Raw genomic sequence first — 72089 nt, 5'->3', positions numbered from 1 at the left:
CTTGGGGAATAAAATCACTCAACTTTTTGCAACTTGGTTGACATTTTCTCTTAATTAAAGATGGTTTGTATTAAAAAAAAAATTTAACTTTACTATTGGCAAAGGCTAGGAAATAGGTAAGAAATCTGACATTGACTTGCGGCCTTGGGTCCCCAGCCCAGCTAGCAAATTCTCTTCGTTATCAAGGTTAGCAGTCAGCATCGTGGGTGTCTGCGGAGGGGGAGCCAGTGTTGTAAATATGCTGGGAGAGACACAATCCAAGCACAAAACACGGCTACCAATAAGACAGGAGGCTACTGATGACCTCAGAGTGACATCATTTCCTCTGTCAAACGTGACTACAGAAATGTGAATGCTGAGTTCAGGGTCCCTGAACTCTGCTGCCCAACAGAGCCCCATCCTCCATGCTAACACCTTACCTAAAGCGCCAGTCAGGGACTGACTGGAAAGGACTGATTTCTGTTACACAAATATCTTATTTATTTTTGAGCCTTCCCATTGTGTCAACACTACTTTTAATCCAACTAGCTTCCAAGAGCTGTTGAACTAGCTGATTCTGTCATAATGCTTCCTCCTTATACCCCTGATTTGGTGGAGGTCCATATGGTCTCTCATGTAGACAGCTGCAGCAATAATGAACGTTTTTCCCTTACTCCAGAAGTGACCTCGCCCTGTCCATCATACACTGCGTGAGAATGACCTATCTAAACAATTACATGACCATGACCTTCCTTCCTGCTGTCTTCAGGAAAACATGTGAATTGCTTACCTTGGCATGCTAGGTGTGTGATGACATCAGCCCTACCCGCTCTTCCCCTTACGCCTCTTCCTACTTCCAGTGACATCACACCTGTTCCTGGCTTTGACCACAGCTAGCTCTTCAACACTGCCATTCTTTATGCTACTGTGCACAATTTTCTGCCATCTGTACACATTCAGCTCCTTAAACAAGTTGCCGTCTGTTAATGTTTAGAACCAGTTTCCTTTGGGTCCTTGAAATGGCAGCTTGTGACTGGCTCCCCTCCGCGGACCATTCTGGGTGAGTCTATCTTCCTTGTGTTCTCAGTGCCCCAACGTACTTCATCTCCATTTTGACTCACTGCACTTCAATTACTGGTTTTGTTCGTACTCTTTCCATTAGATTAAGTTCCTTGTGGACAGGGACTTTTGCCTTAATTTTCTGTAAAGTTTTGTGTTTAGTATTGTCTGGAATATACAGTAAGAACCCCACTAAATGTATGTCAAATGAGTGAACACTTTATAATAATAACTGTTTTCAAGACAGGTCTTTTAATTCTGTCTTCCCCTCTGATTGCATGTTAATCTCGAGAAAATAACTTACCATTTCATTCCCTTTTGGAAATCTCACACACTCCTCATGGACAAATGAGTGAATTGGAGTTGTCTCTGTCACTGGTTCATTTTCTACCTTATTTGAAAGCTCCTTGTTAGCTGCCGTGTACCCAAGTCGAGTAGAAATCATTACTCGTCTTCTTTACACAGCCCTGCCCATCTCTGTCTTCACATCTCTGAGCAAGCATCCCTTAGGCCATTAACATTTTTCATTACTTAAAAATAAAAATTTGTACTTAGAAAAGAGCACAGGCAAACTAATAATGCCAAAGAGCGTTTCATTTTGCATTCTAGTTTTAGGGTAATTTCTTATTTCTCTATTAGATTAGTTGAAAGCAAGTACCATGTATGTTATTAATGTTTATCTCCCATCATATCTTGCACATCATAGCAGTTCAATGTATTTGTCATGTAACAAAAGTGAATTAATGGATGAATAAGAAATGAGTGATTAGTGTGTGTATGTGTGTGTGTATGTGTGTGCATGCATGAACATAAACCATGGTGATTGCTGTAACTTGATCATGGAGATTCCCGTCCTGCATTTTCTGAGCCTTTTGTGTTTATCGCCAATACGCTGAGGATTTCAGTTAAGTCCATCACGTAAATGATGGCACAGTGACTAACAGGGAGGTAAATCATGTTTAATAACTGAAAGCCATTATCCCACATCTCTTATAAGTACCAGAATGAGGAATGCCCAGGCTCTAGGTCTCATGCAAAGTAGAAGGAAGAAGGAAGGGAAAGGAAGAGCGGAGGAACGGGTACGCTGAGTAACTTTCTGACAAGAAGAGGAAAACTGACTTGGATCAATGTGGACCGGATCCCAGAAGGCAAGAAACCTTAATACAACAGGACTTGTAATTAGACTATTCTTAGAGCATGTTAACACCTCATTAATGTGAGTGGGCTCTGACCTTAACATGTTAGGCGTTTTAATAATTGCCTTGGGAATAGCAGAGAGTTCCCTTCTTTGTAACTTAAGTGTTTCTCTGTTTTTAGCGAAGTATCAGATGCCACTGGGTCACTTCAAACTCAGTGTTCACAGACGGTCTTCACCAATCCACTTGGTGAGGTCAGAAATGCCTCCACGGGATCAGAGACAGGACAGGCATGTGACTGTACCAGTGTGAACCATTATTACAAGAAATTACAAAGCCAACCCCTATTAGAGAATCATTACTGCAAGAAAATTTTAAATACAGGCATAATAAATAAATCCTATGATTAGGCCAATTAAGGATTGTTTAATGAAAAGTCTTAACCACGCACACAATTTACTTATAGAGTCTGTTTCCAGGAGCTGAAGGTAAATAAGTAAAGATGAGCATAAAGATTTGGTTAGAGGGATGGTTACTGCAAATTGTTCATTAGAAAAGAATTTTCCAATAATCCAAGCGTTCAATAGTAAGAGTGCACTGAGTACTATGCAGCCATTAAGATCCTGAGTAGAATTATCTTTACTCACTTGGCTAGTTATTGACAAATGCAAAAGGATAGATACACCAATGATATATAAGCTGGGACAGTAAATTATGCAAGGTAGAGGTTTAGAATAAGGACCCGGGCTTGTCGGCATCCATTACTGGTATTGCTGTTCAGTATTTCTGAGTCTAAGCTTCTTCAAGTGCAAAATGGTGGGCCCAATAAAATGGCTTTCAGTGCCTAAAATATTAGGAAAGATTTTTATTTCAACGGTAGATACAACCAGGGAAAAAAAACCCACTCTTCCCCCAACACACACCTAGAACTCCCCTACGCTCTGCATCCAGATTGCAGGACCAACACCACGCCACTCAGTTATGAATTCATGAGGCGGTGCTCAACATTTAGATACTCACTGCTTTGTTACTCCTTGCCATATGACTGGAAACTAGACTGGAAGGAAAAGTCATCTCAGTTGGACTACTATCAGGGATTATGCAAACTGGTGGAATGGCTTTAACGAGAAGAGATGCTGAAAAGAACGATGAAAATTTCAAAGGCATTACATCATTTAGTAACAGCATTAAATCGCCTTTTCACCATGTTTACCACCGTCACACAAACAAGGAAACAAATCTGCAAAGAACAGGGGCTCACGCACAAAGTCTACATCTTAGCCTAACCGCGTAGTTACTTCAAATACGCCAAGCATTTCCCTTTTTTCTAAGCATAATGGTTAACATGTTGTTTACCTTCTAAACCTGGGTTTTTCAGAACTGCTGCAGTTATTAGGAAAGCAGTGTCATGCGAACCCCGAGAAAATGCCTTCTTCACTTTCCATTCCTCTTCTCCTTCTGTGTTAGTTTCTTATGCCATAAATTACCCTAAACTTAGTGGCTTCGAGCAAGACAAATGCCTCCTTATAGTTCTTGAAGTCCGAGGTCTAACATGGCTCTCACTGGGTTAAAATCAAGGTGTCCACAGGACTTCGCTCCTTCTGGAGGCTGTTGGGGGGAATCTGTTTCCTTCAACAGTTTCTGGAAGCCACTGAGATTGCCTGGCTCCTGGCCTCGCTCTCCACCTTCAAAGCCAGCAAGATAACATCTACAGATCTCTCTTTCTCGGTCACTCTTACATGTGCACACACACATGCATCCCTCTCCGATTCCTGCCTGGTTCTTTCGCTGACCCTCCTGGATCACCCAGAATAATAATGTTCCCATCACAAACTCCTTAACCTTTTGCTGTGTAAGGTAACACATTCACAGGGTCCAGGGATTAGGACACTGACAGCTTGGTGGTGACCATGATTCTGTCTACCATACAATCCTTCTAAACAATCCTTTACACCAAAATGATCCTGTTTTCGCATAAGCATTCACTTTTTAATATCCCACAGTGATTCTCCATCACTTTCAGGACAAACTCCACGACGTTGCCACACACAGGACCCAGCCCAGTAAATCTGCATTTCCATCCTTAACTTGCATGAGTTTCTTAACTCCCATCTTCTTTGTCCCAGCTGTCCTGACACTGTCCTGCCCCTTACTCCCTCCAAGTGGCCTCTTCCGTTAGCCCAGGTGAGACAGGAGAGGAGTCAACGAGGCAATGATGAGACAGAGGGAGGAAAAAGGAGAGTTTCATGGTATATTTAGGAAACAGAACTATCTTTGCTTAGTGATCTCTTAACTATGGGGTACTCTGAGCCGACCAGTGTGAGAAAGGAAAGTAGGGAAGCCAAATTCTGAAGAAAGAACAGGCTTTGGGGTGGAGGAAGGTCATGAATTCAGTTTGTCACATACAGATGAAAATATACAGTAGACGTGAGAAGGGCATTATTACCTTTTATGGACCTTCATGAAAAATTCAAGACTACCACGTACATCAACGACTCAAAGTACACTTGAATTATTTATTTATTTGAATTACACATCTTTTTAAAAAACCAGATAAACACCTGACAATACAAGGAGCTATCACTGTCTAAAAACTCTCCCCTGGAGGGGCCTGGGGATGCTCCTCTCCAGCTGTTGTGCACAATCTTGCGAGACCAGGGCAGATGATAAATGACGGATTAATTTCTGATCTGCAGGACTGTGCCAGCCATATTGGCAGCCGTAGAAGACGGCTGGCCCATCATCTTTAGACATCAGTCCATTCAGGGCTTGCGATTTAATTCCACAGGCAGGCTGGGAAGAGCTGACTTGGTGATATTTGCCTGTAGTTTGCTTGCAAAGCTTTATTTGATGCCGATTCAGAAATACTTGCGGCATTAGGGAATCTCACGATCCTTCATGAGGAAAAGCAGACTAAAGAGAAGGCTTCGGGGTGGAAGTGCCAACAGAGGCAGGGGCAATGCAGCCTCCTGGCACAGAGAGGCAAGAAAATGCAGGCTCTGATCCTCTGGTCTCGGATGTTCAGCATAACAGAGGTCTGGTAACACAAGACCAAACGGGGACCAACGTCTGATTAATAGACAAGAACAATTAGCAAACCGTTACGCGAGTGGATGTTCATTCTTTCCCAGCCCTCCAGGAAGGACTCTGGCTAGTACAGCACCTGGCGTATAATTAGTGGTGGATAAGGGATCTTTAAGAAAACATGAAGAATATCACTAATTTCCCATAGGTGAAATCAACTGTATTTGTTAACCAGCAATTTTCAAATCTTCGTAAGTGGGTATTAAATATCCTTTAAAAAATTTTTTTTACATTTACTTATTTTTGATAGAGAGGGACAGAGCACAAGTGGGGGAGGCGCAGAGAGAGGAGGAGACACAGAATCCAAAGCAGGCTCCAGACTCCAAACTGTCAGCACAGAGTGAGGCTCGAACTCACAAACCACGAGATCATGACCTGAGCCAAAGTCGGACGCTCCACCGACTGAGCCACCCAGGCACCCCTTAAATATTCTTAACACCACAATTTTAACCAAGATTTACAATGTCTGAAGATTTGCCTACACACACACACACACACACACACACACACACACACACACACATACACACACACACGCATGTTAATAATAGAAAGATACAACACCTGCCCGTAATTTTTCCCTTATGTTGTTATTATAAGACTTGCAAGGCACCGTAGGTTGACCAAGAAATAGAAAAAGCAGTCCTTTATCTCAAAGATCTCACGGTACACCAGGGATGACAGAGTGCACCCAGAAAACTCCTATTAGACAAGTCAATGATTTCAGACACACTGATATCATTTTCAGGACACGCATAAGAAAAATCAAGGAATGTGTGTGAATGTAAATCAAAACCATGTTTTTGCTACAGTGTTTTCAACCTGCTTCATCAAAGCAAGAGTATTATTTAGAAATAGGAACCTTTAGATTTTAGAGAAGCCAGTTTTGAAGAGGTTGAGTAATAAGCAGAAGCCAATGATTCAGAAAACACAGGACACTTAGTGAGAGCTGGACAGAAATCTATGGCAGGAGGCCCTCATGGTGCTGCCACCACTCCCAGCTGCTAAGTTAGCAGGCTGTGTGCCCCAGATGTGCAGCAAGAATGAGAATGACAGGATACCTGTCAGGGAGCTGGACAGGTTTTTCAGATGGAAGCCGTATCTGCAAGGCATTTTAAACTGCTGGGTCATGGGGTAAGTGGGAGAGAGGGGGCCACCAGTACTGAGTTGGGCACAGGAGCAGCACATTATAGAGGCAGACACACACAGATATGTATATGAGAAGAAGTCCAATGAATAGAAAGTCGATTCATAGGATTTCCAGCAAGGGAGAATTCACTGATTTTATCGTTCCAGACCTAGTATACTTTGCAGTTGAAAAAAATCTGAAACAATCTAACAGATTCATAGAAATGGATGCAGAAAGAGGTGACCTGATTGCATTCCGGCAGGGAGCCGTAATAAATGGAACACACTCAGAATCAGCGTGAACACCCGATCCTCGTGACAGACCTCTGTGGGTCACGGAACTGAACTGAGGAAAAGCAAAAGCAGTAACACTGAATTTGATTATTCTCTGAGTGTGATGAGTGACTATGAAAATGACATTACTTAGGGAGGAAGAAAAAAGATCACAAACATTTGGCCTTCCATGCAGCTCTTCTCTTTTCCTGAACAAGTATTTCATAACCACATGTCATTTTAATAGGGTAAACAAGAGCATCACCGAAGAGTTAAAGAACAGGGTATTCTGGGTTTTTTTTTCTAAGTTGCTTTAAGCAACTTTATTAGCCCGGATTCTCCAGAGAAAAAGGACCACCACCAAGATCTGTTTACAAGATAATGAAAGAAGAAAACCTAAATGACAGTAGAGAAAATCTAAATAATTCCTGTATCTTTGGACCCTGATTTGTCCATTCTTTTCTTCATTTCTTTGATGGCTTACAGGGGACACATTTTTGGTTTTTTCATCGTCTGAGGCAGGGCTAAAAATGTATGAGCTTTTAGCGGAACATTGCTATATTCAACGAAGACTGACTCACTTTAAAGGAAGGAAATATTCCAAGAGCTTTTCCCTCATGGCTAATTAAATATTTATATGAAAGAAAGTGATACATCTCAATAAAGAAAATACATTCAACTTGTAACAGTGGCACAACGCATTGTCGCCAATTTCAAGCCAAGACAGATTGTACAGAGTGATGCCTTTGCGCTGAAACACAAAACCATGCCCTTTGTCCTGACTTCATTTTCTTCTCTGTGTGGCTAGATTCTAATATTATTTGAATTCATTCATTAGGTCTATTTTTTCCCCATTTTAAGTGAACTACTTCAAAATTTCCAATTTGCAAACTTAGTGCCTAACACAAACACTTTCCTACTTGAAGACACTTGTCCTGTGTGTCCTTTTACAGTATCGCTGTGCCAAGTGTCACTCACTTGCATGACCCGTGGTCAAATATTATAATAACGTGTAATAACAAAATGCTTACAGCAGCTGAGAACTGACTTGCTACTGCTGAATCCTAATGTATCTTTAGGATATCCAAGAAGCCAAACCGTTCAAGCTTGCTCAACTCTGCATCTACGATGTGATGTCAGGTCAGAAAATGGCTTCATAAAAAATGTCAACATCATAAACGCATTTCAAAGAGAAAGCACCCTGGATGGCCCCGGCTTTAAGTCTGGCTTTAAATATGCATCAAGACTGAAATATGGTCATGAAATAAGAATTCTTTAAGGTCATGTTGCCTCTGAAAAAAATACACGGTCATCAACGGTCACTGTTTTTCGGGGTGGGGGGGCAGGAGTGCGAGGGGAGGGCAGAAGTGGGAAGAAAAATCCTCAGTAGTTCATTACAGGCTTTGCAAAAATGGACCCTGTATTCACTTGAAGAAGTAGCAACTTTAATATGTAGCAACTTTAATATTCCAGACGGATAGGAATCACAGTGATCGGAGCCTCTGAAGCCTTGGCAGTCCCATCATACTTCCAAGGAGAAGGGAATGTTCACTGCTGGTTGTGCCTCCGGTGATCCTAAGGGATCCTAAGGGAAATACCTCCCCTTCCTCCCACAAAGGGGAGTGATTCACATCTGCCTCCACGAATTTTTATTACATTTTGTATCAAATCGCTGCCTTGCCCATCATATATTTCCAAATGGGAGGGCATTACTGGAAGGTTTTGCCCACTAATGGCTTTCGGTTGAGGAGTCCCCAAAGTCACATCTGTATATTCAGTGGCCCGGGCAACACAAGTACAAAATAACTAAAATATATAACTTTGTTTTAATACATTTTATTTTTCCATTCCATGACACGAAATGGCAAAATAATGTAGTATAAGATTAGTATGTCATACAACGTAGTTAACCCTGGAGAAAAACCATATTGGGTTACTTTATCATCCATGAATAAAATGGGTAGTAAGCAGAGACCTATTATTATAATATTGCAGGGTATACTCTCAGTTCCTAAGATTTTCCATATGAAAGACACAAGAAGAGGGCCACCTGGCTGGCTCAGTCAGTGGAGCATGTGACTACTGATCTCAGGGTTTTAAGTTTGAGCCCTACATTGGGTGTAGAGATCACTTAGAAATAAAATCTTAAAAAAAAAGAGAGAGAGAGATACAAGAAGAAAAGTTATCTATTTCTTCACTAAAGAGTTAAAGTAACTTAAATGCCCCATGCAGGTGATTAGGAAACTACCAAGGATTCTACCTGAGATCTTTAAATTGTACGTTCCTATCCAATATAGGCTACTTTCTTCCCAATACTCAATAAACATCAATGGTAATAGTCAATATGGTGCGTTAAAGTAACTTCAGAACTGCTATTAAATCTAATTTTGCAGGGACCCCGGGTGGCTTAGTCAGTTGGGCGTCCAACTTCAGCTCAGGTCATGATCTCATGGTTCATGGGTTCAAGCCCCACGTCGGGCTCGGTGCTGACAGCTCAGAGCCTGGAGCCTGCTTTGGATTCTGTGTCTCCCTCTCTCTGCCCTTCCCCCGCTACCACTCTGTTTCTCTGTGTCTCTCAGAAATGAATAAATGTTAAAAAGAAATTAAAAAAGAATAAATCAACCTAATTCTGCTCTCATTCTGAGCATGGAATTATGGCCCCCAGAATTTGAATTCTGAAAAGACACTGTAGGTATTGGAACATCTGTCAAAATGGTTCCAAATATTGTACAGCTTCAAGTTTTCAAAAGGTAAGTTTTATAATTTACTCAATACATACGCATAATGTTGAATGCATAGAACTTTATAAATAAGGCAACGTGCATATTTTGAAGTTACATACTCAAAAACTTTACTGAAGGAGAGTACATTTTTGACAAATTAAGCAATTATTGCCTGACAGTAATTGTAGGTTAGGCCTTTTTCTGCCTGTTTTATTCAATTTGAAGACTCTGTTTCTAGAAGATGTATGGCACTTATTAAACATCCCATGAAGGTTCATTCAGTGAAGGAAGGACATAATCCATGAAACGACTAATGTTCATGTTTTATTTTGAATGGAAATTTAAAGGGATCCTTTAAGGCAAAAGACTAATAAAATCCAGTTCGAAAAATAATAAAAGAAATTTTGGGGTAACACCTTTTAATACAAAATAAAATTCAATTTCCTTGGCAAGCAATCTTAAAACTAACAGAGCAAGCGGCAGGATCTGGTTCCTCTTAGCTAGAAATATTTACTTGTACATTTTGTCACTGGGCATTGAAGAAATATGAAAGGAATAGGTGTACACATGAGTTGGGAGTAGTTAGCGGCCAAATACATTTTAGAAATCATACTCAATTTATTTGCCTCTCAAAAAGTCTTAAAATTCAAGATTATGTTTAACTGTGTACCTCAAATTTATTTTGTTATGAAATTTTTCACTCAAGGGACACTTAATATCTGGTAGAACTAGCAGTCTAAAGAACATAGTTTTAGGAAATGTTATAGTATTGCATAATGACAACCATTCTCTAAAGTAACTTATAGATTTAAAGTCAGTCACAGAAACACAAATACCACACAATTTCACTATTCATATGGGGAATTTAGGAAACCAAGGAGAAAAGGGAAAAAAGAAAAGAAACAGGTAAACCAAGAACAGACTCTTAACTACAGAGAACACACTGCTGGTCCCCAGGGGGCGGTGGCCTGGGGGGGGAGAGGAGGTGATGTAGGGAAGTGTAGAAACTCCGTATTGTACACCTGAAAGCAAGATAACACTGCACGCTAACTGGAATTTCAGTAATAATTTTAAAATAAAATAACTTCTAGATTTAACATTGTTCTACTCAAAATCTAAAGTTTTGGAGGTGAAGTAAGGTTTTCTTTCAACTTTAACATACATGTATGTACATATAACGTATGCAAGTACACAGAAGTGGGAATTTTTAGAATTTAGATTCTTTGACTTAAAAGAAGCATTTAAAATATTAATTATTTAAAAATGTACATGTACTTTTATCACTGAGATAAGCACAGGGTCCTCCTTTTTGATTTATTAACTTGAAAAATTAGATTTTGAATACTTAAGCATATTTCATTTTCTCCTTATGGCTTATGGGTTACGGCTCACCATTCAACTGATAATCTCTTGCACTCGGTTTGTTAAAACTTTGAGATTTTTGCACCTTATGAGTAAGATTTCAAATTTTATGTACTATAAAGGTAGTACTTTTGTAACAGGGTTATGCTACAAATGTTTAAGTTACTTGGAAGTTATTGGGAAATTTATCTTTTTTTCTATTCTGAATGGGTGAAATGGCCCCAGAATTATCTGTTTAAAGTTTACAGTGAACTATGAAAGCTTCTGTGAGCACCTTTTTTGTTAGCAGTTTTTTGATATTTGTCACAAAAAACGTCCAAGCCTTTTTCTCTACTCAGCTTACTACGTCATTTTGTGGTCATTTGGTTATCTGTATTTCCTAGGGAATAATTTCAATCATATTTCACTATTTTAATAGCACGATAAACTATGAAGGATCATTGTATCTCTTTGTTCATGCCAAATTTTGTATAATCTCTGTATACTTTGTTTACATTACAAATTGATTTATATATTTTATGATTTAAAAGCAAGTAATTCATGACTTTATTTAACAATACAAATTGTACCCTATCTCCTACTTAGGTGTTTATATACTTTACTTTTTTAAGTCCTTGTAACTGCTTTTTCTTACACTGTCTTTCAAATTTTAGATTTGCTTTTTGATTCAACTGATTTTAATATCGTATTACCATATAATCAAACTCTCTGTGAAGAACATTCTTCTGACAACACGACTTTTCACAATTCATACAGTTTCATATGTAGTACCATTAATACATAACCTTATCTAGATTTCATTTTATGGAGATATGAAATAGTGTTAAAAAAAATTGTTTCCACAAGGGGCAAACTTACAAATGACCCCACTGCCACTGACTCATTTATACAAGGACTTGTCCAGGTGAGCAGACAAAACCCCTGTTGGTGAGCCTGCTTCTAGGAATTCACAGAAACCAAACGACCATGCGTTGCAAATAATTAGCAGGTCATCTGGAAAGCAGACATTTCTTTGCCCAGACTAGTTTTATACACTCGGGTTCTCAGTCTTCAGGCTTTGGTGAGGGATCATTCTGACTCCTGGAAAAAACATAGGTTATTTTTAACTTCTGGTTGCTGAGGCCACCACATGTGTAGGGGGAAAAAAATGTCTCTTGACTAGAACCACAGGTGACTTTTATTTATTGTACTAATGCCTGTCATCTATTTTCATGTTGCCCACAGGGAACATCAAGTATTTTGCCAGGATAAATATTTTTTTTATTCCAGTCAAGTCAGTCAGAAAAAGCGCTCTGCTCCCAACACAAAGCAGCGAGAAGACTATGAAAATAGGTCATATGAAAATACGATATATAAAAAGAAAAGAGTTAAAAGAACGTAAACCTATTCAAAAAATAAACAAACATAAATATCTACACGGGACAGAAGAGGGAGGAGAATCAGGCTGAAGCCCCTGGCCTAAAATCACGGCATCAGAGATGGGAGGCAGAGACGGTAAAGTTGGCCTTTCTATTAATCAGAGGAAAGCAAATCAAAACAAGCACGAAGCCCTATTTCATACCCATCAACTTGGCGAAAGGAGGGAGGGAGGGAAGAAACAACAAACTAAATTAGACAATTTCAGCTACCGGTAGAGAAATGGGAACTGCCTTAAGCTGTTAGTGGTTCTGATGGCTAATGTGTGCTGTCCAGTCAATGCAGACATTGTTCCGAATGCTTTGTGCACATAACTTGTCGCATCCCGACTGCAACCCAATGACAGAGACATTACTGTTATATTCACTTGACAGATGAGAAAACACAGTCACAGAGAATTATCTTGTCAAGGTCATACAGCTAGTTCTCAGGGATTCTGACTCCAGATTCCATATAGTCCTGACAACATAAAGTTTTGAGAGACCAGATAATTATAGTAAAATTGATGAGGTAGACACGGAAAGACCATATATTTCCACTTCTGGAAGTCATTCCTACGTAGTGCACTTGGAATCAAAGAGGAGAATACACAAACGATCCTTCCAACATTATTTACAGTAGTAGGAGATGCGTAGTATTTATTTTCCACCAAGTAAAATTCTGATGTGTATCAAGCAGTTTGTTCTTCATAACAATCCTATGAGGGGGTTACTATCAATATTTCCAATTCTTCATAACAATCCTTTGGGGGGGTACTATCACTATTTCCAATTTAAAAATGATGAGGATGAGGCATAAAGAGGTGTGTGTTTACAGTGGCAAAACAATGAAACTCCCTGAATGCTCATTAATAAGACAGCAGATTCTAACCCTAATATATTCACACGTGGAAGTTTACAACAGTTATACGATGAGAAGTCTATAGAGAGAGAAAAAAATGCACAAGTCTAAAGAAACAACTTTTGAAAACCTTTACTGATGTGATTATACCTCTAAAGGAATGAAAACATAAGAATGATGCACTAAAGGCACTCACAAGAGTCTCTTTGGATGGCAGGGAAAGAAAACGGGATTAGTAATTGTCTACCATGGGCTGCCAGGATCTATAGAGGTTTATTTTTTGAACAAAACAAACTCTAAAGTTAATAGGAATGAATATCAAGATTTTTAAAAAGCTGAGTAGTGGGTACAGAGCTGGGGTTTTTTATAGGACTCTTTATATCTTCCACATGATTGATATATTTTATACTAAAATACAACGGTACACTGAAATTGTATCCATCATGTATTAGTCAACTTGACATTAACTTTATTAATTGTATTAAAAATTTACTTGTGCGTGAGAAGAAGCTATCCTAAAAAAATAGCTAGTAGTATTTACCATTTATTAAGAATTTATTTTCTGAAACTCCATGCGTTTTTGTGTTGAAGTACTCATTTAATGATTTTATGAATTCTACTAAATTGGAATAAACATTTTTGAAATTGCTTGCTAAAGACAAAACCACTGAAGGCCTGAGCTGGGATTAACACGAAATACACCCGCTGGTATCCACCTCTCCTGGGCTGTATTAGTCCCTAGAATGCTACAGGTGCCAGGGCCGAATCCAAGCTCCCAGAGTCATCAAAACGAGAAGGTGTGTCTGGCCTCAGGACCCTTCCTTCCTGGACACAAGCCTAATGTCAAAACCCTGACACGCTTCAATCAGCCCAGACTCCACGGTTCCTGCGCCTTCACCTCTTCCTGGGGTCTGGCCTATCCTGTAGGCAGGAAGCGACAGTTCCGAGGAATTAATGAGATGCTGGGATTGTGTACAGTTCAGCTTCGGCCACACAGGATTCTGAACCGGGCTCTGCAGAACCGTCCTCAAAAATGACACCACTTAGGCGTGGTGTCCTGTCTCCATCCATACGGGAAAGCTTCTCTTAGCTAGGACTTTTTTCCCCCTTCCCAGGATTACTCCTTACATCGCTGAACTCGAAATTTATAATATTTTTTTTCTTTGGAACTTACCTTTACCAACAAAGCTATAGCTTTTGAAATTATGTGCACTAAATGGTGTTTTACATAACTATGACAACATCGAGAACGGAAAATCTGGTCCTACAATTCAACACTGAATCAGACGCACGTAATGTGAAGGGGGTCCAGGGCTGCATCATGCTGCTGATTACATCTACGTATCGACTTCCATAAACTGAGCCTGCTATGATGTTATAGGGTCCCACTTTTGTGATGCTAAATTTAGTCATAAAACAGAATGCATGTCCATATGGTTTTCACATGTATAAATATATATATGCACATGTAACACAAGAGGCTACGGTGCCCAGATTTTCCTTTTTCCTTCTGTGATTACTAACAGTACATGATTCGGGTAACACGGTCAAAATACATCATAAGTGTCAATACACAGACACACTGCGTAAAGACATTTTACCAGACCGTGTCCTTTTAGAAACCAGAGTCTATTCACGTCTCTATAATAGACATGACAGAAAGTCATATGTAAATCCTCCTGTACCTTTTAAATCTTTATTAACTTTTATGTTACTTGTCACTTAAGACAGATTTAATTCTTACCTTCCTCCATATTGAGTATTTTCAGGAATTTGGAAAGCAGCAACTGGGACAAAATGTAACCTGCTAACTGACATACAGCTAGTTTCTGCACCTGACTTGTAATCAATGTTCTCGGAGATGAAACATGGTTTAGAATATGTCTTAAGTGAACAAAAATCACATCTTTTTCATTACCTCCAATAATAAGTATTTTTTAATCCTTATACACACAACATCCCCATGTATTTCCCCATGGTATTCACCTGACAGCTACATTATCGTCCTTTGTTCTAGTGATCTCTTGCTGTGTAACAAAACACTCTAAAACTTCGTGTTTCAAAACAGAGAAAACTATTGGGTCAGTATTGTACAGACCAGATGGGATTCGGCGGGTAGGGGTCTCTGTTTTCTGGGAGCACTTTAGTGGACCCCCTCTCCATCTTCTAAAAGACAAATGGAAGGGACCCACCAAAAAGGGTTTACAGGAGAAAGGAGCATAGATTTGTCACGTCTAGATTAGTATGAGTACGGGGCCAGAGAGAATCTCCAGAGAGAAGGAAAAGATGGAAAAAGTGTAGACATTATCAAGACGAATTATAAAGCGGCAAGGCCGAAGGGGCAGAGGCACACTTAGGGGGCTACCTGCTCACCTACGCACCTGTGGGGGGACTGAGCACCTGTAAATGCAACTACCAATCACTTCCAGATCCACATACCGGAGCCCAACACTCACCTCTGTGGATCTTCTAGACTCCAGAGGGAAAAGCTGCTAGATCTTTTTTTTTTTAATTTTTTTTTTTTAACGTTTATTTATTTTTGAAACAGAGAGAGACAGAGCATGAACGGGGGAGGGGCAGAGAGAGAGGGAGACACAGAACTGGAAGCAGGCTCCAGCCTCCGAGCCATCAGCCCAGAGCCCGACGCGGGGTTCGAACTCACGGACCGTGAGATCGTGACCCGAGCTCAAGTCGGACGCTCAACCGACTGAGCCACCCAGGCGCCCCAAAAGCTGCTAGATCTTAAGCTCTTTCAAGCCCTAAGAGAAACGTATCATGAAAAGTGTGTGAAAAGAGAGCGCCTTACTGTCACTTCCTGTGACATTAACTTGGAAAGCAGCTCATTTCCATGCACCTTTTCAGGCCCTGTAGATATTTTAGATACTTAATTTTAACACATGCTAATTTACTGCACCCCGCAATATAATTTTCTCACTTCACATTCACAAAGGCTTTTTCTTTCTTTCTTTCTTTCTTTCTTTCTTTCTTTCTTTCTTTTCTGTCTTTCTTTCTTTCTTTCTTGTTCTTGTTCTTTTTTAACAGAACATCAAACTGGCATTTCCCACACACCCCCCCAGAAAATATTTAAATTTAGTTTTCAATTATGCAGGTAACTGTACAAGTGAATGACGGAGCTCTCTATCAGTACACCTGTTTCAGACTGAGGCTAGATGACCTCTGTGCCTGTCCAGCTCACTGTATCTCATTTGGGCTCTCTAGCACGTAAGATAATACTGCAGCAAAGAAAGTGAACTGTTTTCCTTCAGGTCACATAATGAGTCAAGGGGGCAGTCAGATATATGCCGATAGGATTACTCAATATCTTGTTTATGGCAGAGGGCGGGGGGGGGGGCAGCTGAGGGCAGAGGACAGGGTAACGGCACCCCCCACCCCAGGTGGGACATGTGTGATCTTCCTCAGACACTCCTGGCTGCCCAAGAACAAAGGAAAGGCAAGAAAGCAGATAGGTGACTGATAGAGGTCACAGTCGTGCAGGAGTCTCCCTTGCTTTATGGCTTACAGTAAACTGCAAGAAAAAGGCAATCTTATCCACAGTCTAATCTCCAGAAACCTACAGACTTTGTTTCCTGCAGCCCTAACATCACCCTCATCAAGATGTAAGGGGGTTTAAGTGCTTGGCATGGTGACATGGGAAACTAAGGCAAACGAAAAATTAAATTCCCCACTACCTACAGCCCAGTGACAAGTCCCTGAAACCGAAAGAGTGACCTCCCTGTAGGAGCTCAGTTGCCTGGATGATGACACTTTTGCCAGGGGCAAAAGGGAATCTTGACTTATCATTATCACAACCTCCAGAATCCTGGACGTCTACTTTAACATATAAAAATTCCTTTGGATTTTGCCAGACATATGCTGTCAATCATACTCCAAGCTTATGGCCCCCTGATACATATCTGAAGGGTCTCATGACTGAGGTTTTAGTAAACAGTAATAAATGACGTTTTCCTAACAGCAGCTAGCCCCTCAAGGTCCCGGAAACCTTGCTTCCAAAGTTCCTCAGAGACTTACTCTGTCCCTAAGCCCCTCCCAAAGGGAAGGTATATAATCAGTTACCCTTCACAACCCCATTAATGCTCTTTGTGCCCGCGGGTCCTGTCCCCATGCTTTAATAAAATCACCTTTTTGCACCAAAGATGTCTTCAAGAATTCTTTCTTGGCCATTTGCTCTGAACCCCCATCATCACCCCAGAACTCCATTATTGTGACAATGACATTTTTTTGAACAAATCTCATGGCTGTGTTGAGCTACAGCCAGTAATTCTCTTCAAGGGCAATTTCCCAATCTTCAAGAAAGGGTACATGAAACAATACTAACGGGTTCTGGAAAAATAAAGCAGATCTTATTTGCATGATATAGTCATGCATTTTTTAAGTACCTACTGAGTATTCAGATTTGCCCTAAGGGATGTATAAATTATATTTATCACACCCAAGGGTTGAAAATTGAATTAAAGATAAAGCACACCACATAAAATAGTGGAGAAAAAGCATTCATTGAACTTAACATTTAAATAATGAATACAACAAATATGAATTTGATTGAAGAGGAAAGAGAGTTTAAGAGATTTGACTTAGATGCTACAAGATGTACAAACTTTGAGAAGGAGAAGGAAATATGGAAACATCATGGGCATATGCAATAATCATTTGTACTGATTTAAAGAGGAAAAATAAAGTACATTATTTGAAATAAAAAATGCTAAATAATGGATATTATGCTACTCATTCTATGTATTTTTTAAATTTATGATTCATACTTTTGTTCAAAAGAAATGAAAATAACTAAGGTTTAAGGAGAAGTTTTAAAAAAATACCTGCAGAGCCTTGTGCTATTTATGATTTATATTTTAATTAATATTCATTAATCTATTAATATCATTTAATTAAGAAACTGAACACCTATTAAATACCAAGAAACAAGCTAGAAAAAGAAATAGGTGTTACTGCCATTTACTGATATGCACATCTCAGGAAGAGATGCTTTAAAGGTTCTAAGAATAAGTTCAATTTTGGATGTAACGAATGGGAGTTGTCTCTGCAAGGTCTAAGCAGAGAACATGAATACAAAACCAGATATACACATGTAGAGTTTGGAAAAGAGGTCAAGAACAGAGATGCAGATTTTGAGAACAGGAACATAAAGAGTTATCAAACTACAGGAATATATGTGGTCACCTGGGAAGTATCAGACCAATCCAAAATGCCTAGAGACTCCCACCTTAGTGAAATAAGAAAAGAAATGAAAGAGAATCAGGCTTTAAATATTTTCATAATATAACAGATGTGCCCATAAAATGCATCAACATAGGATCAAGATGTCTTCAACACGGATATTTTTATTATCTGTTGATTTTATTACCAAGAACAACATAGAATATATAATAGTTTCAGTAGAGGGTGGAGTTGAAAGGTGTTGTGTTGTGTTGTGTTGTGTTGTGTTGTGTTGTGTCGCATCGATTTCAGGAGTGAACCTTGAGGATGTTTCACTAATGAGAGGAAGTCCATAGAAAGGATGCAAGGTTTGAAAAGAACATCTTAGGGCAAAGATCACAAAGTTCAGAATTAGCCTGGACAAAAGGAAAATAGAATATGTTTTTTCTATCAAAGAAAACAGACCTTTTAAAAATAGATTTCCAGTCACACAAACTTGAGATGGTTTTAAATGTTCTGAATCCCTGCTTTCAGGGATATCTTCGTGCTTGGTGGCAGTCTCCTTAAAAAGTTTAGCTCAATTCTAGCACTCTCTAATTTGTTATTAAATCTTTAATTTTAATTGTGATCATTCAAAATCATCAATGAATTTCTTATTTAAAGCTTTTTGTTGTTTGGTTGGTCTTTATTCTTGCCACAACAGAAAAATGGTCAGTCCAACAGGTGATAGATCTCTGAGTTTAGAATGTGGAATGTTTAGGAAAATCAGTTCTTAACTTTGGAGCTTTTAGCACTAATTTTAAGACCACAGAAAAATTCTACTCAGAACACAGCATCCTTTCATGTAAAAATGAATAATATTAGAAGTTTTGAGAGGAAAAGAAGACATCAAGAAAGTTGGCGGGCATTGGATTTTGCTTCCGTGGGAAGTAAAAGTCAAGATTATACTGGGGATGGAGACAGCTTAAGCTAAGAAGTAAAGATTCATAATAAGTATTGGAAATGTGAGAAGATTGACACACAAAATGAATACCATGCACTTTAAAGATCCATCTGTATGGAGAAGTTTTACTCTTCAGCGACTCCACTATGCATATTTATGTAATGAAAGAGGGTAGGTTTAGTGTCCAAGCTAGATTCTGAGTTGAAGATCCAAAGAACAGATGTGGCTGGAGGCCACGGGGATGAAGGGAATTGAAGAAATTTGAAAAAGTGTGTTTCAGATTATTTATCTCTTAATTAGCATCCTTGAAAACAAGTTCTTAGAAAAAAAAAATTTTGGATCCAGTTGCCTTGAAAAACTGAATAGATCTTAGAGTCAAGTGGACAGATGTGTGTTAATCCAGTGTCACTGGATTCGAGGCCAAATAGTGGTTCCATGAACTGGGAAGTAGAGAAGGAGGAGAAAGGTGAACTGAAAACAAAAATCACTGTTTGTCATTAGACATGTGAAGTTTGAGCCACCCGTGGACCATCCAGGTGGACACATCCAGTTGGGATACCAGAGTTGTCAGTTTAGGGAAGGGTCAAGGTTGGATTTGGGAGAGTAGGCAGGTAGACAACTGTTAGAACACTAAAAGAAGATGGCATCTCCCAAGGACAGCATGGGAGCAAGAAGGTCAGTCAGTGAAGGATGCACACTAATTCTTAAAGGGGTGGAGGGAGAGAGCAGGCACAGAAAATGTGATAGAAACGTAAAAAGAAAAAGATAAAGAGTCAAGGGGGAGAGGACACAGAGATTAAAGGTTCAGATGTGTGAGCGTGTTGACAATGATGGTGGCAGTGTTGAGAAAGGATTTTATTAGCTTATTAACTTCAAGGTGCTAAATAAAACATGTAGCTTGATGTTTCGACTACATTTTAACTTTTTCAAACTACATTTTTTCCCTTGCTGTATAAGTCTTATAATCATAATTAATGACCAACTACTTAAAAATTTTTCAATTAAGTATGGATTATACTACCTACATTGGACTATTTAATGATCCTCAAAGAACCTTAGGTATTAATTTATCATTTTTACTATAAAATGAGAGATAGCAAGTAAACTAAATATATATAAAAGAGATTAATTCATGCTTTAAATTTAGTTTATTAGTATTTTTTTAATGTGTATTTATTTTTGAGAGAGAGAGTGCACAAGTAGGGGAGGGGCAGAGAGAGAGGGAGACACAGAATCCGAAGCAGGCTCCAGGCTCTGAGCTGTCAGCACAGAGCCTGATGCGGGACTCGAACTCACAAACCTTGTGAGATCAGGCCCTGAGCCGAAGCCGGACGCCTAATCGACTGAGCCACCCAGGTGCCCCATAGTTTCTAAGATTATCATTGTGGCAACTAGTTCCTTTTCCCACATCAATGCCTGCCTCCAGCCAACGTAGATCATTTGCGAGGGCATATCATCCATTTATAACATACAAAACATATTCTTCTAAGGCTTTCATTTCAGTGATAGTACTTTACAAAACACCAAAATACTCTGTTCCCCTCCTTCCTGGTGTCACGGTGCTGTCCCTGCTTCTGGGCCTACCACGGGTCTCATGGCCCACATCTCCCTATGCCTGGGGGCTTGCTGTTTCGGAGGGAATATGGGACAGAAGCACTTCCGGTCCGTCTGCAGTCGCTGTCTCAAGTTTTTCAGACTTCAAGCAATTCCCTTCACGCGCCCATTTCCATCACTGTGGCCTTGGACTTACTTCTGCCCCACAAAGACGTCAGTGACAGCAGGGCCGGGACTCACCAATGTTAAGGCCCCGTGAGCATGTACTCGGCCCCAATCCCTGCCCGTGTATGGAGGCGGTTTGCCCTTCTCATGACCAAGGTTACTAAACTTCTCTGCCCTGTGGAACAGGCTCGGGTGAAGGGAAGTCCCGTAAGGTTACGCTGGCTTTAGAAAATCCTCCTTTAAACAAAGCACTAGCCACCCCCTCCCCCAAACCCTCTCTGGCGAGAAAGCCTTTGAATTAAAAATCACCTTACTAATGAAAGTAACTCACTTAGTTCTCAGAAGTGCAGGAAATGGTACCATCGCTCTCAGGACTCCCTGTGAGAGGAAGTGACGGACCTACAGACAAGCCCAGGACCACGGAGCCAGTGACTGGTCGAGTCCGGGCAAAGGTCTTTTCCCCAGCCCCTCACGTGGCGCCCAGTAGGACAAGTGTCCACGGGGACTGCGCGGGGAGAGGAAAACGCTGCAGGCCCGGCTCAGAGCTCTGGGCCTACTTCCCGTGCCTCCCACCTGTGCCCCTGATCCTGGCACGGGGGCTCCTGACAAGCCAGGGGAGACAAGAAGCCCTCCTGGGTCTCGGAGCCCCTGGGCACATGGGGAGGTGGCCTGCCACCCAGCCTTGTCTCGGGAAGCCGGCTGTGGCCACCGCACCCTCCGAGGGAAGCACGGCCGGGCCAGTGCATCTTGTTGCCAGCCTCACTGTGGACATGACAGGCACTTGTGTGGAAGCAGGAGCTTCATCGGACCGTCAGGCTTCGTCTTCCAACTGTGGCTGTTTGGGTCTCAGGAGTCACCTTAGCTACTTGAGGGACGGGCTGCAGGGGGGTGCCTTAAGGTCTCCCAAAGAGGCCTCCCCCAGCTGAGACGGCCGCATGAAAGCTCCCGGAGGGACGAGCGAGCGCACGGAGGCGTCCTCTGACCCCTGCACCTGGCGATCATTTCCAAGACGTGCTTCCAGGGGACAACGTGAGGTCCAGAAAGGTCTGCTGATTCCCACACGGTGGGGCCAAGCCCCCCGCTTCCTCAGCGGACACAGGTTACGGGAGCTTCTCAGAATTTGCCCAGAGAGCTCCAACTAACATCTGGTTGTGCAGGAAAAACGCTGGCCTTTAAACTCTGGAGACTTCACGAACACCTTGCTCTCAGAGCCCTTCCCCAATAAAGCCGTGCTGCCAGCTGATACAGGGAGCGTCACTTTCCTCTGGGCATAAAAGCATCTGGAGATCACGCAGTCATAGACAGCGTCGAGCCCTAAGCTCTGACGTGCCCTTGGCCGCACGCGTCAGCACCCTCCGACAGAAGTGCAATGAGGAATACGATGAAGACTAGTTAAGAGGCCGCAAGGACTGACGACGCTCCCTGGAGAGGACACACCGTCCTCAGCCAGCAGAAGAGCCCAGACCCGCAGCGAGGGGGGCGCACCAGGTCAGCCCGCAGTGCGTAACCGTAACGCGACAGTTCACTTCTAGAATCCACTCCAGGACACCGGAGCCACCCGCGAGTTTTTGGAGCAGACAGTGTAAGCCTGCTGATGGTTTGAAATACATTTAGTATGTCTCTTACAACTACAAAACTGAATTCTTCCCCCTTAAATGGTAGGTCCTGAAAATAAGAGGAGGGGTATTTAACAAACATTCTTCTTTCCGATTTATGAAAATAATTTTTTAGACTGCAATGGGAGGAGAAAAAAAAAGCCTTTGGAAAGTTGTTTATCCCCTCTTTTCATAGCCTGCTGCCAAGAGGAAATGAATAGCGTCTTTTGAGATATTCACAGACATCCGGTGCGGACTGGGGAGCTCGCTTGGAGAGCCAGCATTTACTTTATTTTCTGCATTTGAACCGTTCTCGCCCAGGCTGTCCCCGACTCTGTTCCAGGGCCTTCCTGAGCACCAGATGCCAGGCTGGGTCTCTCTCCCTGCCTTCTCCAAACACTCATTCTCCCGGCCCTGCTCTCAGGAGTTTCCTACTCGGGCACCTGGGAGTACTGGGGTGAGAACGGGAGGAGTATTGGGGTGGGAAGCACGCCTCGCACCCTCACCCTCTCCTCCCTGGCTCAGCACGGGGACGTGTCCTGGGACATATGAGCAGGTCAGGAACAGATGATCTGTACGAAATGTGTGTCCCAGGCCTTAGCGACCAGTGAGCGTGCAGCCTCGTCATTGGGTCAGGACCAAGTACGAGCCTCAGCAACACCCTCCAGCTGAGTGGAAACCCTCCCCGCCGTTCAGGGGACCATCTGCTACTCCAGAAAGTATAAATATATTTTGCTGCACCAGCTCTCCCCACCAGCTCTTCTCCGGCACACACGGCAAGACGAAAATGAGCCCCTCCACCTCTTCCCACCCCGCGCACCTGAGGCATTTGCCATACAGTTCACACGAGCTTGGCATCCCATTCTAACAGTGCCCAAACAGGTGCCCATACAGTTCTCTAAGAATACAAGCTTACAAATACAAGTATAACCCCACTTTCCTCCCAACTTCTGATGGGCTGAAGCAAGAACGTATGTGTAGTGACCCACTGCCATCCAATTTCCCTGACATCGGACATTCTGCTCGTCTCCGAGGCTCCGTGTGGCCTCTTGATTCAGTGGAAAATAAGGATGCTCCCCCATTCTCCCTCTGCAGTGCCCGTGACACCGGGCTCTTGCCCTCATCCACGTGAATCGCTAAGACTTAGGTGTCGGGGTGGCTGGCTGTGCTCTCTGTGGGGACCAACCCCCTTCTCCCAGGGTACCCCACACCACCCCGGTCAGCTCTTAGTGGCTCCAGAGGACCTCGCCTTCACTCTGTGTTTCTAGCACATCCAGGTCTCAGCACTCTGGTGGACACGCTCTCTGATTTTCTTCGGTCTTCAGCCAGCCTTCAATGTCACAAAATATCACCGTCGTGGAGATGTGAGCAGACAGCCACGACAGGAGTCACGGGCTCACACAAGGGGCCGCCATAGGACCGGCTCATTGGTGGTTAAGCCAGTGAGCAGCACCGGGAGAAGGCAACGAGGGTGCAGAAAAGGGAGACCAAGGTCTCCCTTCGGGTCACACTATCCCCTATTTCCTGAAATTCAGGCCCGGCTCTTATCAACCCTGCACTTGCCTCCGATTTCACAACTGAGTTTCTGTCTTCCCTCCGCACGGCCCCCGACACAACATGTGGCTGAAACCGTCCAGCGTGCTTGGACCCGGCAGTCGCACGGGAGCCCAGCCCGGGGCGGGGGAGGGGACAGACCAGCAGACCAGCGGTGGATGTGCTGGCACAGAGGCTGTGGAGGAGGCTGGCCCCGTGGACCAAGCGTCTGTGATGAGGGCATCCTTCCCTCATCAGTAAAGCCACTGGGTCCACGCAGGTGGAGTCGCTGTCACGGAAAGGGGCCTACCAGGCCGCCGGTCGGCCGCTAACGTCTCCTCTTTGCCCCTCCAGCACAACTAGAAATGTGATGAGGTACAAGTTCCCGCACCTATTCCAGGAACGACCTCCTTCACAGGTCCTACTGACGAGGCTGTCTCTCTCGTTTCCGTGGTGCTAGACTGCATTTACCTAAAACAGGAACCAAAGCTGCTTTGTCAGGGAATTTGTGAAAAATCAGCGAGTCAGTCAGAAGTCAGAAGTTTACATGAATTTACCATTTTTTGCAGGGGTGAAGAAAGCAACTACAAAGATCAGAACTTACAAAGTTAACTGTGAGTCGGGGGCTAATTATATGATGAGATTCTGTGAGGCCCACAGTCAAACTGAGAACTGGGTCAACTCAGCCTAGAAGAGAAGTCAATGAAAGATGTATCTCAGGACATTTAAGCCCAGAGGGTATACAAAACCCAGTCAGGAAGGGCACACCGTGCAGACCCCAAAGACGATGAGACCCCACAGAGGTGGCTGGGGCTCCTACAGGCCCCCATCCTGTCAGAGCAGCCTCACGACACCATCCTTCACCACCAGCTCAGATACGGCCTTTCTGACCGGAGGTTTCGATGCGTAAAATCCCCCTCCCACAGGAAACACAAAACCTTCTGCTTTCTTCTCCAAAAGTCACTTGTGAAACAAATCCTAAGACGTCAACATGATTTGTAGGGAAGGAAAGAGGTGAAGCAGTTTCATGTTTCCCACACCCCATGGTTTTCTACACACCTCGCGCTTACCTCCGTATTTCTATCAATCTTTGTCAGTCTACACAAATACCGTGGGAATCTGTGCACGGACGGCCTCACAACAGAAGCCTTCGCCCACTTTCCTTCTGGCTTATTCTCTGGAAACTTTCAGAGACCCGCCTCCTAGCTTTTCTACCTGAAGCACAGGCCCGCTCTCCTGAGCACTGTATAATCAGCGGGAACACGAGTAGTTAACAGCTCACAGGGGCAAGACCTCAAAGAAAAAGAACACGTCCCAAGCACCCTCTGAGTGTTGAGTTTGTACACTCTCTTTTATATGCAATGAGTTTCCAGACTCACATGTGATTTTCCATTTATGCGACTTTTTCACTTTCGTTCTTGGTATCGGGATGAAAGCTTTTTTCTTGTCTCTATTCTTTTTCCTCTGTGGCATTTCCCCCCTCCTTGCAAAATTTCCAAACAGCGGAAATTTGAGGAGCTATGGAACACGTGTGGCCATTTAAGTCGGACAGGGTGTGGGCAGAAGCCACTTGCACCAGCCAATAACCCCCAGCAACACGTGCTTCGGCCTCAACGCAGGGACGGCGATGTCGACCAAGCAAGGCTGACCAGAGGACTGAAAACCACGGGGACATGTGAGGCACAGACCCCATATCTAACCGGGGTGAAATAAACACAAGTTGTTCATTATTGCCACAGCTTCTAAGTGTTAGGCTCCACATCTTGAGAGCTTTCCTACACAAAACTGCTGAGATTTGAGTCACGAGGAACTTAAATTACACATTTATTTTTTAACCAAGCATCTGCTGAGCCATTATGTCCTGGTGTGCCATACCCTGGAGATGAACGGAATAACCGTACCAGCCAAGAGCTCAAAGCTGACGAGCGAGGAGGACGGGGGCGGAAACAAGTATAAGGACGACACGCGAATCAGGACGTGCGCAAGGCCTGCCTGTGGTGGACAGGAAGGAAGATGAGCTCAGACGCCACAGAAAACCTGATACTCCTCTGGCTCTCGTAGGGGAACCTACGTGAATGTACCCGAACCACCGGACTGCCTCAGTGACAGGTGGAGGTTTAATGAAGCACCAACGATGAAGAAAACATAACTGAACACAGTGACCGTGAAGAGACTCAAACATGTTGGTGCGACCTCAATTCGTAACACCGGTCACGTTGCTGGCCATCGCTTTTCTATCCCCTGTTCCCGAGCCAGCGCCAGCACTGAGGGGCACGCTCTGTGTGTCCCGACTCGTTGATGCTTACCCGCTCTCCGTGGGCACCGAATCCAGGGAGCAGCTACGAGTTCCCCCTGGAGCACCCACTTTCCCTCCTTCAAGTAAAGCATGTCCCATCCGCTTTGGGGAACCACCCCGTCCCCGTTACTGGGCGTGCATGTCTGCTGGTGCTGCCCAGGGTTTTACCGGCACGGCTCGTCCCCTTGGCCACGGTGACTCGGGTCAAGGAGAGGTTTCAACACGCTGATTAATTTATGGGATGCGTTCACAAATTCACGTACGAACGCAGGCTTCGGCCCGTTGCAACTTGCCTCTTCCTGGCCGTCAGGGCGGCCCCAGGCACTGGCCAGTAGCCAGATCCAGTCCCCTAGGTGCGTCCTTGACAACAACTGCTAGGCGTGCTGGAGACCAGCCTGTGCGCGGTGGGTGGTGCTGCAGGGAAGACCCATGGGACAGCGGAGCAAGCCCCGCGCAGACGTGGTGGACGAGACACACGCCGATTACCACAATTCTCGTTTCCAACTAAACCGAATCGCTTGTTTCTGTTGGCCACCAACATTCCAGCCAGGGTTACCGATCTCATGAAGCTGAACTGCTGATCACTGAGAGCAGAAAGAAACCGCACGGATGCCATCGTCGTTTCTGTCAAGCAGCTGCAATGCTTGTGGGTGAACTTTCACCTCCCAAACTGCAAGATCTTTTCAGTTTGTAGAAAGCAGTCTGTGTTTTCATCAGCTCTCTCCCCGGGCCATCAGGACAATCCAGGAAACACCCGAGAGAATTTAAGTTCAATGTGTCCTGATGCCTGTCGCTGCCTTGTTTTTTTCCCCTTCATTTCCTGACTTTTCTTCTGGGGCTGGGAAACTCCATCTCCACGGCCCCTCCGTCTCTCAGCTTCCTGCGTCATCTTATTTCTCTCACTTTTATTTTACACTTATTTTATGAATGCATGCAGCTAATGTGCAGAAAACACATTCTTAGATTCCACGCCTTTGGGTAACTACTAGCCTGATTCACAGCTTGTCAGAGCTGCCATCTAAAAACGACACCATACCAAAGTTTAACACTATTTTAACACAACGTATCATTGAACAAATTATGACCTGGAAAGGAGCGTTACAAATTACCAATGGTAGCAATGATAGGACTACCACAAACTGGCTAATAACTAATATCCAAAAGTATAAAACATAATGAAACATACATAACATTACAAATATTTTGTGCACCCTTGAACTTCTATTTTTTTTAATGCTTATTTTTGAGAGAGCGTACACACACACACACACACACACACACACACACACACGGGCAGGGGAGGGATAGGGAGAGAAGGGGACAGAGGATCCACGGCCCAACGTGGGACCTGAACTCATGGACCCTGAGATCATGACCTGAGGCGAAGTCAGACGCTTAACTGACTGAGCCCCTTCTAACATTTTTTTTCTTTTATTTTCTTTTTTAATGTTTATTTTTGAGAGAGAGAAAGAGAGCACGAGTGAGAGTGGGGGAGCAAAGAGAGAGGGAGACACAGAACGTGAAGCAGGCTTCAGCTCTGGGCTGTCAGCACAGAGCCCGACCCAGGGTTCAAACCCACAAACCATGAGATCACGACCTGAGCCGAACTTGGAAGCTTAACCTACTGAGCCACCCACGCGCCCCTATTTATTTTCAATCAGAAAGTGCTTGTGGGTCATCACTTCTGATCCACTGTCTGGTAGGTAAGTTTTATCTTATTTACATGACTGTACTACGCCCCAGTTCTTCTCACTTAAGCTCTCTCCATGTAAGTACGCGCAAAACGTTAGTTAAGAGTTATCCCTCTTGGTCCTCGGGCATCATTTATTTTCTTCACTAAGTGGCTTCAGGGAGAAATGAAACTTTACTGGCAGAAATGAAACTTACTGGCTAAGGATTAAAAACAGTTACATGTTCTCGTCCAACTTACAAATTAGTGTTTCTAATTAAACTCCAACCTTAAAAATTTCTTTGTTTTGCATCCTTCCTGTTGAGTGGTTACGAAACTGTCCAAGAGTATGTCTCTCTTAACGCTAACAGATAATGTTGCAGGCCTCTACGTCTTTATCACTGTTCATTAGCCGTGAGCAAAACGCTTTGACTTTTATGTCCTTGACACTATGAAATAATGCTTCTATAATTCAGTTCTTCTTAATGTTTCTACTTTAAATAGAATGGATTATGAAACTGAGATCTAAGCATTTTTAGAAATTCTGAGCTGGGGCTATGAGTTTAGCGAGAACGGTGTCAAATGGGAAACCCAAACAACATAATTGGCACTTTGAGGTTGAGGTTGATGTGACATTCTCTGGAATATATTTTAACGCTTATGCATATTTAAATTAAAATTTTAACCTCCTGACATTCAAACCAACAAGCCGTTCACCATCCAACTATGAGGCATGTCTGAAAAATAAGATGACACACAGCAAAAAAAAAAGAAAAAAAAATTGCCCTGTCTTGAATCTCTGCTCGTGGCACAAGAGAGTTCTAAAAAGCCTAGCTGTTTGCTAACATTTTGACAGTGGATTCTGATATTAGCATAGCTTCTCTGACTGATGATACAGAAAGAAAGCGTTTCAAATTGTGTATCTATAAATGAAATGGTTGCCGGCAAGAAGCAATGGGCTGGTGTGTGTTCGAGTCGTGACATCCTTTCGGTTTTGTGACTTGGCCTTTTGTACAGCAAGTACTTTCTGGCTCCACCCCCCCATATAACCTCTTGGAGGAGTGGGTGAAACAGGAATCTGTGCTAGATACAGTGTGCCCGCCCCAGCACATCCCACCTGTCCACAAAGGTATTACAGGCTTCGTCCCTTTGTGACCCCCCGTGCTGGCTTCCAAGTGGCAGGGCCCCTGCAGAGCGGTCTGTCTGCGAACATGGCCAGAGCCCGGCTGGCAGGTCAGATGCCACAGCTAGTTCTGTCCCAATGTGATCTCGTCATGACCCACTTAGGTGCCATGCCACCACAGGCCTGTGCTGTGTGTGTGGCGGGGGGGGGTGGGGGGTGGGGGGGGCGGGGACCCAGCTTCAGATGAAGGTCACAGCGGGGGAAACAAAAGCGGTGTAACCGTTCAATGCTGTGCCCCATTTATAATCTCATCTGGCATTTATCACAGTGCCAGCTTTGGATTAAAATGCCACGGTGAAGATTCTCACGTTCAAGGGGCGGCACGAGTGAGCATTATCGAATCTGACGGAATCTGTCCTTGCAGCGAACAGATGACATTTAAATTGGGCGGCTGCCAGAGGCCTTGGCTTCACTCCATCATTGTCAAGATTCATGGCGTTGAGGGAGTCATTTCAATTCCAAGGAACAGGAGTTATTTTGCATCCCGAGATCCAATGCTGCCACTTGAAACCAAAATACGCCAACATCCATGGCATGGAAATACAGAGGTCCCTTCTTGCCAACTGCCTCTGTGTTTATTTACTTCAAGTCCCAATAGACAATCCCAATCAGTTCTGCCACCCACGTTATAAACAGCGCAGCAAATTCATAAAGAGCCTTTCTTCAGTGAACGGAAATGATTCTGAAGTCTGATGAGACTCACGGTGTCCTGGTAAAGGGAGACGGGAAGAGGGAGAATAGGTTCTCTAATTTCAACTTGAGGAAAGTAAGGAATACAAAAGTTAAGTGGCCAACCTCCATTGATTCCAATAAATTTATTCAGGAGTAGAGCCAGAAATAAAGATCAAGTCTCCTGGCCCATGCTCTAGGCCCCACGCTGCCTCACAGCTTTCAAAATTTTCATGTTCTTGGAAAATGCTAAAACGCTGTCCCCTCCTATGATACTAGATTCAGACACACTGCCATCTACTGAGCCACCAAGGAATGGAGGGCTTTCGCCTCAGAATGCCATCGCCAGGAGGCCAATGGGCTGTGTCTCCCCACCTTTGTAGGAAGGTGGTGTAAGAAGTGCGTGAATTCAAAACACGTCCTCCCCCACCAAAAGATTCATATACTGACATTCTTAACATTTCTGTAACAATGCAGTGATACGCTATGTTCTTTGTACGTGGAACGCTCTTGCAATCAGCCGTCTCTCCCCGGGTCCTTATTCTGACATATTCTTCTACAGACCTGGAGAGTCTAGAACAGTCCTTCTCGTAACATACGACAGATTGAGGAATGCCGTACCATTTTTCTGTTGTCTGTACTGTCTTTTGCCGGTGTCCCATGACACGTGCTAGTCATCCTACAAGCTGCCAAAACAAGGAATAATAGCAATCAGGCTGAACACAGCCACAGTCCTGGGAGGGGAGACAATACCGTAAGAATGGTGTAAAAGGGCTCTAACAACAGGGGAGCAGGGTCTTAAATACATCTTCAACATGACTGCCTTTGTCCAGAGCCAAGCTGTTCTTTCCTCAGAAATAAACTGGCTTCTTCTTCTGCCACATCAGCCCTCTGCAGCCACTCTGCGTTCTCCCTAGGATAAGAGCCGCATTTTCCAGACTCCATCAACTTAGGGTGAACCCAAGTTCCTTCCGTCTCATTATTAGAGCCGAGTTAAGGTTATGATGTGTGTCTCTCTCTTGTGTTTCATCACTGTACTCAGTTCACTACCGCTAAGACAGAAGATGAGTTTCCATATGTAGAATGGTTTTTGTTTTTTGATGAGAAAGATCAAATAATATTAATACTTTGATACAGAACCACCATCCCCAGGAACAACTCACACAGTGGCTGAGGCACCCACACCACCCTCGTTCCCTGAATGCATTCTGTGTAAGATCTTAAGAATAATGTCTTGCCTGTGATGGTGGTTCCCAGACATCTTGGACAAGAAATGTTAAACACAGACCCTCTCTCTCTTCTCTGGGAATATAACAGCTTACATTCCTATGAGTGTCAATGTTCTCATAAAGGAATTGTGTTGATTTGTACAATTAGTTATCCTTTGAAGTTCACAGTTTGAAACTCAATTCAAACACCATTCATTTAATTTGGAATAAATGTGTATATTTGTCCATCCAAATCTTCACAGAAGTATCTCATTTTGAGGTCATCTTGGGCAGAAATAAGCAATGGTGTTTTTTCACATTTTTTTAAATATCAAGAACGTGTCGAAAGTCACAAAAGGCGTGGGGAGTACAAGCAGGGAAATACTAAAGAATGGAAACATGAGGGAGTTTTACTGACTCAGTGCAATGAGAACATCACGGAATTTTAATTGAAATGTGTGGAGAGAGGAAACTCCAGCCCAGAAATCTGTCCGGCTGCTGTTCAGTCCTTACTGAAGGAATATTAGATGTGGAGGCCACGAGGGCAGGGGACAGTTAGAGGGAAGATGAGAAGACAGGAGATGAGAAGCAGAGAAAGGGCACAGGCGGTTGACAAGGCATTTGAGCATCTTTGCTATGAGCTCAGACAAGGAGCCAAATATCTGGAGGGTTTATCTGAACGCAACCAAACCACCAGACTTTGGAGAAGCAATAACAAAAACAGAATGTTCTTTAGCCTTGTTCTATTTAAAGTGTGTGCATCTATAACAGTCTTTCAGAAAATGATTATTTATACTTGCTTCTCTTTATAACATGGTGACCATACATCACACTGTAAGAATAGTAGTTACATTTTGAAAATGCCTCTGAAAACTTTCTTTTCCCTGACACTAGGAAACGGAATTAGTTCAGTGGTGTCACTATTTCCTAAGTTATTTATCCTTTTTTCAATCCTTATATTCTACATAATTTGTTTTAGAACAGAATTATAACCTCTTATTTCTTTTTTTCCAAATGTTTATTTATTTTTTGAGAGAGAGAAAGTGGGGTGGGGGGGAGGGACAGGAGCAGAGAAACAGAGAGAGATAGGAACTGAAGCAGGCTCCGTGCTGTCAGCACAAAGCCCAAGGTGGGGTTGAACCCACGAACCGTGAGATCATGACCCCAGCTGAAGTCACTTAACTGACTGAGCCACCTAGGTGCCCCGTAGCATCTTATTTTTTAAATAAAGAGTATAAGAATGATTTCACATGAGATTTCAGATCTTCGTACTAAATTAGCCTAACTGAACTCGAGCATTATGCAATCAGCTACAGTTTCCAAGTTAGGTGAGCGAGGATAAGTATGGAGTGTGGCGTTCTGGCCAAGGTGAGAGCTCAGAGGCCAAACCAGCAAGAGTCTACACAGCACCAGAGGGTAAACAGTGGCGAAGAAACTTCTGACAAGACGTAGAAGGCTGTCTCCAGTTCTCTGGGAGAGGACTGATCCGTACACGTGTGTGAGAAATCTTCCTGAAGCTGAAGAGAGGGTCTCATCCTGGAAGGGTTAGGGAGAATAAGCGGAGTTCATGAAGAGCCATGAATACTGACTCCTCCCACCATCCAGAAGAGTTAGGCTATCTAGAAGATATAACAAGCCTAAATGCGTCTGCATACAGTAACAGAGCTGCCAAATACATGAAGAAAGAACAGACCTAATTACAAGGGGAAATAGATCCACAATTATAGGTAGAGATTTCAACATCCTACTCTGAATAACTGATGGGAGAAGTAATGCCAAATGTATGCAGACTTCCAAAAACTGAAGAGGAGGGAAACCATCCCCATCACTCTCTGATGACAGCATTAACCTGACAACAAAACCAGAAAGGAAGCTTTACAAGAAAAGAAAACCAGATACCAAAATTTCTCATGAATAGACATGTAATAAGTAAACGGAATCCAACAATATGTAAAAGAAGCAATATCTCATTACCCAGGTGGCACTATGAAACGCAAGGCTGGTTTAATGCTCGAAAATTTACCAATACAATTTACCATATTAATGGATGAAAGAAGAAAAATCGTATGATAATCTCAATTGAAAAAAAAAAAAAATAAAACACCACATGATGAAATCAAATGTCCACGCCTGATAAAAACTCTCAGTATATGAGGAAAAGATGAGAAGTTGATTTAAAAAGTATTAGAAAAAATAAGCCTATGTAAAACATCATACGTTTAGTGTTAAGAGATTGATTGCTTTGCTCCTAAGATCAGGAATCAGAAAATCTCATTACGTCCATTCAACACTGTACTGGATATTCTAGCCAATACACTACAGCAAGAAAAACAAAACCCACATGCAGATTGGAAAGGAAAAAGTCAAACTCTGTTTGCAGCCAGCATAATCCTTTCCGTGGAAAATTCATTAGCATCTACAGCAGCCACAAAAAAGCTATTGGAACTAATAAGTGAGTTTAGAAAACTTGATAGATGCAAGATCAATCTAGAATAAATAAAGTGTATCTCTATACACTAGCAATGAACAATCAGAAATAAAAATAGCTTTTTGAAAATAAAAAAACACAAAGCACTTATAAATTTTTTTTTTTTCAACTTTTATTTATTTTTGGGACAGAGAGAGACAAAGCATGAACAGGGGAGGGGCAGAGAGAGAGGGAGACACAGAATCGGAAACAGGCTCCAGGCTCTGAGCCATCAGCCCAGAGCCCGACGCGGGGCTCGAACTCCCGGACCACGAGATCGTGACCTGGCTGAAGTCGGACGCTTAACCGACTGCGCCACCCAGGCGCCCCCAAAGCACTTATAAATAAATGTGATAAAAGATATGAAGACCCTGACACTGAAAACTACAAAGCAGTGATGACAGAAATTAAAGAAAACATAAGCAAAGGGAAATAAAGTTAGTCCATGCTCATATATCAGAAGACTCAATATTGTTAAGATATTAATTCTCCACAAATTGGCCCCAAGTCAATGCAATTTTAGTTAAAACTCAGTAGGCTATTCTCTAGAAAATGGAGATAAAATTATAATTTTTCACATGGAAATTCAAGGATCTAGAGAAGTTAAAATAACCTTGGAAAAATAGTTGGATGATGACATAACCTGACTTCAATACAGATTATAAAAGCTACAGGCATCAAGACTCTGATGTTGGCGTCAAAGTAGATCAATGGAACGAATTAGCAAAAGAGATCAATGGAACAGATTAAAGAATACAAGGATTGATTTTTAGCAAAAGTGAAAAGGCAATTCAGTGCAGAACGAATAGTCTTTTCAGAATAAAATGATGCTGAACAGTTGGATGTCCATGTGCAAAAAACGGTGAACTTTAATCCATACTTCACACCATGTACAAAAGTTAACTCGAAATGGATCACAGATCTAGGTGTCACCTTGAAACGGTTTAAATTCCTGGAGGAAAACAGAAGATAGTCTTTGCTATATCAAATTAAGAAGGATTTCTTACATGAAAAAACTAAGAGCACAAACATATCCAAGGAAAAAAAGTGATAAACCCCATATTAAAATTAAGTACATCTGCTCATCAAAAGACACTGTTAAGGGAAAGAAAAGGAAAGCCCAGGTCAGAGGAAAGTATCTGCAATAAATACAGGTGGCAAAGAATTTACAGCTGGAATACAGAAGGAACTTGTTAAGTAAGAAACAAAAACCAGACTCAATCTTCGGCAGAAGTTTAGAACAGACTCTTCACAAAACACGGATGGATGAGTCCACTCCTTCCACCCCCACAAAGAGCTCACAGGAGCAGCGGGTGAGGTGGGAACCCCCTACCAGTGAAGCCTCTTGCCCTTCCCAACCTCCAGGAATGTGAGAAAAAAATTTCTATTGTGTAAGAAAAAATAAAGTATGTGGACGCTATATAAGCACAGGAAAATATGCTCAAATGATTAGTCGTTAGGGAAATGCAAACTGCAACAAGGCATCTGTCCACACACCCACTCGGATGTTTAAAATTGAAAGAAAAAGGCGGGGGGGATCCACCAAATGTGGTGAGGGATGTGGAATCATCCATTTCACTTGTAAGTATTAACGCAAGATAAATGAAAGATTACGTCCGCAGAAAAGGGTGTTCATGGCAATATTATATATGATGGACCAAACCCGAAACAACCCACATTTCCATTAATAAACCAGTGAATGAACAAATTTAGTAAAAATAAACTACTACTCAGCAATAAAAATAATAAACCAACGATACACAAAATAACACGATGAATCTCAAATAAACCACGTTGAGGGAAGGAAGCAAGTAAAAAATGATTATCTATTACTACGATTACGTTTCCATGAAAACCTAAAGAATCCAAACTAATGCACAGTGATAGAAAGTGGGTCAGAGGTTACTACAGAACAGGCACAGGTGTGGGGTGTACAGGAAGGTGAGATTGTAAGGAAATCTGGGGGGGGGTGATGGATAGAGACAATATCCTGATTGTGGTGATGGTCTCATGAGTGTATAAATACGTCTCAACTTATAAAATTGTACACTCCATATATATACTCAATCGTAGATCAATGATACCCTAAAAGTAAAAAGCAAAGCAATGAGGAACGGAGATAAATTGCCTGGGCTGGTTTAAAATTTTAGAAAGAAAATGCCCCAATTATTCCCTTTCTTGCATCCCTGTATTGGACAGTGTCAGTTTATACTTCCTTCCATTAGAGGTAAAGCCTCCAGACGGTGGAATATTATTCTTCACTGAAAAGAAATGGGCTGTCAAGCCATGAAGAGACATGAAGGAACCTTAAACGCATATTCCTAAGTGAAATGCGCCAGCATGAAGCAGCAACACACTGTGTGACTCCAGCCACATGGCATTGTGGAAAAGGTAAAACTACAAAGATGGTAAAAAGTTAAGTGGCGCCAGGAATTATGGCAGGGGGACAGGGACAGAAGGCTGACCGACCACAGAGGGATGGTCTACTGAATTGACTTCCCAAGAGAACAGTCCTTTATTTTCCTGACAAAGGTACTATTAAGCAGGTGGGTAGTGTTTCTGGAAGTTCAGAAATGAAAGAAAAGAGTAGACTGAGCATTAAAGACACGTAATGGTCTTGGATATAGAAGAAATCTCAAAGTAGGAATTCCAGAGCTGGTGTGGTGGCTCATTCACAGCACAACTAATCTTCAATTTTGCTTTTGCTCTCTTCCATTCTTAACTTTGAAGTTCGAGCTGGTGTCCTATCTTGGTAAGGCACTTCTGTCTTGTATTTAGGTGCACCTGGTATCCTCAAACTCTCTAGGCAGTAAACATGCCATCTTCCACTGGGATGAGAAGACGCAGGGAGTCGGAAGTTTTGAGGGTATAGATATTTTACAAATGTATTTAGGACCTAATATTTTTTTCACATGAAATTCTACAGACTCTGGTTGACTGAGTGGCTTCTTAAGGAAACTCCTTGAAAATGAAACCTAAGAGGTTTGGAGGGCAAGATAAGGTAGTTCTTCAATGTATGCAAAGATTTTGTTCTCTATATTTTAAAAACAAACTTTGAAAATTGCAAGACTTGGGCCTCTAAAATAATATCTAGGTCCCAGAATCTTAGCGCCTCTCCAGAAATGAACCTAGACTCTTAACACACTGCTTTGGGCAGTTTCAGATAGAAGGTGGAGCCCAAAAAAATACTTTTTGATAAATCAGTGCATTCTTAGAATTTCGTTTTGTTGTAATTATACAGAGAGAGGAGTTACCAATAATTGCTGTATCTGCAACCAAGATCAGTACTGCCCAGAGAATGCTAACAGGTAGTATACACTGGCTGAGATGAATTCTCAGCTCCTCAGTTTTGGGTTATAACTGTCAAACTGCTTACTCAGAGATAAAAGGATTATTTTACAAATACTTTAATAAAATTGACTAGGATATTTCACAGTTTCAAACAAACTGAAGGCCATTGGAATTAAAATATCCTTTTATAGTCACTTATAGATTAAAAATATTTCCAACGATAGAGTGGGCCTTTAAATACTGACAAGAAATGAGGTTTTAGTCCTGAAATTTTATTATTATTTTAGAATTCTAATTGAAATTATTTTGCTTTCCCTAGATTAAAACATGTTGGTGAATGATTTTTTTTTTTTTTTACTATACTTTGGGAATGGAATTAGTTTCATGGTTTTCCCAAAATTTACCCACAGAAGCATACTGAAAGAATGAATGATCTTTCCCTGAAACCTCAAGAGATAACCAATGTATAACCAAGCCCTTCACGTGAGCATTCTACTTTCTACTTTCAGGAAGAAAAGGAAACCTAACAGAATTAATGAACGAAATGTTCCAAAGAACAATCTATATGTCTAAGTTGACACGACGTCTGGCAAAACAGGTACACAAGCATACGTGACGTGGGCTACCTGCTGGAGTTTACCTCTGTGATCCACGTCCCTGACGCTGTGGCTATGTGACCCTCACTAAATCAGACCCTGAGGAGACCCTATCAGGCCACACCACTCACAGAGGCATCATTCCGTGAAGGAAAAAAAATGCACGAGGGCTCCAGATGCTCCCTGAATGTGGGCTGCTGGCTAGAGCTCCAGAATATCTGCAGACCAACTTTATGGACTACCTATGGGAACAGGGTCAAATGAAAATAATACTAAAAACCCTTCCATTTCTGGCATATGGCATCTCTAGAAATCTGCGAGTCAAGCTCAGCGGAGTTAGCCGTACACAGATCGGGACCAGTCCTCCTGTCCCGAATATCCCATCGCATGACAGAGGGGTGGGTGGTCACTTTTCCAACCTCTGGGCTCAGAAAAGAGACTAGGGCTACATACGTGTCCTCCGGGTACCGACGTGGCAAGAATTCGTGGGCAGGTGTCACTTGCACAGGAGAGAACTTAACGTGCCTTTTCATCATCGATCAGCATTGCTATCGCAGCCAACTGCACCACCTGCATATGAATTAACCACTGCAACATTATTAGAGCTTCTGCTCCGACAAAATTGTCCCTGACATCATTTACTGGCATCCTCCATGCCCTTAGGGAGAACAACTAATTTTAATGTTAGCCCAGGCTAAAAATTAATTATGAAAGCAAATAAATTCTGCAAAGACAACAAGCCAATCCCGCATCCCTAAAGCAAATATCACCCTGGTAGCCCCCTCCACTGTGCCTGCTGGCAGTACTCAACTAATGGATTTAGCCAGTCACTGTTGACTCTTCCTGCTAATGTGGTCTAGGTACTTTTGCAAGCACGGACTCCTTCATACGTGTACCGAGCACCTGACGAAGGACTAGCCGCAAGATAAGGCGCTGGGAAGAAAGGTAAGAAAGGCACGGCTCCTTGCCTCCGAGTATAATTTCAAGTGGGCAGGATGCCCGGAGGGAACGGGTAAGCTATAGTACAGACATACAGGGTGGTCTGGGAAGATATGAAGGAGAGCCCCATGGCAGTCCACACTAAAGGTCAGCGGAGGGGTCTCCAAAATGCACACTACTGGAACGTGCCAGGTTATAGACCTCTGACCTAACCCAAAAGTGAACCATGCATGGATGCCGAAGAGGAGTAGCTATCGGACTAGACTTGTGTTAGAATGACCACTCTAGCGCAGCAAGAGGACACGGAAGACCGGGGGCAAGAATCCCTGTAAGGAGTGTGCTGAAACCGAGTAGGTGAGTTACTTCAAGGTCCTGGGGAAAGGAGCCGCGGAAGGAGAGCAGGGTGCATTAAAAAAGGGGCGGGGGGGGGGGCGCCTGGGTGGCGCAGTCGGTTGGGCGTCCGACTTCAGCCAGGTCACGATCTCGCGGTCTGTGAGTTCGAGCCCCGTGTAGGGCTCTGGTCTGATGGCTCAGAGCCTGGAGCCTGTTTCTGATTCTGTGTCTCCCTCTCTCTCTGCCCTTCCCCCGTTCGTGCTCTGTCTCTCTCTGTCCCAAAAATAAATAAACGTTGAAAAAAAAAATTTTTTTTTAAAGTAAATAAAAAAGGGGCGGGGGCAAATTAACCTTACGGTACCCATTTTCCCCTATCACACTGGAGCACGAGAGTGGTTTTTAGTTACTATCTTGGCTGAAGGATGAAGTAGTTCCAGAGTCTATGACTTTGTCTTCCCCAGTGTGACAGTTTTTATTCCAAAGGCTAAGGCATCAGATTTTACCAAATGCTAAGCATTTTTAAATTTTTTTTTAAATTTATTTATTATTGAGAGACAAAGAGAGACAGAGCATGAACAGGGCAGGGGCAGACAGAGAGAGAGGGAGGGAGGGAGGGAGGCAGGCTCCAGGCTCTGAGCTGTCAGCACAGAGCCCAATGTGGGGCTTTAACTCACAAACCACGAGATCACGACCTGAGCCAAAGTCGGACACTTAACCGACTGAGCCACCTAGGTGTCCCAACTGCTAAGTATTTTAATTACACATTTAGGAAACTGAAAAATGGCTCCTGGATGAACCCACACAGCCAAGAGATCCACCATAAGCTACAACTTTGTCAAGACTCTCTATATCATCTGGCCCCAAAGGACCAGACCCTGGCAGGGAGCCATGATGATACTTTGAAAGGGACTCCAGGGATCAGCGTCAGTTCAGGTAGGTGTCCCAGGGGCCCCTGAAATGTTAGGGAAGTGAGAAAGAGACTCAAGTTAGCAAAGTGAGAAAGGGACCCCCGCTTCTTACTGAGGCATCTGCCCTCAGCCTCCCCTAATCAATCTTTGCCTTCTTCTTTGAGAAGAGCTGAGTGGCACCCTTGCACACAGCCCGTTTCGCCCTCAAGGACGCCATGTACAAAACCCTTTGTCCATCAGATCTCTTGGCTTCCACTTCAACTTGTTAGCCAATAGGATCACTGTAGCCTATTAGAGTTAGTATTTAACCCCAGCGCCTATCCAGTGTTGAGGGAGGTCCTCTCATCCCTGTTATTATCAGCTAGCTGCATTTTATAACAGTCTTTCCAAGAGCCAGGCTTACAGAGTAAAATCACCATAAATTTCCAGCATTTCTCGGGTCCCTGTCATGAAAACCTTTGGAAGCAGCATGTCCTTTGCACCTTTCCATAGAACATGATTACGTGGTTGACCTGGCATACATACCGTGTCCCATCCCAGATGCCCACTTTCATGAGCACTTTGGTTTCCTTTTCTCCTTTGTGTTAAATCCTACATCCCAGGAGAGCATTTCCAAGTGAATAAACTCATTCCCCTCCTAATGTATTTTCTTGCCTCTTGACTTAGCACCCTCAGAATACAGTCCTGCTCTTACTCCCCCAGGACCTCCTGGAATAGAACATCAATTTCTTGCAGCTCTCAGGGGCTCTAAAACCACCCAGGTTATGCAACAAGTTAACCCTGGTTACAGGAGTGGTGGCCACGACGGAAGGTGGATCCCGCACACCTGATTCGGAGCCGTCTTCCAACATAAGAGGTGGGGAACAAGGCACGTCGGCTCTGGAGGGAGGTGCTACTTTTGTGAACTCAGAGGGATTCTGGGAAGACAGAAAGTCACATGCATCCACACTGCTGTCTTCATCCAGTGTGTCAAAGCCCCAGGGTGTTCGTTTTTTTCAGCCAGGGAAAATGACCTTGACATAATAGGACAGCCTTGGTAAGCACTGAATTGTCTTTGAGGCGGGCCTCTCTGTTAAGTTGCTGACTTGGTCCTCAGCTTTCTCTTCCTCTCACTGCAGGAGAGGCTTTCACATCGGGCTTTCAGTTTCCCAGGACTCCCCCCTGCATTACCTTTCCGTGGGACCTCAATGGCATTTGCCAAGAGCCAGACACGCATGTCAGCCTTACAGCCGCCATTTCCTGTGTGCGTTTCAAACACCCCCTGCCTTCCCTACCCACACTACACCTCTTAGTTCACCAGGAGTGAAACGGTTGGCAAGGGGGCCACCACCTTCTGGGAGGTCTACCTGTGCTCCAACCTGCAGCACTGGGACTCTTACTGTCAGGTGGCTGCTGGAGGATCCAACTTTAAAGCACAACTTCAAAAATTATGCATCTTCTTACCCACTTTCTTCAACTCCTCCCAGCCCACAAACGCAATTTATAGGGAATGAATATTATGATATTGGCCTGCCGAAACCTTGACCAACATGGCAGGCTGAATTAAGTCCCAACGGTTACCCCCTAGCAGGTTCAAATTGTAGAGACTTTACATATCTGCCTCGAGCTGATCTGAGCTGCCCCAGGATGGTAATGATTTAGAGCACATGGATCTCTACAGGTGGGGCAGACCCTGAAGGAGGCCACAAATGATGACTCTCCTCACCTCACCCCTACAGCAGGATGCAAAGTCCTTTGACTTTTTTTTTTTAAGATTTTATTTGTGGGTCATCTCTACACCCAACGTGGGGCTCAAACTCACAACCCCGAGAGGAAGAGTCACACGCTCTACCTCCTGAGCTGGCCAAGCACCCCCAGACCCAAACTCCTTTGGAAGAGAATTCTCCCTACACACTTCCAGATCTACCGCATTGCATCAACCTTTTCAAAAACACAACTTTTAGTTTTAATTTTCTCTATTGTTTCTTTCACTGACTTCTGTTCTTATTTCTGTTCTTCTCTACTGATTTACTCGTATTTAATTTGCTGTTCCTTTTCTACCTTCTTGAGAGGAACACATAAATCACAATATTAAGGTTTCTATTTTTGTCCATTACAGTATTTACACTTATAAACTTCCCACTACTCGCAGATTTAACTAAATCCCACAGGTTTAAAACTTAATATTGTCGACTCATGGGTTATTGTAAATGTTTATTGCTTACTCTGATAATACTTGAATTTTTTAAGTAATCTTTTCATATTGCCTTCTTGCATGATTTTCCTCTAAGAAAAGTACATACTCTGAAGAACTTGAATCCTATGAAACGTAGTGATTTTTTTCTGATCCAGCGTATCGTCTACTTTGAAAACTGTTTTATGTATACTTACTCTTCACTTGTTTGATGCAATCTTTTACTTATTTCACTTATGTCAATGGTTACAAATGTTATATTTTTCATCCTTAATGATTTATTTCCTACGTGTCCTAACATTTACATAGGCTCCAATGATTCTATCTTTTCCATGTTTTCTGTTCCTTTTGTTAGATTTGCCTTCTGTACTTTGAGTCTGTGTTATTAGACCATTTTTGTCTATGTTACTGCATGAGCAGCATACAAATTTAGAATTATTGTAACTTTCTGATGAATGGAAAATTTTATTTTGATGAAATGTCGATCTTTTCAATAGTTTTTGTCCTTAGTCCAAGTTGTATATAAATTTATTAAGCTACATCAGACTTCTACAGGACATAACTTATTGTCTATAACCTATCAAAGTAGTTGAGATTTTTCCAACTCGAAATTTTTTGTCTTTAGTTTTGAATACATATATCTATATGTAATATAATTACTGATATATTCAGTTTTAAATATACCATGTTAAAGTGTCCCACTTAAGTGTCCTACTTATCCTATTTGTTCTTTGTTCCTTTTAAATCCCCTCTTATTTAAAAAATTTTTTGGGGTGCCTGGGTGGCTCAGTTGGTTAAGCATCTGACTTGAGCTCAGGTCATGATCTCACGGTGAGTTTGAGCCCCGCGTTGGGCTCTGTGCTGGCAGCTCAGAGCCTGGAACCTGCTTCAGATTCTGAGTCTCCCTCTCTCTCTGCCCCTCCTCTGCTCATGCTCTGTCTCTCTCTGTCTCAAAAATAAATTAAAAAAAAAAACATCAAAAAAGATTAAAAAAAAATTTTTTTAGGTTTAGTTATTTATTTTGAAAAAGAGAGAGAGAAAGTGAGCACACATGTGCAAGCAGGTAAGGGGCAGAGAGGGAGAGAGTCCCAAGCAGGTTCCACGCTGTCAGCACAGAGCCCAACATGGGGCTTGATCCCACAAACCATAAGACTGTGACCTGAGCTGAAATCAAGATTTGGACACTAAACCAACTGAGCCACTCAGGCGGCCCTCTTATTTAGGATTTTTAAACCGTTCACTTTATTTTCTTCTATGACTTTTTACTTAATTATTTTAGTGGCTAACCTAAATATAACTATAGGTATCCTTGACTTATTAGATCTTATTTCAAACGAATACTTTCCCTACTGCCTTGACAACACAAGGAACTCACAACCTGAACTATTTCCTGGCTCTGTGCACTTCTTTTCCTTTATGTGATTTCTCTACATTTTTTAAACCCCACAACATATCATTATTACTGTTTTAAACAGTGAATATTCTTTTCTTTTCACCTCGATGATAACATCTTTTCATAGTTCTTTTAGTGTGGTCACTCCAAGATGAATCTCTGTTCTTTGTTTATAAAGGACTTTATTTTCTTTATTCTCTGAAGGAATATAATTCTCAAGTGGGACTTATTTTATTCTCAAGTGTTTTAGGATAACATCTCTTTGTCTTGTACTGTTTCTGATAAAAACTTTGCTGTCTTATTATTTCACCCTTGAAGGAAACAGGACGTTTTATATGGTCCGCACAAGTGTGTGTGTGTGTGTGTGTGTGTGTGTGTGTGTGTGTGTGTCTTGTGTGTTATTTGAGGTATTTTGAAAGCTATGTGAATGTTGCTTCCTTCAATTCTCTGTTGCCTGTCTTCGAAGACTCTAATGACACAAATTTCCAGACTTCACTATGTTGTATCTGGCTCTTACAATCTTCTCTTTTTCATCTTTTGTATTCTTTGGACTTCAATCTAGGAATTTCTTGCTGAATCAACTTCTAGTTCACTAATCCTTGGTTTTATTGTGCCTAAATTACTATTTTAACTTTTATCACTGTCTTAATTTGTTACTATATATGTTTTTAGATTTTATATTATTTAAGTAGATTGCAGTTCTCTGGGTAAATTCTCCATTTTTTTCTCTACTACTCAAACCCATTAATCATAGTTATATTGAAGTTTTGTGCCTGGTAATTACAATAATCAAATCTCTTACAGGTGTTTTACTATTGTCTTTTTTTTTTTTTTTTTAGTTTTCTTTTTTGTCTTTTTTTTTTTTCCTTTTTTGGTAATTTTGTTCTTTTTCCTTCTGTGACAACTTTTTTTTTTTTTCTAACTTGGCTTTGGAGGTAACAATCACTAGAGTGATAGTGAATAATATGATCTTCCAGCAAAAAGAATTTAGCATAATTGTCACGAGCCACTGAAGGGTGACCAGATCACCTTGATGTGGTGCAGGCTTTGTTAGCCCTATTCAGTTCCACATTGTCTTTACGTTTCAATGTGGTACTTAGGTTTTTATGGTGCAGCTCTTACTGCCGATGTAGCCCTTTGAGATCTCAACTGAGGTGTTTTCCTGAGTCTCCATGGTGTGTGTGGTGTGCGTGTGGTATATGTGTGTGGTGTGTGTGCAGTGTGTGTGCATGCGTGTGTGGGTGGCACAGGCCGCAGGCAAAGCTGCCAACACAATGTGAGGCTCGTGTCTCTGCAGTGCACTCTCCTCGAGGACCATTTCCTCTCACGTTTTGGCTGCCTCAGTTTCCCGGAATGCGTTCTCCCCATCACAACAAGACTGGCAGGACTCTACGACTGACGGTCTCCTTCGCCTTCATCCCCATCGCTGAGATTCACCGATGAACGTGGGGGGAAACAGAGGCACACGTGGGGTTCACCCTGATGCGACTTCGTCTGCTCTTCGGTCTTGTCTCCACAGAACTCGGCTGCTGTGATCGTTGCCAAACGAATTCCAACAGTTGCCGTGTTTTGTTTTCGTTTTCTATCCAGATCTGGCATTTCCTTCCTTCTGGAGGATTTCTTTGATACCAGCTACTCCCTCCCAAACAGAAGCCAAAGTCCCAACTGTGGTTCTAAAGATATAAACCATAATAGTGTTTGCTTCCGATTTAATTCAAGTCTAGACATATTTGCCAATTTTGTTTTGTTATCAAAATTCCAAACTTCAGAGATACTCTGAGAAATGCTAAAACCGCCCATATATTGTCTTGTGGCTCCGGCCACATAGCAGAGCAATTTGTCACACGCACGACCTCCCTGAAGAGAGAGCCTTGGCCCAATGAGGGAAGGTTAGCAGGAAGCCACAGGCAGAAACACAGTAACTTCGGCAAAACGCTGGAACGATCCCTGCATGGACTGTCACACGAGGGAGAGCCTTTCTACACCCTGCATGGGCTTTAGGGTCCCCCACAGAGCCCACTGCCCACGCGTGGCACTTACACGTGTACATCAAGTTCAAGACGTGCAGTGATTTGAGACGAGAAAAGGGAACAGATGTGCCCGGCAAGGCGGCAAGTATGGATGCTCTTTCATTTCTTACACAACTCCCTCACACTCACTGCCCTTTAAGTCTCTACATTGTTCTTTACTGCAAGAGAAAACAGAAGGCCTTTTTTGGCTTTCAGTGTTTAATTTTAATGGTGGAGTTTTTCACCATTGCCATCCTGAAGAAAGCTTTGGGAGAGTCTGGTACCACACCAACTAGAGCCTGGAGACCTTAGGCAGGGACCTTTGAAAAAGAGGGGAGGGGAGGGGAGGGGAGGGGAGGGGAGGGGAGGGGAGGGGAGGGGAGGGGAGGGGAGGGGAGGACCTGGAGAGTCCTAAGGGCAGGTCATGAGACCATGTCCTGCCACGAAAAGGGCCTTAAGGGCCAAGGCAAGCATGCAGGGGCTTAAGTTAGACAACTTCCTCTCTGGACAATGCCAAAACACACAGGCACACTTTCCCTAAGAGGAAGCAAAGGTAACGTCAGAGGGGCAACCACTGCACTGAACAGGGAGAAGACCACAGAAACCAGGCAGAGAGACTGCACTGACACATGGACAGCCGAAGGCAGGCTGTGTGCAGAAGCTTAGGAGCGTTACTCCTAAGAGGGCCACCGGTACTGGGACGGGGCCTCCCCACTGGCCTCTGTGCAGGCCGTGGGGGCAAAAGGTGTGCAAGGGGTCAGGCCGAGTGTCAGCGGTCACCCGGGCATCACTACCCTACCCTACACCCCGACATCCTGGAGCTCTCCACTGGGCATCCACACACCGTGCCAACACGTCTGTGACACAGGTAGACGGGAGTAATTTTGTGCTGGCATGCTCCTGCCAAGGACAACACCTCACCACCTCACCACCATGCATCTACCTCCCTTATCTCCTACCTGCCTTCCTCCTCCTCCTCCTCCTCGCCTTCTCTCCTTTTTATGATCCTCCTTCTGCCTCTCGTAGACCCGCTTTTCAAAACCGCCAGCCGCAAAAGGAAGGGACAGGAGCAAAAAGCATTACCCTAGGGAGAGCGCCAGAGCAGCAGGACGGAGGGGAAATGAGCCCGTGTGTCAGCCCCTCACCCTCTGCCGGGACTGCCTCAGCTACTACCGGTAACATTTTCACAGAGCGTTCTGGGAAACGTCCAGCCACAGGAACCTCACTACCTCGAAGTCCACTTACTCTGTTCTTGGTCCGCTGGAACCACGAGAAGAGCTTCTTCTCACGAGCTGTGTCCTGACTCGTGTTTTCTGACGGGGCAGAGGGCCTTTCTGCCCGTAACTGGCTGTGCTCGTCTTTCCATTGGTCATACACTTCCCAGACTAGCATTTTTCTCGTTTTCCCTGGAACCAACAGTCATGGCTGTTGAGAGGCCCATGGCTTTGTAGTTCTTCGAGAGGCTGAGGGGAGGTAAGCCCACTGAGAAACATGGAATCCTTTTGTCTCAACGGCCAAGTGGGTTAGCACTCAACTACACTCATTCCAGAAAACAGAGGCTGAGCCTTTGTAACTGACTCTGGGCGTTTCCAGAATTGCTGGCAGTTTCTCCAGAGTTTTCAGGACAGCACAACAGTGTCTCTGTTTCTCCCCCACTCGAAAAGCTATGAAACACTCAAGAGATCAAATGGACAGAAGAATATAGAAAACATCGGAAGACAGTGATTGTTTATCCAGAAGGAAGTGCCATCGTTGCATTAATTTTCCCAACTCAAGAGTCTGAGAGAAGTCAGGTTCTAATTTTCTCAGGGCTTCTGGTGCCCCATGATGTACGGGCAAATCCTGGGCAGGCGGTTCCCTTGATCCACAGGCACGACACCTTTGTTGAAACGTAGCTTTGACCACCCCATTACTGTGTGACTTCGGGCAAACGACGACTCACGACATTCGGTGTCCCATCTGTGAAACAGCGCTAAGCACAAATAAGTAAAATACATCGATATTATGAGACACTATTACATGTGAACTATTTTCCCCCACGAGACTGGGAGCTTCCTGAGGGAAGTAACTGGTGTCCCTGTTCTGTGTGTCTCAGAGGGTGAGGAATCCTAAGACACAGACGTCAGCACTCACTCCAAGTCTGTTGGGACGAAAACAAGCAACACTGACTGCAATACCCCCTTTCGCTCCCTATGATTCTGTAGGTAAACAAGTTCCTGTAACCAGAACACAGCTCGTTAGGGCCAAATACTAGCACAAGGCTTGAAAAATTTTTAATGTTTTAACAAGATCAGCGATCACTTTACGTTAAGGTATCAGAATTTTTATTTAAAAATACATCATTTTCAGCATGCCCGGGTGGCTCAGTCAGTTAAGTGTCTGACTCAGGGTTTAGGCTCCGTTCATCATCTCAGATTCTGTGAGTTCGAACCCACAGGTCAGGCTCTGTGTGGACAGCGTGGAACCTGCTTGGGATTCTCTCTCCTCTGTCTGCCCCTCCCCCATTCACTCTATCTGCTTCTCAAAACAGATAAACATTTAATAAAAATAAGTTAAAAATAAAAATAATTTTGTTAATGACATAAAAAGATATAACTTTAAGTAGACCCTCCCCAACACTTGCACAACACTACCTTCGAGGAATAGTATATTAAGGAAAAGAGTGACTACTCAGTATTTATTTGCTAAACAAAGGGAAATGCATCCTAGTAGCTTCAAAAAAAGGAAAACATACAAATACCTCCTGTAATTTTTTATGATCTCTAATCATTTTTAAGGTTTATTCCTGATTTCTGGAACTCAAATGAAGAAAAACAATTGGAATGGATGTGTCACGCTAGCTAATATGTCCTGAGGACCATCACATTTGGGGGACATTGCAATCTGACAAAGTTCTTGGACGCAGCAACCGCAAGAATCTTGATGACTGTACAGAAAGAGCTTGGTGAGTTAGTCATCATTAAGATAATTACAATGCTGCGAAGGGAATGGACCGTCGCCCTGCATCTTTCTGAAACAAAGTGCTGCAAATATAAACACAGAACATGCTTCTTTGAATCTTCACTACAGAGCCGACTGAGCTCTCAAACGGCGCTCAGTAAGCACAGAGAAAGCACTCTGGGTCAGCTCTTGGAGCCTGATAAAATGACCCTTTGTCAACAAAACGTCTGTCCCCCAACACCTAGAGCCCTGCCGATTCTGCTTCCGAGGAAGGCTTGAGAAATACGGAGAACCGCTCACAACAGACCCTTGTGGGCTGTAACCTGCCGACGTCGGTGACTGGGATTAAATGGGTGACCCCCTGCCCATTTGCAAGGAGAAAACACTTCCGGAGAGAGGATGCATCCGAATAGGAACTTCCTGGAAGAATCCAGGGTAGCCCCCGGCGTGGGAAGGAGGCACGAGGCAGCGGGAGGAGCAGAAGGCCTTGGAGGAGAAAGCTGTTGCTGGGACAGGAGAAGCTAAGCGAAGGGAAACGGGAGAGGCAGGCGGGGCGGAAGTTCGGGAGGGCCGTGGAGGCCGGCCCGCAGGCGGGACACCGCTGATGGGGCAGTGAGGACACCCTGCAGTAGGACGCCGGACGCGGCCAAAAGGGAGCCTGCGGCCACTACAACCGAACCCGCCGCCGGGTCTCTGCAGGGCTGGCTGCACAGGTGGATTTTCTGAGCAGGGCGCTACGACTTTCGACTTTCGGATGAGGATCGCTTTGAAAGATTCGGAGGCTGAAGAGGGCGTCTTAGGGCCCTCTGTCCTCTTCGCCCGCCAATAAGGGAGAAGCGGCCGTGCACACGGACACGTTGCGGACACAGGAGGGCTGACGGGTGCAACTCCGCGAGGGCTGCTCGCGCCACGCGCGCCTGCGCTCAGCTGCCAGAGGCTGGGGACCTGCCCCCCCCCCCCCCACCGGCGCCAGCTGTGGCAGGAGGCGCCCCGACCGACCGGCCGATGGCCCCGCGACCTAAGCAGGCAGCCCGGCCGGGCACCGTCCTTCACGTGCCAATTCAGGTGGGGCGCGTGGTCCGCGCAGGTGCATCGGCGGGCACCCCCCTCCCCCCTTCCGCGCGCTCACCGGGTGTGCTCCCCATCACCGCCGCCTTCCTCCTTTCCCCAGGGGCGCGTCCTCCTCTGCGGGGACGGGGCTGGGCCGTCCCCCACACGTCGTCTGCGTCGCGGAAGACGCACTCCGGGATCGCGACCCGTCGGCTCCCACGGGCGAGCCACGCGTCAACAGGCCGGCTGTGAGCGGACAAACGGCCAGCTGTCGGCCATGCTGTCCGGTGCGCACGCTTCTGTTTCAAGGCAGGTGTTCTTAAACCAGAAGACTGGGACGGCCCGCCCGGCGAGGACCCCCGAGGGCGTGGGCGAGACCCACGGGGGGGGGGGGGGGGGGGGGGGGGAGGGTTCAATCGAGGGAGGGCACCGAGCAGCACCCAGGGCCACGCGGTACAGACATTCACTTACACGTTACAACCCCCAGAAAGCGTTTCCTCCACGCGTCACCTGAGGGCGAGGGTTTGAGTTTTACCGTAAGGAATTCTGACCGCTTGATGACACGAAGGCTCGTGTCCAGACTACGTATCCTCTCTTGAACAGAACTGAAAAAAAACAGTGTGGCCGCCGCTTCACTATCACAAAACGCCACCTGCCGGGAGCGCTGGCATAGCCCCCAACCCCGGTAGGGCTGGGGCTGTGGGGGGGGGGGGGGGGGGGAGGGGGGAGAGAGGCAGGGGTAGGGAGGTAGGAGAAATGCAAACCCGACGGTCAGGAAAACGGAGTTCTAGCCCCAAGATGATTGCTCAGGATCTGTGTGCTTGTACGAGCCCCTTCGTCTCAGTTTTTCATCTCTAAAACGAGAGTTCTAAAACCTGTTTGTTCCATCACCCACCCACTCCCACCCCCCAGGATTCCTATCAGATCAGGCTGTTAAAAACCTGGAAAATGCAATTCAACTGAACAGCACTGTTATTCTATAGTCTCATATTTACTCTTAAGATGATTGAGAAAAGCTGGAATCGGTCCCCATGCGTAAGAAGCTAACTCTGAGAAAAGCTGTAAGTTAGCAACACTAAAGGGTCAGTTTGCCGTCCATTGAGACTGAGAGATCCCAGAGATTTAATTCTCTGATACCAAAGTGAATTTGATTCTCGTCTTACAATACGACCAAACTGCTCCCGCCTGCACTCACCACACTGCAATATCTAGAAAGCAGTATTTTTGATACTTCACCATCGAACTTGAATCCCTATTACCTGGCGCCCTACGGTAATAAAAGTGGCCATGGGCTTTATCATGGGTCCAAAAAATAGGGGTTTGGCCGGGTAAACACTTATTACAAACATAATAACTGAAAGATGCTGTGTTGTACTACAAAGGCCACTCAGCTTGGAGACACAGGTTCTGGAACCAGCCCTTCTCAACAGTGAATCTACACATCAAGCCATCACGTGTTACGTAATTCGTTGGCCCTTAGTGTCCTTATCTATAAAGTGAAGATAAAAACTGATACTTGGCTAGACTGCGTGGGACACACAAAGTGATAACGTTTGTGTAAGTATTTGCAATACATAACAGCACAAGCAAATATAAGCTTACTGCAGTACTAGTATCTGTAATAAAACAAGAAGGAAGCTGAGACTCGGTACATCTCAGGGCACCGTGAGTCCCTTCCGTTCTGGAAGAGAATGAAACTAAACCTTCCCCAATGACAGATGAAGACAAAAGGCCTTTCATTCACTTAGAGATCTTGCAAGAAAAAACGAGAGCAGAGAATGGATGAAGGCACTGGTCATGCATGCTGGCCTCCTGTTGAAGTTATCTGGACCTCTTCTGTCTCCACCTCTAAATCTGAGGTAGAAAGGTTTCATTAAGTCTTCGGTTTAATATTAAAACAAACTTACTGTGAATAGCTTTTATCTTACAAAATATTAACTGTAGCACAGAATGTCACTCAGGACAAAGGATCAATATCACTCACGTATTTTGGTACATTAAGCTATGGTGAAAACGTAAATAAATAATACGGCTCAAAGTACATGAAGTCAATGTGAAAAACATCACTCCCAAAGAAACTGATCCAAAAGAAAGAAACACCAAAGCTAACGCCGATGAACTCAGAGACACAGTGATGATGGCAATGGAGTAAATGCAGCAAGAAGGAACTGATACAAAGCTCTACTAGCATCGGCTTTCACATAGAGATGTTTACCTGTATCTGAGGGTTAGGGACCAGGATGTATCTTTTTATCTATGTGCTGCACTTTATTTTTATTGGACACTGACATAACAGCACTTTTCCTTATTCTCCATGAACTTCAGATAAGCCATTAAAGGCATCAGTTCATGGTAACATAGGCTTCGAAGATAAACATTTGGAATTTGTTTTAATTGCTTAGGTATCCATCTATCAAACATCCAGATATCTAGAAATATCCACATTACTGCATATAGAGTTTAACCGGCATGTGATTAAGATGTGGTGGTTGACATGTCCTGGTATTAACCAACAGACCACATGCCCAGTGGCCAGGGCTCCCCAATATCCTTGAAAGATCCGAAAGGCTGACAGAATGAACAATGTGGACAGTGTAACCATTTTTCTTTTCAGAACCATTAATGTGGTCCTATAATTAAACACGTTGAATCAACAGAGTCTTTACCAATTTCTATCATGAATAAGTATCACAGAAAATTTCTACTTAGCCAGATAGGTATTTATTTTGACAAACTTTGCTGGGGGCAAACATAAAGCTCTTTTAAATTTCCACAACAACACAAAGAAGGTTTGTGTAAATTAATGTTAGTGAAAACTCAGAAAAACGAATTCCTCATAAATCACAAGGTAAACGAGGCATTGGTAAGCAAACCAGTCAGCACAGACAAATGCAGGGGCGGTTAGAAACCTCCTTTGCTAGAACACAGCTCTGAGAATCGACAAATTCCCTGACTGACATTTTCTTTAGGGTGTATGCAGACGATATCAAAGTTACTGGTTGAGAAGTGAAAAAAATCTCAGTTATTTGGTGATATGAGGTTAAAGACTGACAGATTTTTCAGTTCACATTTTTAAAATGATTATGTTCACACAAAAATCTGAAAGACAAGTTACAAAATAAGAATAAAAGGTTAACAACTACTAGGAGCAGACTAAAAGGAAAGTGAAAGTATCTCTGGTTTATCACTGATTTCAATTGTCTTGAAGATGCTATCAGTTAAAGTCTGGATATTTGTAGACATTCATTGTGGGCGAATCAATGTATAGGTTTCAATAGGCCAAATTATTCTAAGTGGATTATCTTTGCCAGGACACAAGTCAATGGTCCTGAAAGCATTTTCAATACTTTAATTCTTATTAAAGTACCTTTTCCTACAGTAAAGGAAGGAAGGAGGAAATTATAGAGAACTCCGCATTAGCACACAACAAATTTAATTTCCCTGTCATCCGACCCACTGTTGGCCAGGCAATGTCGGTGTTTGCAATGAAATAATCCAAAGTGAATTAGCCTGGACTCTTGGTTGTAAGTAACAGAAAATGACGCTATGAGATGATTTCATCAGCCGAGAGAGAGAGGGAGAACCAGACTCAACAGTAGTAAGAAAAAGGGACAACTAGAGTCAAAACCACAGCACAATGAGACCATTCCCGCTGCCACTGCTGATTATCACGGCCACAGACTGGACTCCACTGCAGAACAGCAGAGCCACAGATGGACTCCGTGGATGAATGTCAGAGCCACAAATGAACTCAGTAGCTGCAAGAGCCACAGACAGACTCCGTGGCTGAATATCAGAGCCACAGACAGACTCTGTGGCTGCGAGAGCCACAAACTGGACTCCGTGACAGTGATCCCCTAAAGCCAGGTGTTTTCTCTGTCAATACACTCACACATGGTCCCTCCTTTGAGACACCTAACCCTAAATAAAATGGAGATGAGCATAGGGAATTGGTAAGACCACACGCCCGACCTGTTTCTGCACAGCAGCCTGGAAAACAAGTACCTGTGTGTTCAGTGTCTGTAGACTCACACAGTGTGGGGAGTTCTCCAACACGGGAAGGACGTTCACCTGCGGGGCAGCTACCCAAGCAAAGAGACCAATGTTCACAAAAACACATGTGAACTCAGGAAAGGTGTGTGAGATAGAGGACGATGGGCTTTGGCATCAGAGTGTGAATTTTGGAATTTCAGCTCCCTATTTCCCAAATTTATAACCTCCAGCATATTTCCTGTCCTTTCTAAGGATCTACTAGCTTGTAATTCCCCTGAGGGCAAGATCTGTGTCTGACTTCTTTGGGTGGTATTTCCAGCCGGAGGACAAAGCCTGGCCACAAGCCAAAGTTCTAAAACACTTCTTGAATGAACAACAAGGACAAAGTCCACTATTGAATGCTGACAACAGCATATGTCATGTGTCCTAAACCCTTACACATTTTGTGTGTGTGATTATTTGATGTGGATTGCACACCTACCCGACTAAACTCTGAAATCAGGGTCAATGAGTCTAATTTCTGACCGTCTGTACTGTGCAGAGTATAGGCTCTGACACTTAGTAAGGGCCAAATAACAGGTGAGTGGGTGAAACCCTGGATATTTTTCTCACCTGCAAATGTGATACAGTATCCTATTTGTTTGGGGGTTTAATGAAAATATCTAAAGGTATTCTTCCAGAGTAAGTGATCACTGTTGTTGTTTCTTTTCTGGACAAAACAAACTCCAGAGTCACAGTTAATTATAAAATTCTAAACCATAATTGTCTCATTAGGCAACAGAAAATGGTGTGCCATTGTATTTATTCACTATTTTGCTCTCATTCATTGATGTTCTCGCCTCCTTGTACCTGCTGAGAGCCCCTCCGGTCCAGGGAACGTGCTTCAGGTTTTATTTCATCAAAGTCGGCGTCCTCCAATTTCCAACTCACAGAGCAGGTTCATTTTCTTGAAAAAAATTCGTAAATGAGGGCATGGCTATGTGATACTGGACTTTTGTTACTTCCAAGACCACAAGAGTCGTCTCATACCATGTAAGAAATGAACATATTAAAAATATTATAAATAAGACCCTCACCCCAGCTTCTTCGTCCTATATCCGTGTTTGCCGGTAAGACGCCGGCAGTAATGCGTGCTTCTAACTGCCGAGCACACATGCTCAAATAAGAACATTTTATTTTGAAAAAGAAAAGTCATTTTGATAAAAACTGATAAAATCAGGCCTCAGGAGCGACAATAAAATGCAACCCAGTGACAGATGGTTCTGGCACAACGGTGAGGGGCAGGGTTGCCGGATAATGCTTCCTAGGCACAGCTAAGAAACCCAAATAAGGAGAACAAGGATAAGGAGCAGATAAAAACATATATTTGTGTATGCAACTAATATATACTTTTTTTTAAAGCATGAAAATTTCCGAAAAGAGGCACACATTAAATGTCAATACTGAAAGGGTTTAGTGAAAGACCAGTAAAAGGAACAAGGGATTTCATCTGTGTACGTCATCATGACGTTTCAATACCACGTGGAATAGAGAGATAATCTTAAAAGCATGAGGTGGTGGGTCAGGAGCTGGGCATGTGACAGGGTCAGAAGCAACACGAAATTTGACCGCGGAACAGCAAGTCTGCTTCCCAGAGTAAAATGGAGAAACACCCTCTGAATTCTGCGGAAAATTCATTTTTAGCCCAGCGTGCAGGGTCATGACTGAATTCCATCAAACCGTGCGACAGATCACAGACATTTAAAAATATCCAAAGATTTAACAGTTAATCTTCCAGGTACCCTTTCCGAGGGAGTTTTACAAAAGGCGCTGATGGAAAGTAAAGCAAGAGGAAGGTATGGGATCCAGAAAAGAGGCCTCACGTGATGAAGGACGGCTAAAGAGGGTCCCAGGGTACCTGCCCTGCAGCAGGTGACAAGTGACCGGTCCAAACCGCAGCAGGAGGGAAGAGAGGAGGAGGAGGAGGAGGAGGAGGAGGAGGAGGAGGAGGAGGAGGAGAACCAGGAGTTTAAAAACGACAAGCCAGATGTGTGATGTGGTATGTTCTAGCTCTGTAAAAATTAGGGCTTGTGTGGAAAATCATCGCTTCTGGGAAAAGTGATGGAAGATAAATAGATAATTATGTAAATAAAAGCTATAAGGCAATAATTAAATATGAGGAAAAATAATATGAGTAAAGAATACATCATCTATACTTTTGGCCTCATCAGTGAAAACATACATATGTATTTACCTACACAGAATATTGTAAGAGCCTGCTACTGGTTTCACTAATTATACTGCAATTATGTTGGGAAAATAAAAGCAGGGAAATAAGGAGGAAATTATATAAGGAAGTCAAAGCAGAACCAGTAATCTCTACCAAAATTGAAACTTCTGAAGAGTTTCTAGAGATAAAGAATACCCAATGGGAAGAGGTTAGTCTCTTCAACAAATGGTGTTGGGAAAACTGGACAGCAACATGCAGAAGAATGAAACTGGACCACTTTCTTACACCATACATAAAAATAAATTCAAACTGGATTAAAGACCTAAATGTGACACCTGAAACCATGAAAATCCTAGAGGAGAGCACAGACAGTAATTTCTCTGACTGTAGCAACTTCTTCCTAGGTATGTCTCCTAAGGCAAGGGAAACAAAAGCAATAATAAACTATTGGGACTACATCAAAATAAAAAGCTTCTGCACAGCAAAAGAAACAATCAACAAAACTAAAAGGCAACGTATGGGAGAAGATATTTGTAAATAATATATCTGATAAAGGGTTAGTATCTAAAATATATAAAGAACTTATACAACTCAACACACAAAACCCGAAAAATCCAATAAAAAATGGGAACCAATGAACAGACATTTCTGCAAAGAAGACATCCAGATATCCAAAAGACACATGAAAAGATGTTCAACATCACTCATCATCAAGAAAAGGCAAATCAAAACTACAATAATATATCACCACATACCTGTTGGAATGGCTAAAATCAACAACGTAATCAATAACAAGTGTTGGTAAAGATGTGGACAAAAAAAGAATCCTCATGCACTGTGGGTGTGAATGCAAACTAGTCCAGACACTGTGGAAAACAGTATGAATGTTCCTCAAAAAGTTAAAAATGGAACTAACCCTATGATCCAGTATTCCCACTACTGGGTATTTAGCCAAAGAATACAAAAACACTAACTCAAAGGGATACATGCACCCTTATGTTAATAGTAGCATTATTTACAATAGTCAGATATGGAAATAGCCCAAGTGTCCACTGACTGATGAATGGACAAAGAAGATGTGATTCATACACACACACATACAATATATATACATACATACAGACACACACACACACACACACACACACACACATTACTCAGCCATAAAAAAAGAATGAAATCTTGCCATTTGCAATGACATGGATGGAGCTACAGAGTATTCTGCTAAGCGAAATTAGTCACAGCAAGACACATATGCAATTTCACTCATATGTGGAATTTAAGAAACAAAACAAATGAGCAGAGTGGATAAAAGAGGGAGAATGAGGCAAACCAACAAACAGACTCTTAACCATGGAGACCACAGTGATGGTCACTGAAGGGGAGGTGGGTAGGGAACGGGTGAAATTTGTTATGATGAGCACCGGGTGATGTAATGAAGTGTAGAATCACTATGTTGTACACCTGAAACAAATATTACACTCTATGTTAACTGGAATTTAAATAAAAACTTAAACAAACAAAAAAGAATTCTACAGATATACCTTCCAGGGCCACCTGGGTGGCTCAGTCAGTTAAGCATCTGACTTCGGCTCAGGTCATGATCTCACAGTTCATGGCTTTGAGCCCCGCGTCAGGCCCTGTGCTGACAGCCCAGAGCCTAGAGCCTGCTTAAGATTCTGTGTCTCCCTCTCTCTCTGCTCCTCCCCCACCCTCACTCTGTCTCTCTCTCTCTCAAAACTAAATAATAATAAAAAAAATTTTTTTAAAGATATACCATACAGAAATATGAATATAACTATCAGAAAAAATAGATGGAAGAATCAAAAGTGACTGTCATTAGAGAGAGGAATTTGGAAGACAAGTGAGGGTGGCTGTGGAAAATCTGGTTTTGAGTATGAGGTTTATAGAGCTATTTACTATTTCTATCTAAACAATATGTCTTTATTACTTAGGACATAGTAACTATAAAAGATAAACGAAACAATAGGCTTGGGGTGCTGGGTGGCTCAGTAGATTAAGCATCCAACTCTTGATCTCGATTTAGGTCATGATCTCAGGGTCATGAGATTGAGCCCCACATTCAGCTCTGTGCTGACAGCATGGAGTCGGCTTGGGATTCTGTATCTTTTGCCCCCTCTCCTGTCAAAATAAATAAGAAAGAAAGAAAGAGAGAGAGGGAGAGAGGGAGAGAGGGAGAGAGAGAGAAAGAAAGAAAGGAAGGAAGGAAGGAAGGAAGGAAGGAAGGAAGGAAGGAAGAGAGAGAAAGAAAGAAACAAACAACAGGCTCCAGAAAGGCCAAAAAGAAATGCAATAAAATAAGAAAAGTCAAGACGCAATATTGGACATGAAGAGACAAAATTTATGCTTATAAATATGTATAATAATTTATATTTATAATACAAAGATGTATCTAGAAAATCTCTATGCCAGTCAAGTGAACAATTCTTTCACTTAATAAAAGCGTTCAGTAAGCAAATACAGGATAAGCATATAACGCTGAGCAGCTTCCCTACAGACCCCCAGAGGGTATCGTGGTACGCGGGCTGCCTCTGCCACCCAACACTCCCCCACTGCCTACAGACACCCCCAGTTCCACGGAGGGAAGCACTTCACCAGGAAATACAGTGTTTGTGGGAAATAATCCCAGGAGTCCAACTCCGTCTGTGGAAGTCGGAAGGACGTAAATCTTTCCCTCCCAACTCCTTGGAGTACAGAGGACACATATCCTGCCTCAGCTCCACCCCCTGGCCTCTCCAGGATCTTTCACGTCCAGCTCACGACTCAAGTTCACAAAGAACGACTGGACCAGATCTACTGCAGCGGCAGAGATCCTGGCTTGTGCTTGGCTGGTTCAGTGTCACCGTATTTCCTTTTTCTCAGCACTCTGGAAGTGCTTCACTATCCCCTACTGAAAAGCTTCCTGGTGCCTATTTGTGAGCCTCCCAATATCTTTGGAAAAAGTCTTTATTGCCTATTTTTGTCCAGAGAATGTTGTTGCTTGCAACCTAGAATCCTAACTGATACGAGCACCTGGGGATAAACACAACGAGAAATTGTTACGAGGTATGTAGTAAAATGCCAAAGCCTTACTGAAGAAGATAAAGAAGGCTCAATAATAATAATAAATTACCAGAGAAGTCGAATGTCCAAATATCTGTCTAAATTCAGTACAATTTCTGAATTCAGAAAATTTCTCAAAAAAATTCAGAATATTTCTCAAAGACAGTTTACAGAACCTGACGTGATTCTCAAGTTCATCGGGAAATAAAATGCTCAAGAATGCACGGGATAACTTTCAAAAGGCAGGACGATGATAAAGCTATCGTATTGTTACAGGGAAACACAAGTCCATGGAAGGAAGTAAGGAGTCTATAATCATAACCTTATTAACGAAGGTGGGAGAATTCCAAATCACTGGAAGAAACAGACAAGCGATATTTAGGAACTTCTATTACTTATTCGTACCAGAAAGGAAAGCAATTCTTAGAGATATACAGAGCCAATATAGGAAAATATTCTTCTACGTGAAATGAAAAAGGACACAGTAAGTTAGATATAAAAATCAAAAGCCATAAGGAAGAAAGACTGGCATTAACTTCTATAGGAGGAAAAGCACCAGTGTCAAAATTAAAGGACAAATGATCATTTGAAAATACTTAATATTCTATCAAAATTAACACCCGGAGGGGCGCCTGGGTGGCGCAGTCGGTTAAGCGTCCGACTTCAGCCAGGTCACGATCTCGCGGTCTGTGAGTTCGAGCCCCGCGTCGGGCTCTGGGCTGATGGCTCAGAGCCTGGAGCCTGTTTCCGATTCTGTGTCTCCCTCTCTCTCTGCCCCTCCCCGTTCATGCTCTGTCTCTCTCTGTCCCAAAAATAAATAAACGTTGAAAAAAAAAATTAAAAAAAAAATTAACACCCGGAATATATATTAACCTTCTATATATTAAGAAAAAAAACATATACCCAGAAATTAGATTATATGAACAAGATTTCCAAGAATAAATCCAAAACACTTGGAAGGAAGTATAAATATGATCGGTACTGACAGAAGTGAGAAAATGCAAGTTAAAATGGCTCAAAATGCTTCTTTTTGTGTCCTCTACTTTGGAAACAATTAAAAACTTCAGACAAACAATAGTGGAAACATTGAAGAGAAACAAGTACACAAAAGAATTGGAGGGGAAAGTCCGACTGTAGTATCCGAGAGGGTATGTTGGCATGTTTCATGGAAAGTTTAAGTTATTTAATCAAGTAATTCAAATTCCAGTTTTCTATCATTCAGAAATTGTCTTATATTTGCATATATAATAGCATTTACGAAACAATATTTTTAAAAATGAAAACCTGGAGGGTCACCTGGGGGCTCAGTTAGTTCACTGTCCGACTTCAGCTCAGGTCATGATCTCAAAGATCGTGAGTTCGAGCCCCGCGTCGGGCTCTGTGCTGACAGCTCAGAGCCTGAAGCCTGCTTCAGATTCTATGTCTCCCTCTCTCTCTGCCCCTGCCCTGCTCACGCTCTGCCTTTCATAAATAAATAAATAAATAAATAAATAAATAAATAAATAAATAAATAAATAACATTTAAAAAACTGAAAACGTGGAAATAATTTAATATTCATTGACAGAGCACTGGTTTAAAAGATTGGTCCCACACTGGAACAGAACTGATTGGGAAAAAATGCATCCAGAATTTGGTGACCGGTTCAAGGCCAGAGGTCAGATTCCTGTAGAGACAGATGCAGGCCCCTGGTACTCAGGTTACAACCTGGATGAATAGAAGTGTCTGCTTCTCCTTGGCCGAATCAAGGGCTCTAGCCAGAGAGGATGGCAAGAAACTCCATTTCCACCACTGTGCCACCGTTTCTGCACCCCAACGGACGGGAGGAGTGTGCGTTGTTCATGGCCATGACTTCTCTCAAGCACCGGGCTGCAGAGAACTTCTCCCGCAAGCAGTCGGCTCTGCCGGGAAGCTGGCCTGCAAAGGATCAGCTTTGTGCAAGGGGCAAAAAGCCAAGAGTTATTTTCACAATTCTGTGATCTGGCAGTGAAACTACTCGCAGCCTGAAACCACCAAGAGTGAGATGATCTCCCCCTTGCAAGTCCGTAAAGGTAGAGATCAGGGCTTTAGTGTTTTTTCCCCAATGAGGCGGTGGTTACACATTTCCCAGCACAACACTGCTTTTATTTCTAGCTTCTCATTGTGAAACATTATATAAACATTTACAAGAATGAGGCAGAGCTATCTGTACCAAAAAGAAATAAATTTACGACGAGAAGTCATTTCGAGGACATAACAATTCCATGAAGAACTATGTTTATAGAATAGGATCTTTGTGGAAAAGAAAAGCTTCTATGAATGTGCACATATATAAATATACAGAATAAAAGCTGCAGGAATTCACATAAAATAGCCAAGCAAGGTGGGCTGTGTGGACCACGGTGGGGTTGGGGTTTGCTTCACTAAATATCTCTCTACACAGAATATATAACCTACGATAGAGACTACTTTCAAAATCTGTAATAAGATAATGTCAATATGCTTGTATAACATATTTAAATACTAAAGCTAAATAATAAAGAATAAGGAAATATTTGCCAAACATCCAATGTATTAATAGTTTCAATATGCAAAACTTTCTGATAAAGAATAAAATTAAGAAAGACAGCAATGAAAAAATTATCCTAATACAGAGGAAGGGCACACAAAATAGTAATTTACCTTCGTGGCAAACAATCATAAACAGAAAAAGAAGAAAATAAAAATAAAGTGTTCAAGCATTCAAAAGATTTCAAATTTAAATATTATTATTGTTAGACATAAAAACATATACTACAGGTACAGTTACATAGAAACTTGCCCATAGTGCCATTACAGTAACTAATTGAGGGGCACATGGGTGATTCAGTCAGTTGAGCGTCCGACTTTGGCTCAGGTCATAATCTTACAGTTCATGAGTTCAAGCCCCACATCAGGCTCTGTGCTGACAGCTCAGAGCCTGGAGCCTGCTTCACATTCTGTGTCTCCTCCTCTCTCTGCACCTCCCCCACTCATGCTCTTTCTCTCTCTCTCAAAAATAAAATAAAAACATTAAAAAAAATTTTAGAATATGGGGCACCTGGATGGCTCAGTCAGTTGAGGGGCTGACTTCAGCTCAGGCCATGATCTCATGGTTCGTGGGTTCGAGCCCCGTGTCGGGCTCTGTGCTCATCGGGTTCAGCTTTGAGCCTGGAGCCTATTTCAGATTCTATGTCTCCCTCTCTCTCTGCCCCTAACCCACTCACATTCTGTCTCTGTCTCTCTCAAAAATAAATAAACATTAAAATTTTTTTTTAATTTTAGAATAATTGATATATTTCCTAAAATAAGGTTTTCAGTATGTATTGAGAGTCATTAATATCATTACAATTTTTAGCCAAGGTTTTACAGATTTCTGAATAAACATTAAGGAAATAGTCACAGATTCAAAAAGCATTTTTGATTAAATATTGTCATTATAGTTTACTTAGACAAATGAAATAATGGATATTCAAAATATACAATAAAAGGCACTAAAAGCATCCTGTAAATTCCTCACTTATTAAGTTATATTTAGGGGTGCCTGGGTGGCCCAGTCAGTTGAGTGTCTGACTCTTGATTTCGGTTCAGGTAATGATCATGACCTCATACTTGGGAGATTCAGCTCTGCATCAGGCTCTGTGCTGACAGTGTGGAGCCTTCTTGGGATTCTCTCCCTCTCTTTCTCTCCCTCTCCCTCTCTCTCTCTCAATCTCTCCCACCCTCACTCCCTTTTTCCGCCCCTCACCCCCCCATACACACACCCTCTCGCTCTCTGTCAAACAAAAAACCGAAGTTATATTTATACTCATTTTATTTTTCAAAAGTTGAGACCAGGGGCTACCTGTCTGGCTCAGTTGGTAGCACGTGCAATACTTGATCTTGGGACTGTGAGTTTGAGCCCCACATTGGGTGTAGAGATTACTTTTAAAACATGTGAAGATTAGACTGGGCAATTTTTATTTGGCAGGGCACAATAAATGACAGCTACTGCTAGTTTTTTTAATGTTCAAAATAAAAAATAAAATTAAAAAGCGAGGTATATAACGTGATATACTTGCCTTAACCCCTTCCCCTACTTTTTCCTTACCTAGCTTTCACTTATCATTCAGGATCAACCTGAATGTCACTTTCCTAGAGGAGCTTTGTCTGGCCTCTCTCCAGCCCAATTCCCTCTGTTATATATTCACAGGACACACTGTTCTTCTTCCTTGCAATTATAGTTATCATTTATTATTTTCAAGTTATTTAATTGTAACTTTCACAAGAAACACAAAATATAAATACAAAAGGGGCTATTTGTCTTACATTTAATGTATGTCCAGCATCTAAAACTTGTGAATACTCCAGAATAGGTTGAGAAAATGAATACAAATGATTGATAGATTTAATGGTTGCTTGATTGATATTAAAAATAAAAAACAGGGGCACCTGAGTGGCTCACTCGGTTGAGCGTCCAACTTCGGCTCAGGTCATGACTCGTGATCTTCTGAGTTTGAGCCCCTCGTCGGGCTCTGTGCTGACAGCTCAGAGCCTGGAGCCTGTTTCGGATTCTGTGTCTCCCTCTCTCTCTGACCCTCCCCCATTCGTGCTCTGTCTCTCAGAAATAAACATTAAAAAAATTTTTTTAAATAAAAAACAAAGGAAAATTTTCCAAAATGGTACTAGTGAGTTATTTAAACGTTGAGATTATATACATTTTTGTAGTCACATCTAAGTCTTTATGTACTTATTTTACTAGTTTTATAAAGTGATTTTTTATCAACTATATAATCAGAAAATCAATCATTATTTTGAAAATTGTGGCAAGAGGAGTTAATAATTTAACAGAAAAATAAATAATGGAAAAAATAATTTAGCGGAATTTCCCAAATCATTACTAAAGTAGAAACTGAATCGAAAACTGAAGGAATTTATCCAAAATAATCTGAATGCACATAAATCTAAACGTAATCCTTCCATTTCAGTACATATTGTTAAAAGTAAAAATTTTGTCTATAATGTAGCTTTTAAGTGAAAATACAAGTTATATTTTTGACACAGGAATCAATAATCTGGTTTCCATTCCTGGTTTTGCCACTAATTTTTGGTCAACAGTAAATTTACCTCTCAGAGCCCAAGTATTTGTAATCTGTGAGAATACTGGATTATAGTTTTCTATCTTCAGCATCTTAGCTTTTCCCAACTTTCCAGATTCACAGAAGGGATTGCCTGAGTTCAGGAACAGACCTTGGACGATCCCCTTCATAGATTCTCCAATCGTCCACATGCGTGCTTGTAACGGCGGCAGGTGGGGGGAGAGTAAAGATGAAGTTCATGTGACTCATCGGGGCTCATTAAAGGACTAAACATGACAGGACCTGACATTCCCAGGCTCCCACCAAGTAGACAGGCGGACAAATCAGACAATTTAAAATTATAGTCTCCGTAAGTGAGTAGGTAAAGCTTTGAACTTGAGATATAACAGACAGCAGCAGCTTTGTGACTTGACGGACTTAAATTACTTTCAGGGAGGCTGGCAATCCAAAAGAAAGACAAATCCTGACTTAAACAGATACAATGTCTCCATGTTGTTTCTGTTGTCTCTCTGTTGACTGCTAGAGCAGTCTAGCTTCGTCATAAGGCAGATGGAATTATGTGCGGTATGATGTTCTAAAGCAGCAATACTAAAAACGGCCTTAAATTTCCCAGATGAGCACACAGGCAATTTCTTAAAAGAAATCCACTTTCGCACACTACACAGTTGATTCCATTCACATTTTGCTTCATATTTATTTTTCTCAAAAGGAAACCTCTACAGCTTACCGAAGATAATCACAACCCAACTCAAGTAAAACCGTAGCTTATCGACTGACCTGAAGGATCACCCACAGATCCTCACTGTCTGGCAAACACATCCCTGTTTTCTATTCTTGAAGATAACTTTAGCTAATTTGCAGCTTCTCTTGCAACTCTGCTAATACAATCAGGATTCTCTTCTACTCTCTATCATCAGATTTCTAAAATAACTCGTAAAATGTTTTTAAAAATATTACACTCAGCAGTCAGTTACAGTAGGAAGATCACTGGTCATTGAAACATTAATGGATCTCGAGTTTTTAATTTCTAAAATAAACCTATTTTGGGGGGAAAAAATGACTAGCACAAGAAAGCCTAAATACCTACTAACGAAAAGAATCCATTTTAAAGCTAGTTTAGAAAAGACCACATGTGACTGACGAAGTACCGAAGGATCCCTGGAGAACTCGTGAAGATCTGTGAAATGGAACACCAGGTAAATGTTTTTACTGAAATTTGGTAATAATGAAAAACATTGTTTTTGTTCGTTTGTTTTTAAGTTAAGGCGCCATCATATCCCCAGTGTATTCTGAAGTCAAGAACTTAACAAGAAGGATGACCAGGTTGCAGATTTTTCCACCAGCTTACCACACAGCTAAAGGGACAAGAATCATCGTCAGTGTGATACTGTTCAGTAACATCATTCCTTTTACAGAGAGGAAGGCCATATCTCCAGGCCTTCAGGTAGAAATCCTTCGTCTTCTTCCTCAGGTAGGAAAAGACAGGGTCCTAGTTTTTATTTGTTATTTCTTTTACTACTTTTTCCCTGTGACTACCTAATGTTTTAGAAGATATGTATATTTATTGGTCACTGTTGATGGATTAGAAATATCAATTAAATTGAAATACTCTACATATTCATTATTAAAAATTAATGTCCACAAAATAGTGTTCTTAATTTCTTATTTATAAAAATATGAGTAATCAACTTATTTTTAAATAAAGCAGTGGCCACTTTGAAAATCTCTTCTAAGTAAGTAATTCTGTTCACCTGGTGAGTCTTACTGACGAGAGTGCATGTGATCAAAAGCGTAGATTTAAATACCAGTGAGACTGTCTTCCATTCAGTCCCATTTTCTCCCCTTCAGGCCAGTTCTCAGTGTCTGTCAGCTTCTGCGTAGCCATTCATTTCCATTAAACCCCTGGCCTCCCATTGAATAAATGTGTTTATATAGATGTTATTCCAGAGTCTCTTGGAACATAATTTGTTCCCTAAGAGTAATGGGTATTATGATTTGAATGTCTGTGCCCTCCCCCAATCCGTATGTTGGAATTTCAACCCCCCAGTGGGGCAGTATTACAAAGTGAGGCCGTTGAGAGACACATAGCTGGCGCTGTTTCTGACCTGAGGATACACGAAGAATGCAGCCGTTTGCAACTTGGAAGACGGTCTTAACTAGAACCTGACCCTGCTGGCCGGCATCAAGACTTCAGATTTCCAAACCCCAGGATTCTGAAAACTAAATGCCTGCTGTGGATAAACTACCCAGTTTATGGTATCTGGGGACGGCAGACTGAGCTAAGACAGTAATAAGCCTTCCGAGTATTATTGCCCCTATTAACAGAGCTAACGTTTGTTGAACATTTGTTAAACATCAGGCTCTATGCTAAGTGCTTTATGTGCAATTACTCTTTTAATCTCCTTTACAACTCTACAAAATAGGACCTATTATTATCCCACATTACAGATAAGAAATGGATCTTAGGTCACACAGCGGCCAAGTCATAGCACAGAGACTCAAACTAATCCCAGAAGACCATGTGAAACCACCCCCAGGTACTGGGACTCTAACCACTGCTTTCTCCCTTTCCTGTTTCAGCAAAGGGATACGGGCTTCTGTTTGTTTGTTTTACCTGTATTTTTTAACTTCTGTTTCCTTCAGAAAGGGACCTCATTTTGCCTAAGGGAGGACCTGAATTACAAAAAGGTTAGCATCATATGAGAGACTGTAAGTCATTTCACTAAATGTGCATTCAGTCCACAGATCTTATGACTCATATATATCCAGACAGAAGGACTGTGACACAACTGTGACATCTCTGTTTCCCTGGAAATAAACTGAAACCCAGAAGGCACAGAGAAGAGCATTATGTCTTAGTTTTGTTAGCTCCTCCCAGAAAGAATCTGAATGAAAAAGAATTCTCTACCATAGGGAGAATAGCAGAACAGTAGCAGAAAATATTTATGATCTATTTTCTTTTTCCAATTTCACCCAAAAAATCAACCTGTGCAACACATGTACCCTGGTGTTGGTCCACTTGTACCAACTTGTACTGGTTTGTGGGGCAAATGCAGCAGATTCACACAAACTTACAGACACAAAACGAACTGCAGGAAGAAAAGGAAACTGACAGAGGAAACAGATTTTTTTTTTTAAAGAGTATTTCACTGCCCCATTCTTATATGCTTTTAATAAGAATGTTAGCTGTAATTAGGATCTCCCCTTATCAAGAAATCATAGTTTACAACAGAGGCTGGCACAACTCTTCCTTAAAAAGACAGATAATACATATTTTAGGCTTTGAAGGCTAACTGGTTTCTATCACAACTGTTCCATTCTGCCATTTTATCACAACAGTAGCCACAGACTTAAACACATGGGAATGACGGTATTCCGATAAAACCACATTAAAACAAAACAAAACAAAAACTAGCAATCAGGCTGTTGGCCATAGTTTGAAATCTCTGGTCTAGAAGATAGAGATTCAGAAATACAAATGCTTCTTATAAAATGACCTGAAACTGTTATATAATGGAATCTTAAAAGATCACACTAGAGGGGCGCCTGGGTGGCGCAGTCGGTTAAGCGTCCGACTTCAGCCAGGTCACGATCTCGCGGTCCGGGAGTTCGAGCCCCACGTCAGGCTCTGGGCTGATGGCTCGGAGCCTGGAGCCAGTTTCCGATTCTGTGTCTCCCTCTCTCTCTGCCCCTCCCCCGTTCATGCTCTGTCTGTCTCTGTCCCAAAAATAAATAAACGTTGAAAAAAAATTTTTTTTTAAAAAAGATCACACTAGAAAGCTTGTCAAAATGATCTGAGGAAGTATGTGCTAATATTCTTCCTGTTATTTATGGGTAAAAACACCATAAAACAAACAATGCACTTGATAGCTTGAGACAGTAAGATCCAATCAAGAACAAGATGTTTTTATCCGTGTCAAGACAATACAGTCAGTGAGCCTGAGCTCTGTGGCAGCATAAGCAAAATTCCTTGAAAAACCATATCCGCATGGAAAGGTATTAAGTGAATTTGAGAGCGTTTCAGAATCTTGAATGTGTGATGATCATGGAGAATCTCCAAGCTCTTCACTGAGATCCTTGCAGACACCTGTCCCATATCCACTCTAGCTATTCCTTGTTACAACTTTTAAGGAAGTTTGTTTGTTTTCACAGGATGAGAGAGAATGGGAAAGGGGCAGAGAGACAGGGAGAGAGAGTGAGAGAGAGAGAAAATCTGAAGCATGCTTCACACCCAGTGTGGACCCCGACGTGGGGCTCGATCTCACAACCGTGACATCATGACCGGAACCGAAACCAAGAGTTAGATGCTCAACCAAATAAGCCACCCAGACTCCCCTTACAGAAGATTTGAAAAGTGGTGTGCGGTTCATGTGCAATGCATACACAGCTATACATACACATAAGACATAAGAAAGCTCACAGTCACTGCCCGGTAACCCAGAGATAAAAACCGGGCAGGACTTACAATGACTTTATAAAGAAGATGATTGGAAACTCTGCTTCTCCTCATGTTTCCTGTACATTGTGAATTACACCATCACTTATGCAATCACATTAGCTAGAAATATCTTATCTTCTCCCACTCTCCACCTCCAACCTGGACAATCCTATAGATTCTATCTCGATACCAATTCTAAAGCATGACCCTACTCTGTACCCCCACTTCTACCACCCCCCCACACACACGGAAGTAACTACATGAAGTGATGGATGTGTTAACTCACCTTGTTTAGATAATCACTCCACAATGTATACACGTGCTAAATCATCATGCTGTATACCTTAGACTTAACGTGATGCTACAGGTCAATTATATACTAATAAAGCTGGAAAAAATTATGCCTCAATCAACCGGGGGGGGGATCTATTTCATCCTTTACATCATTACCAGAATTATTTTTTGAACTCAAAACTTATGTGTTCCCTGCTTTAAGTCCTGCAATGGATAAGCTCTGCATATAGGATAAATTCTGAATTTTTAGGCAAGGCATATGAGCTCCCCATGATCCATCCCTGGTCTGAAAGGCAATCAATGCACCATTTCCACTTCCTCCGGCAATCCAGCCTTCCTCCCCGGCTGCAGCTGTGGGCACATGACCCAAACTGGGCTGTCACAAAACTTCGACCATCCACGTGGCTTGGCAAAGAAGATGGCATATGCCCCAAAGTGGTTCATCAGATTTACCTCCTAAATATTTCTACCCCAGCCAGGAAAGTAGCAGAGAAAGAAGAAACTGTACAGAGGAGAGTAGAAACGAGAAGTGGAGGGTGTCCCGATGTTCAGATCCCTGACTACAGTCGTCCCTGAAGCCACCCTCCACCCACACTCCCTCTTCTGTTCTTCCATCTAGTGAAGGGGGCGGTGAACTTCCTGTTTTCGCTTAAGCTGCCACACTAGAGAACTGTCACTTGTGAATAAACAATTATGACGACTGCAACTGCCACTTCTCACCCTCACGCTGGCTTCAGTCCTCTGTCACCTTTTCGAGGACCTGCTTCATGCCCGTAAATGCAATATTATCCCTGGACTCCTCTTTAAACCATCTGAGGCCAGAGGCAACCGCCTAGCATCCTCTTTTTCCTTCAAGAATTTCATCCTCATCCTGTTTGCCTTCCTGAATCCCACCAGGGGGCCTGTCAAGAGCTTGAGGACTTGACGGTGGGAGCCCTGACAGGTGCAGACAGCACCAGACAGATAAACTTGTTGGACAGAGCAGCTCCTGGCGGGACGGCCGCTTCTAAAACAAGTAAAAGGTTGTCCAATGAGAGTCTCCTGGAAAGGAAAAAAGGTTTACATTTATGAAAACTGACTCGTAAAAGCCCCAAAGCACGGGCAGTAAATACTCATTAGCACTTGGTGATACTGACGAAATCCTCCAGGCAGAAGGCCTGAATGTTTGCTCCGAGTCCTTGGGCAAATCAACGAGCCTTGCTGAGTTTCAGCTTTCCTTTTTTGTTACTGGGTATTAACACCTCATCTGGCTAATGGGTGTGTGAAGATGAAACACTTAATGCACAGGTAAAAGCTGAAGATTGGATACAATTTTATCAATAAGAGAATTCTGTGAACATAATACCTTAAACCAAAGGAGTGAGCTGCAGATAACAGACCATCAGACGCTGACACAGGCTAGTGGCACCAGGAACTCTTCTCCCCGTGTCTTCTCCGGTCACACTAAACAGGGGCAACATTGTCTGTTCACCTACCTATCCACACCGCCCCAAGTTAAAATAGTATGACCTTCCAAATAATTTAACTTTTCGAACACAACAGGAAAAAATATCATTCTTGGTTTTCAAGGTCTGGATTCAGTAAGTAATATAAATACACCACTTGGTGAAAACATGGCAATGTCACTCATACTGCTAGGAATTTAAGTAAGCGGGGAAAAAGTCTATTTGGGACACTTTTTAAATTTTTTTTTTTTTTTTTTTTTTTTTTTTTTTTTTTTTTTTGCTGATACTGCAGGATTAAAGATAATTAGCTTTATAAAACAACATAGCAAGAGCTCCCAATTTCAGCATTGTGACAGGCCCATTGATAAGAGCTGCTCAGGCAGAAACCAAATTGGGGAGAATGACAGTTTATTATTCTAGTTCTCCTGAAGTGAAGGAAATATCCTTAGAAAGTTGAATCCATCCATCCTCTTTTAAGCAGAGGTCATTAGTCTTTTTCCTTTATTAAAATGAGCATAAAGCGAACATTCATAAATTGATTCTCTCTATTCGGCTGTGGTCTGCAACTCAGCTTCCATACATTTTAGCAGACACTTTCTGAGTCAGAATCTCCTGGCAACACTTTCAGAATGTAGCTCTGAACTTATGATTGTAAAAAATAAAAATTAAAATAAAATAAAATAAAATAAAATAAAATAAAAATAAAAAAATAAAAAAATAAAAACAGCTTCAACCTGGTAAAAAATGGAAAATGTAGTTACTGTCTCCATATGAATGTGAGAGAATGGCAATGGCCCTTTTTTGCCACTAATTTCTAAGATTTGCAGATTTCATGGAAGAGTAAGTAGCCATTCAGTGCAAATGTAAAGCCACATAATCAACAGTCTCATTTCTTGCTACTTCCGTGCATTCCTGTGGTAGTGAGCACCTGCAGTCCACAAGGCACTGAGGTGGAAATGGACAGAAGACACCACAGCACCACATTCAAAGACCCATCACACTCACGACGGGAAAAGGCGCTATGCTTCCTTGTCCTGAGCCTGACTTCTCATTAGGTGTCTGACCTTGGGTAAGACGCTTTTCTTGAGTCATCTGTTCATCTAGCACTTGCTTTACTGTAGGCTGCCCATTGGCCAGAAACAAGACAGACTGGGGAAGGGTTCAGCCTTCATGGAGCTGATGTCAGGGTGGGTCAGACCTACAGTGAAGAACTGAACCCAGACATAAATACATATACAGACCATACAGAGTGTAACAAGAACTTGATGGGAGAGAATATTTAAGACTCTGGAACCCGGCTGAGGTTGCAAGGCCCCGAAGGCTTCCCTGAGGAAGTGCAAGCTAATCTGGCAGCCCGACGAAGACAGAGCCAAACGGAGAATGAAGCGGGTTTGAGGAGCACGGGGTTGCTGTGGCTGTAGCACAAGGACCCACAGGAAGAAGGGCAAGGGCGGGAACTGAAGAGCTGCCTGCAGCCCACAGCCCGGAAAGCCGCATGGACGTGTCAAGATTGTGGGATTTATCCTAAATGACATGAAACATCGCTGAAGGATGCTAAGCAACTGAATGACACGATCAAATGTGTGTTTTTATTTTTTTTTAATTTTTTTTTCAACGTTTATTTATTTTTGGGACAGAGAGAGACAGAGCATGAACAGGGGAGGGGCAGAGAGAGAGGGAGACACAGAATCGGAAACAGGCTCCAGGCTCTGAGCCATCAGCCCAGAGCCCGACGCGGGGCTCGAACTCACGGACCGCGAGATCGTGACCTGGCTGAAGTCGGACGCTTAACCGACTGTGCCACCCAGGCGCCCCAAATGTTTATTTATTCTTGAGACAGAGACAGAGCATGTACAGGGGCAGGAGCAGAGAGAGAGGGAGACACAGAATTGGAAACAGGCTCCAGGCTCTGAGCCATCAGCCCAGAGCCCGACGCGGGGCTCGAACTCACGGACCACGAGATCATGACCTGGCTGAAGTCGGATGCTTAACTGACTGCGCCACCCAGGCGCCCCTCATATGTGTGTTTTTAAAGGTCACTTGGGCTGAGGTGGAGTGAGTGGGCTGGCAGAAAACGAGGCAGCAGTTACAAGCCACAGTCGAGGCGCCCACACGGAGAGGCGGGCAGGACTCCCACAACCCCGGCACTGAACGACAGGAAAAGGCACGACGTGCCCTGCAGCCCAACGCCACTTACATACCGGGGGCCCAACTGGCACACACATGAATCAACGGCTGTAGATTAACCCCCTTCAAAGGGTTGCTCTTGAAAGGCTGCGCAGGAACAGGATCAACGGGTGGGTTGCAAGGGCCTATGTAGCTGGGTGAAACAGAAGGAGGGCCACAAACGGACCAGGGTTGACAGCAGGCTGGGACCCGCTGAGTGTGAGCAGTCCTGGATCCGAGTTCCAGTCCGGGCATGCTCTTAGGGAGTAGCATTTGAGATGAATCTTAGTGGAGTAAGTAGGGTTTAAACAGAAAGGAAGGA

This window comes from Prionailurus bengalensis, chromosome D1 (assembly GCF_016509475.1).
Source record: "Prionailurus bengalensis isolate Pbe53 chromosome D1, Fcat_Pben_1.1_paternal_pri, whole genome shotgun sequence".
Taxonomy (NCBI): Eukaryota; Metazoa; Chordata; class Mammalia; order Carnivora; family Felidae; genus Prionailurus; species Prionailurus bengalensis.
The sequence above is the reverse complement of the archived record's forward strand: the minus strand, read 5'-3'. Positions refer to the sequence as shown.